At 39.9% G+C, this 72,089-nt stretch overlaps 2 protein-coding genes across 4 annotated transcripts in view; one reads left to right on the top strand and one right to left on the bottom strand.

The window, feature by feature from the left end:
* vma21 (vacuolar ATPase assembly factor VMA21) overlaps positions 1-2,107 on the bottom strand; it is a 5,177-nt gene extending 3,070 nt beyond the window's left edge. Inside the window, exons 1-2 of the mRNA XM_069893450.1 lie at positions 1,940-2,107; positions 71-180 (exon numbers count right to left, since the gene is read on the bottom strand). Coding sequence (XP_069749551.1) covers positions 71-180; positions 1,940-1,986 — 157 coding nt within the window. The 5' untranslated portion in view covers positions 1,987-2,107. The remainder of the gene's footprint in view (positions 1-70; positions 181-1,939) is intronic.
* Positions 2,108-22,987: 20,880 nt separating this feature from the next.
* On the top strand, positions 22,988-69,918 carry aifm1 (apoptosis inducing factor mitochondrion associated 1). 3 transcript variants are annotated; one of them, XM_069893448.1, is made up of 17 exons: positions 22,988-23,139; positions 30,557-30,693; positions 34,016-34,121; positions 35,584-35,613; positions 39,192-39,319; positions 43,341-43,471; positions 50,790-50,880; positions 51,112-51,196; positions 54,876-54,952; positions 59,922-60,030; positions 63,529-63,636; positions 66,037-66,125; positions 66,235-66,375; positions 66,685-66,827; positions 66,941-67,065; positions 67,931-68,127; positions 69,302-69,918. In XM_069893448.1, exons 1-17 carry the CDS (start codon positions 23,052-23,054, stop codon positions 69,371-69,373), a joined length of 1,857 nt encoding a protein of 618 aa, XP_069749549.1. In that variant the 5' UTR covers positions 22,988-23,051; the 3' UTR covers positions 69,374-69,918. The 3 variants fall into 3 exon arrangements, with proteins under 3 accessions (XP_069749549.1, XP_069749550.1, XP_069749548.1); XM_069893449.1 differs by lacking the exon at positions 30,557-30,693 and adding an exon at positions 28,950-29,086 and having other exon boundaries at positions 50,823-50,880; XM_069893447.1 differs by lacking the exon at positions 30,557-30,693 and adding an exon at positions 28,950-29,086.
* The last annotated feature ends 2,171 nt before the right edge of the window (positions 69,919-72,089 follow it).

Genomic DNA, 72,089 nt, shown 5'->3' with positions numbered 1-72,089 from the left:
AAATCCTGCTCATCTTCAAATCAGTTGAAAGGGACATGGTTAAACTGGAAAAAGCAAAATATTCACTTACCTTCGAAGACATAAGATTTTGTTCCAAAATACAACCCAATTGGTAAAGCAATCATTAGGAATGTGAAAAACAGGAGTGTTTTTAGTACAGATAATAACGAGCTGTCATTTCTGAAAAAGACCAAAAAAATGTTTTTAAAAATCTGCACAAAGACCATAACAAATAAGTCTATTCACAGGTTTTATTTCACAATGTCACAGCCAGACTTAAACAGACTTAGTAAGAAGGACCCATACAATGACCCGACACATCACATTGTGATCAAAAACCATGTTTACTTTAGCAAATTGAAGATTAAATATCTAGTATTCCTTGGTCCTTGAATCATCTAAAATACCCCTTTCAAAGTCTTCCTAGAAAAATCCCAGTTTCTCCAACCCAGCTTTACATTTTATATCTATCATGGATAGAATAAATTTCAGTTAACAATCTGCCAGTAATAAAGTGTCATCCAGACCCAAGAGTTATGAAACGAAGCAAAAAGCTTTCAGGGAGCAGCAAATTTTAATGAAAATTTTCATGTTTAACAGATTATAACAAATACCTCTCGGATGATAATGTTTAAACTCCTGTCAATATGACAATGAGACTGAAAATTATTGAAACCACCAGAAAAATAAAGGTGAATTCAGAAGCACTTTCAAAATAAAATTATGCAGAATAATGGAAGGAAAGGTGTTATTAAAAACATGTGATGAACAGTAAGAATTGGTTTAGACTAAACTTGGCAGCAACTTTAGAAAGCCAATATTTTCTTTAACCAAGAATTGCTTGTCCATAGTTGATAGTAAAGTGTTTTTTTAAAAACAAAAGTACTTTGTCAAAAATTTCTTCAATAAAAACTGAGTTTCAATTTTTTTTCTTACAATTTCACAATACTCGCTTCATGTGAAAACAACTCTCAACTACTTCCTCAAAGAAACACCCAAGGACTCCACCTCTCAAGGAAGAATTTTGCATAGTCAAAGATAAAGCACTGAAATCGTTGAACAAGAACATCTGCAGATGCTACGTGACCTGCCGAGTTTCTAAAACATACAAAAACCCAGGATTTTCAGCCCACCAATTCTGATCCCACTTTGCATGTACTCCTCCCCTGCTTGTCCCCTCCTTCTCCCCTCCTGTTCACTCAGGCTGAGTTTGCTTACACCTGATGAAGAGTTCAAGCCGCAAACATAGGAAAAACAGTGGATATCTAAATAAAAAGATTCCTGACAAATGGCTCTGGCCCAAAATATTGGTTACCTTTTACTTCCTATGCACGTTGCATGACCTGCTGAGTTTCTCCAGCATGTCTGAATATTGCATTTACTCCATCCCTCAGGTTAGTTCCAATTTAAAAAAAATACTCCATATTAGATTCAATTTTCAGTGGCCAATTAACCTACCAACCCATGCATGTGAGATATGCAAGCACATAGTTGGGGAGGGTAGGGGAATTAAGAACATAACCCAAGTGATCAAAAAATGTGCAAATTCCACACATGTGCGTCTATCAGGCTCGAAGCCAATTCTCTGGAGCTGTAAGACATCAGCTCCACTGGTTGCACCGCTGTTTGCAACAGTTGCAAAGGCCAGGACCTCTGAGGGGCGAAATTGCCCCTCAGGCTCAGTGAGAGCTTGAGCGAACCACCTGACTGACGGGGGCGGAGCCACATTGTGCACCCTGACACGTGACACAAAGCCTGAGTGCTGATAGGAACGTCTCCAGATAACTGACAAGTCCCCCTGGCGGTGAGCCCCATTACGTCACCGCGCAGTGCCTTCAATGAGATCGGCCGACATCGATCGGTTCTCTCTCAGGCCACGGGTCGGCCGCAGCGAGCGACAAAAGGGGCCACGCTTCTCCGGCCGCGTCATGCCACTCACCCCCTGAAGTCCGCCGCGTTCAGCAACGTTCTCTCCAGCTGCTCCATTTTACTTCTCCACACGCTCTGGTCGTCACTTCCGATTCCGAGCGGCGGTGGGCGGAAGTGTCGTCACTTGCCCCTCAGTGGCTCAGGTGAGAGAGCTTGCCATCAGTGGGAGCTTAAAGATGAGCCACCGAACCCTTTATTGGGCAGAGGATGGAGAAAGATAAAAAAAATGAAACGAGTAAATCTCATACATTTGCAGTTTTGCAGCACGGAAAATGACCCTTCGGCCCAACTCGTCTTTGCTGGCCAGGGGTTTCCGCTTGGCCTATCCCTTTAAAACTTCCCTGTCCATTCACCTGTCTTTTAAATGTTTGACTGTATCCCGTCAAGGAGCCTCACACCTTGTTAGGGGTCTGCGCTGTTCATTATGCCTGGACATGCAGATGGTGGGAAGAAGGGATTTCTATCTGAAATGTGTTCATTATTACAGAATAAAGTACCTGTGTTTTGCATAAATTAGGTTAAAATGGGAAAAAAGATTTAGAAATGTTATTAATTAATTTATCTGTAAAGATAGTATGACTGAAATTGTTAATGTGAGATATTGGTTAGTTCATTATAAATTTATACATCAATCATATTTAACCAGAAAAATTAAAGAAATATAATTTAATTTCTTCAGATTTATGTTTTCAATGTCAGAAGGAAGTAGGTTTTTTTTTACATTCTACTTGGTCATGTGAAATGGTAAAAACCTTTTTTGGAATCAACTTAAAAGTTATAAGTTATTTTTAAAGTGAAATTTATATTAGATCCATCAGTACTTTTGTTAAGAAGTTGAGTTTAGAATTGAGATTAACTAGATTTCAAATTGCATTTTTGAGATTAGCATTGGCTGTAGCCAGAAAATGTTTAGCGATTCCTTGGAAAAATGAAACTGATTTGAGTATATATAGATGGCATATGAAGTTGAAATTATGTATTCCATTGGAAAAAAAAAACATATAATTTATGTGATAATTATTTTTTAATCATTAAAAATTGGAGCCCTTATTTGGATCATATGGATTTAAAATTTTGAACTCTCCAACCACATAGTTGTGGTGTTACTCGAATCCATAGTAGTGAATTATGTTATTTTGGTTTACATCTCCCTTCCTTTCATTTTTATGGGGGATAGGTTAGTTGACATTGGTGGGAGGGGTCACTTGGGAGGAGGGTGGGTAGTAGGATAAGTAGTTGTATCCACCATGTATGTGATTTTCTTTGGAGTATGCATTAATTGTATTGGGTTTTTTTTTTGGATGTATGCATCATGGTTTTTAATAAATAAAATATTCCCCAAAAAAATGATGTTTGGAAATTGCAGAGTTGTGAATGCAGTTCAGGCGATTGTGCAAACCCACCTCCCATCCATTGGCTCTGCTTGCTGTTTTGGGTAAATCAGCCAAGATCCCATCCTGTTCCCAGTCTTCTCCCCACTCCTATTGGGCAGAAGATGTATGGCTTTGAAAATATATGCAACACTAGATTGGTAAACAGTTATTTCCTACTGTCAACAGATTATTGTACTGACTTCCCTTTCATAAAATCATGTTGCCTTTTAGTTGCAGGCAGATGGGATTATCTTAAATTGTCATCCTGGTCGGCATGGACCAGCGAATTTATTTCTGTAAAATTTTGCTTTGTACCTTTGTTTTCCTTTGCGCTCTTGTACTCAAAGATAATTTGACTGAATAACATACAAAACATTTTTCATTGTATCTCAGTACATGTTAGAAGCTATTCAATTCAAATTGTACCTGACTGTCACTTCCTCTGGCAATTTATTCAATTATATCCACCACTATCTGTGGAGGAAAAAAAGTTGGCTCCAAATTTTTCCCCTCTTAAACCTAATTTTATACTCCCCTACCCAGGAGGAAAGACTGTAACCATTTACCTTGTATATCCTCAAAATTTTGTATTCTGGTTACTCTCAATCTCTTATGTTCTAGCCTCTCCTTTTATATCTAGTCTTGGTAATACCCTATAGTAATAGGGGTACATTTACAATAATTAAAAGGCATTTAGACAGGTTTATGGATAGGAATGGTTTGGAAGGATATGGGCAAAACCTAATGCAATTAGGCCATTTGGTTGAGTTGGGCTGACGGCCCTGTTTTTTTGTGCTGCATAGTTATTGCTTTGGAATAAGGCTGAAAAGTACTGAGCATGCTCAGCAGATCAGATAACATCTGTGGAGAAGAGAAATTAGCATTTCTGGTCCCTAACTGGATTATCTTATGTGTTTAAAGCCAGGAAGGCTGTGAGAACATTTGGAAAAACAAATTTTAAAAATGTGTATAAAGGTGATGGAAGTGTTTTTATTTTCCTTTTTAATTCATAGAATACTACCGTACAGAAAAAAATGCTTTTTAGCAACGTGTCCATGCCGACCAGGATGACAATTTAAGATAATCCCATCTGCCTGCAACTAAATCTCGTACCCTACAGATGAAACATCCTATCCATCACGTGCATTGTGATTAAATATTAACATTTCTGTTATGACTTTTTGTTTTTATTTGTCAACATTTGTAATTGAAATGTCAAAAAAAAATTGCAATGGGAATTTTCAATGTAAACACCAGACACTATGACTTCCTGGAACAATCATTGTTGCTGCTCTCCAGCACAGATCCTTCTGTCAATCTTCCTTTGCTGTTGTCATCTCCTTCCACCCTGCTTTGTTATAGAGATAAGAGGATAATAATTTTCCTGCTCTTGGCTCATCTATAAAGAGACATACTGGAATAAATATTGAATAAAATACTGGATCTAAAGAGATTGTTTGGCCCATAGACATTAAGCTCAAGAAAGAATCGCTAAATGCAGGGGTGGGCAACCCTCAACCCTTTTTTTTAAAAAAACTCACATTCCACCTTAAGTATACCCTATGACATAAGTGCTCTGTGATTAGTCAGAGATTGCTTATGGTGGTACGTGAGTGGAAAGAAAGTTTGAAAACCACTGGTTTAATCGTACCTAATCGACTTGTTATGTGCACGTTTTCATAACTCCAAAGGAAATGGGCCAATGACAATTTCTCTCAAGCAAAATATTTCAGTAACAATTGGGTCTAGAGCAGTGGTTCTCAACCTTACCTCTCACATACCATCTTAAGTAATTCCTTACCAATCACAGAGCATAGGGAATATTTAAGGTGGAATATGTTTTTTTTTAAAAAAGGTGCCCCACCACTGACCCAAAGGAATCCCCTCCAAGACTTATTCCAAACCCTGCAGTACATAGTCTTTGAGCATATATCAAAATAAATTTTAAGTATGATTAGATTTTCTGCTTCCATCACCCTTTCAGGCAGTGAATTCCAGACCCACACCAGCCACTGGGTAACAAAAGGTTTTGCTTATCTCCCTTATAATACTTCTCCCAATCATTTTAGATCTATTTCTTGTTTTTGTTTCCATTCAGCTATGGGAAATGCACCTCTTCTATTTATCCAAGACCCTCATTGTCATTTGCACCTCTATTTAAGTTGTGCCTCACCCTCTTGCATTCTAAAGAAAACAACAAACTGTCTCTTCAATCTTTCCTTGTGGTTTACATTCTCTCATCCTTTCATCAGCCTGTGAACCTTCTCCAGTTTAATCTTTCCTGAAATGTAGTGAGCAAATTTTCTCACAGAACATTGCAATATGTTGCTCAGAATTTTCATTGAATCCTCAAGACTGTGCTAGAAGGTCTTTGGTGTGATGGGACAAATATTGTCCTCAAAGATGTGCCATTTGGTCCTTTTTGCTGAGGCTGGATATGAGAGAATGGCCACAGGCTTGGTTTAGCTTGTGCCTAGGTTGGAAAGCATTGATTAATGGTTTCCCTTCACTGGTAGCATTCTGGGTCTGCGCATAGTACAGCATGTGTATTAGGAGGGAGATCAGAATGATAGTGATGTGAGGAAGAAATGATATGTAGTATCTAGTGAATATTTAGATCAATAAATATCAAAGGTGTGGGCAGATGGTGCAGTAAGGCATGAGGAAGGGACCCATGCTGGGTAAGCACATAACCCACAGGCCTCTCAGGCTATTTCGGGTTTAAGATTACGATCTCTCCATGGTCCCTTAGGATGCTCTAAAAGGATTATTGAATGAGAAATGGCTTGGTTCCATGGGACTCAGATACGGAAATCATTGATGACAAGGGTAACCCATGACACGAAATTTTCCAGTTAAAACTTACAGTTAACACTATGTACACCATGTACTTAGAGTTAAATTGATGTTCAATTGCAAATTAAAAACACAGGCAATGTAAGCATTGAATTTCCAAGCACTTATCTTTGCAGACTTGAGTCCCCACTGGTAGGCTGACTTGTAATTAATATAAATAGCAATGGTCAGTAAAGATGGAAATTCATTGATTTCTTTTTGTTTTGCCACTACCATTTGCCACTACTGAATACTCAGTATTCTGTTCACAAGGGTCAATAACAAGGAACTACCACAGCAGTTTATCAATGTGAGTTCATTCCGCTGTATCAAATTTAATTTTCAAATGCCTTACTCCTGTTGCCTTTTGTATTATCTCCTTCAGAATATTCATTTTTCTAGCTCCTGACAAAAATTAAAAATATTATTTTAAATATAACACCATCTGGGCCAATTTTTATCGCTGCTGTCTGCTACAATAACAGAGGTGAAAAGCAGGTAGAGGAAGAAACCATCAATGGGGAGGAAAGTTTGAAAAAAGAAGTATATACTCAATTCCTTTTCCTTGGAGGCTGAAAGCAGACCTTATGGAGGTACATGAAATACAAATTGTGTTTCCCAAAATGGAGATGTCAAAAATAGTACAGTGCAGTATAGGCCCTTCAGCCCATATTGTTGTACTAACCTATACAATCCTATTGAGCATCGATCTGATTTGTCCCAACCTTCCAGCCATAAACTTCTAGTGTTCTTGCACACATCTGCCTATCAGAGAATATTTTAAATGTCTCTATTGCACCAGCCTCCATTATCACCCCCCAACAGTGCATTCTCTGTGTGAAAAACTTTCCTCCTTTCCATTTTTATTTTTGTTTTCTAGTAAACCTTAAGGCTATGAAGCAGGCAAACATAATTAAGTTCACTGAATTTAATCCATCGCAGGCATAATTGCCCTGGCTAATTAATGATAAAGACAAGATCAGTGTGATTTTTTTAATATATATTGGAGAGAAGGTTGGTGCATTGCTGCAGTCTTATGTGATACAATTTTAAAAGATTGAATTAATTTTTATGACCTACTTAAATCCTTGAATAATGTAGCAGGTTTTTGTAAAAAATGGAATAGTAATGAAATATTTCACAATTCATTGACAAGTGACTAAGACCATGTAGGTTAATTCTCAGTTCACCACGTGTTCATTTATTTATTATTTTTGCTGTGGTGACTTAAATATAAAATAGAAGCTATGTCGCATGATGTATTTCTAATTAAACTATTTTCTAATTGTGCATGCGGATGAGGGTTTGGATAGCTAAAGACATTCCCAAAGTTAAACTTTGATTTGAACTGTGGCATGTATGTGAACAATTTGGGGAAGCACCAGCATGATGGTTTATTCTGGGTGTGAGACCAGCACAATATATGTGCTGTAGAGTTTTTGGCGGTTCAAGGAAGCATCAGCTGCAGCAAAAAGATCTGGAAGTTCGAGGCAAATATGAAAGAGTGCCATGGAGAAGTTATGCTAAACTATGGATGATCCAGTCAGACCCGATGAAGTGAGCATGCATCGTATTGTATGGAAATACAGGCCGAGTACCCTTATCTGAAGTGTTTTGGATTTTTTTCAGATTACAATACAAATATTTCTTTCTTTGGCTTGGCTTCGCGGACGAAGATTTATGGAGGGGGTAAAAAGTCCATGTCAGCTGCAGGGTCGTTTGTGGCTGACAAGTCCGATGCGGGACAGGCAGACACGATTGCAGCGGTTGCAGGGGAAAATTGGTTGGTTGGGGTTGGGTGTTGGGTTTTTCCTCCTTTGCCTTTTGTCAGTGATGTGGGCTCTGCGGTCTTCTTCAAAGGAGGTTGCTGCCCGCCAAACTGTGAGGCGCCAAGATGCACGGTTTGAGGCGTTATCAGCCCACTGGCGGTGGTCAATGTGGCAGGCACCAAGAGATTTCTTTAGGCAGTCCTTGTACCTTTTCTTTGGTGCACCTCTGTCACGGTGGCCAGTGGAGAGCTCGCCATATAACACGATCTTGGGAAGGCGATGGTCCTCCATTCTGGAGACGTGACCCATCCAGCGCAGCTGGATCTTCAGCAGCGTGGACTCGATGCTGTCGACCTCTGCCATCTCGAGTACTTCGACGTTAGGGATGTAAGCGCTCCAATGGATGTTGAGGATGGAGCGGAGACAACGCTGGTGGAAGCGTTCTAGGAGCCGTAGGTGGTGCCGGTAGAGGACCCATGATTCGGAGCCGAACAGGAGTGTGGGTATGACAACGGCTCTGTATACGCTTATCTTTGTGAGGTTTTTCAGTTGGTTGTTTTTCCAGACTCTTTTGTGTAGTCTTCCAAAGGCGCTATTTGCCTTGGCGAGTCTGTTGTCTATCTCATTGTCGATCCTTGCATCTGATGAAATGGTGCAGCCGAGATAGGTAAACTGGTTGACCGTTTTGAGTTTTGTGTGCCCGATGGAGATGTGGGGGGGCTGGTAATCATGGTGGGGAGCTGGCTGATGGAGGACCTCAGTTTTCTTCAGGCTGACTTCCAGGCCAAACATTTTGGCAGTTTCCGCAAAGCAGGACGTCAAGCGCTGAAGAGCTGGCTCTGAATGGGCAACTAAAGCGGCATCGTCTGCAAAGAGTAGTTCACGGACAAGTTTCTCTTGTGTCTTGGTGTGAGCTTGCAGGCGCCTCAGATTGAAGAGACTGCCATCCGTGCGGTACCGGATGTAAACAGCGTCTTCATTGTTGGGGTCTTTCATGGCTTGGTTCAGCATCATGCTGAAGAAGATTGAAAAGAGGGTTGGTGCGAGAACACAGCCTTGCTTCACGCCATTGTTAATGGAGAAGGGTCTGCCCTCATTGCACATGAACTCCTCAGACTTGACATCGACATAGCCGCTCTCAGTGAAGTCCGCCTGGCAGATGTAGGCAGCCTCCAAGAACGCGGCGCGGGCTACACACTCTACTGGTCTGGCAAGCCTTCGGATGAACGACGCCTATCTGGTGTAGGCTTCATGGTCAAGAGCTTCATTGCCTCCAAACTCGAAAACCTTCCGACAGGCCTCTCGGACCGAATCATGTCCATGCGACTCCCCCTTCAAAACAAGCGTCACATCACCCTCATCAGTGTCTATGCTCCAACCCTCCAGGCGGAACCAGCAGAGAAGGACAAGTTCTACACCGACCTGCGCAACCTCATCCAACGCACCCCTACAGCCGACAAGGTTGTCATCCTGGGCGACTTCAACGCTCGTGTCGGCAAAGACTCAGAAACCCGGCCAGGAATCCTGGGCAAGCATGGCGTCGGCAAGTGCAACGACAATGGGCGCCTCCTGTTGGAGCTCTGCGCAGAACAGCGGCTTGTCATTACAAACACCCTTTTTCAGCAGAGGGACAGCCTTAAGACCACCTGGATGCATCCCCGATCCAAACACTGGCACCTCCTGGACTACATCCTGGTGCGAGAAAGTGACAAATGAGATGTGCTCCACACCAGGGTCTTGCCTAGCGCGGAATGCCACACTGACCACCGGCTGGTTCGCTGCAAGCTCAACCTTCACTTCAAGCCAAAGCCCAGGAACAATAAAGCCCCCAGAAAGAGGTTCAATGTTGGAAACCTGCAGTCAGACGAAGTGAGAGGAAACTTCCAGGCAAACCTCAAAGCAAAGCTCGACGATGCAACCCGCCTCACGGACCCATCCCCTGAAACCCTTTGGGATCAGTTGAAGACTACCATACTGCAATCCACTGAAGAGGTACTGGGCTTCTCCCCCAGGAAAAACAAGGACTGGTTTGACGAAAACAGCCAGGAAATCCAGGAGCTGCTGGCAAAGAAGCGAGCTGCCCACCAGGCTCACCTTACAAAGCCGTCCTGTCCAGAGAAGAAACAAGCCTTCCGTCGCGCATGCAACCACAAATATTTACACATGCACTAATTAACTGAAGTAGACATATATTGAAAAATCTACACTCAGTAATACACTACTTAAGTCTGCTACGTCCTGTTCACCAATCAGGATTTCTAAACTCCATTACATATTATCTTATGGGACCCTGGATGAAAAAAGTTTCGGATTTTGGATAATTTAGGATTCAGATATTCAGATAAGGGGTACTCAAACCTGTATAACATTTAAGGAACCATTGGGTTTTGGACATTGTTCCTCGTTAAAATGCACAAAAATTAAAACAATGGAATGTAAATTTAACTGCAGCCTGAAATATTTAGTACTTTTTTGGATTTTCAATACAAAACTGCATGGATGTATAATATCAGGCTTGCATCCATAGACACAACAACTGAGCTCTTGGTCATGGATCACCTGTCACTTTGATCCTTCATCAGGCAAGCGGACAGATCTAGCTCAGTCTCAGAGGTTAGGTTTCATCATCAGAATTATGGTGACTACCATTATGATGGTAAACAGAATCTGCCGGAGGAAGGCAGCAGGTCAAGCAGCATCAGTTGGTGGAAAAAAGTTAACATTTTCTTTTCAACGCAAAATGGTTACCATTTTTTTCTCTCCAACTGATGCTGCTTGACCTGCTGAGATCCTCCAGCAGATGATGTTTGATGTAACACATGAAAGTCTACAGATGCTGAGATTGAAGTAAAAACAAATGCTAGAGAAACTCAGCAGATCAAACAGTGTACTTTATAGGCAAAGATAAAGATACATCACCAACCTTTTGGGCTTGAGCCTTTCGTCAAGGTGCCTGAATAAAATGGTATTGTGGTGGGGGGTGGAGAGAAGCTAGGGACAGGGGGAGGAGCATAGTCCTACAGGCAGGAGGTAATAGGTGGATGAGCGAGGGGGGCACACCAGCAAGCAGGGTGACGGAGATGGCTCTGTGAATGGAGAGGGAAGGGGGTGGAGAGCTAGAGGAAAAGTGGCAGAGGAATGGAGAGGGAGAATGGGGAGTAGGCTAGCAGAAACCAGAGAAGTCGCTGTTAATGTAATCCAGTGTATTTGATTTCAGATTCCAGTATCTGCAGTCTCCCAAATGTCTCCATTATGATAGTACCTGGGTACCTTCTGGCCCAGGAAAACCAGTAGGGTTGAAATAGGTACTGTGCTGGGAAGACACAGTTATGTTAGGATTGCTGCATGTGGCAGAGTTTATCTTGAGGAAATTCAGAGGACTGCATCTATACACTGACTGGAGCCATTCCTTTAAACTGCTTCCAAGTCTTCTTGTGTCAAAGAAATTCTCAAATCCCTCAGCAGCTTATGAGTCATTAGACTTGAATGCATCATGTATTTTACATAGCACAATTCTGCATACTGAGTGAGAAAAAGGACGTTAATTCATTTTAAAGGAGGAACAACTTTAAGATGAGAATAAGAAGTTGCAAAAAATAGTGTGGAGAAACAACTCCTTTTGGGAAGAGCTCTGGAACATTCTTTCTGAAGATATTTCCAAAGGATGAACAAAACTGAGATTGTTCTCTGCTGGGTAAACTTAAAGATTTAAGACAAAAGCAGGAGAACAAAGTTAAGATTCAGGCCAATTAATGATCTATTTAATTCAAAACCAGTATCTTGTGGCCATGTTCTTTATGATAGTTTCTTGTGGTACTTGTTGAACCTGGTTTAAAATTTAATTATTAAAGTCCTTGTGGACAAAAGAAATTCATCATAACTTTTTGCAACTTCTTTCATTGATCAAAATGAGAGTAAATTAGTGAACACTGCACATAGCTATAATTGGGACTATCATTGGACTGGTCAATTAAAACTGAGGTTCACAGATATTCTTTGAGGGTGATCAACCTCTGGAATTCTCTGCATCCAAGGATGGTGGAGGTCAGATCATTAGAAATATTGAAGGTGGAGATGAGTATTTGAAAGACTGAGGAATTGGAATGTTTTGAGGAACTGGCACAGAAGGGGTGTTGACATGGCAACGATTATCATACTGAATGGCAAGGCAGGCTTTAGTGGCCAATTCTTGCTCCTATTTTCTTGTGTTTCTAAGTCCTTGCATTATGTAGTAATTTGGTTCAAAGAACAGTGGTACAGGTCAGGGATGGCATGGTTAGCACGACACTATTACAGCATCAGTGACCCGGGTTCAAATCCGACGTTGTCTGTAAGAGGCTTGTATATTCTCTTGTCCAACGGGTGTTCAATTTTCCTTCCACCATTCAAAACATAGGGGTTGTAGGTGAATTGGTGTATTTGAGGGGGCATTGGCTCCAGGGCTGGAAGGGCCTGTTACCATGCTGTATTAAATTTTACATTTTGAGCATGTGGTACAAGTTGGATGTGAAGTTTTTCTTTAACTCCATGTCATTCTGATCTGTAATTCACTGCCTGCAGAGGTGATGGAAAGAGAATCAATCAGTGGCTTCTTAAAGTAATTGGATAGATTCTTGAGGGAGAATAATTTTTAAATGAATGGGCAAAGAGCAGGAAAAAGTGACTGGAAAGATTTCTTAACCTGGGATTTGCATAGACTGGATAACGGGTTTTTATTATGATTTTTGTAATGAAGCCATATTGAACTGAATTGGTCAATCTCTGAAATTATTGATTATGAAAATGCCAAGAAATAGTAAGCTCAATTTCAAGTTATTCTTAAACTTTCTTTTTTCAAAAAAATACTATTGAATTTATTGACATTGGGGAAATTTGTCAACTGTAAAAATGTAAATTTGTAGTTAATGCTTCTTTTTGCTTATACATCTTTTCAGTTTGCTAAATCTGAATGATATGGTCTCTGATACATTTCAGATGTGACAATGGGAGAATATATTTCCCTTAAAGCAGAAAATGAGAAGGAGGGACCTGACTGAGGAGTACAAAATATGAGACACAGACAGATTAGAAAGTGAGAATCTATTCCCCCTACAGAGCTGCTTGGGTGGGCATAGATTTAAGTTAAGGGGAAGAACATTTAAAGGAGGCCTTGGGATGATTTTTGTTTCACCTTGAGAATGGTTGAAATCTGGAACTTGTGTCCTGTGAAGGTGGTGGAGGAAGGTTCCTTCACAACATTCAACACACTTGCAGTGCCATGGCACAGAAAGCTACAAGAAGAATACTTCAAATTGGGATTATTGTAGATTTGAATTTGATAACCAGAATATACGTGGTGGTCTTAAGAACCTATTTAATAATGTATGATGCCACAACTTTATGACCAATTGTTAAAATAACATGCAATTCTGGTCATCCACTTGATTTATATATTTCAAGTTTATTTTCACAGAGCAGCATGACATCATGGGCTGAAGGGCCTTACTGTGCTGTAATTTTCTATGTTTTATGAATGCTAAAGTTTGTTTTGCAAGCAGTCCAACTAGACATCCCATACATAATTTAGCAAATAAAACACAGTGCAATTACAGAGATAAATCAATTAATACAGACCAAATACAACAGACTTTAACAATTGTGTGGATTATTCAGTAAGTAGTATGATTACTGCAGGAGAGGAACTGTTCTTGATCTGGTGTTCACAGTTGAATCCCCCAAGCTGCTTCAATTCTATAATTTCTATCAAATAATCACTTTGTGAATGGTCATATAAGAATTAATCTTAAAGTTTCAGCATTTTCAGCTCCTGACTTTATAGTTGGGAAGTAGATGGAATGCATTTAATAATACGCATTACAGCAGGTCAGTGATCCAGCTATGCAGGGCTAATACCCCTATTTTTTTTTTTAAAGCATTTTATTTGTGCATGCTTTAGATATTCTTTAAATAGAAGTGACCTTCTTTTGAGCCACCAATGTACCTCCTGTGAAAAGGACAATACAATTCCTGTCTTTCCAGGATTAAATCTTTTTACTGAAGATTTCAGAATCTGTTTTCTGCACAAAGAATCTGCCCTCTTTTCAAAGAGACAGTGAATGTGGTTATTTTTTTCCCCATGATGAATTCTAAAACTAAAACAAGAGTTAAACGAAGAGTCCATACAAAAATGGGCCCAGTAAAATTCTGTCCTCTTTTCCAAAGAGACAGCGAAGTGGTCTTCCTTATTTCAAAAGCCATTTATTCTGTTCCCCTTTTCCCCAGAGTAACATACAACAATAGCACCTATTCTGTCTTTCACAAGGTTCCAATCCATGTGTGTCACAGAGTTTTGACTTCTGAACTCTCCAAACTGAACTCTTTGTCTCTCATTTTGATAATATATTTCCAGCCCATTTCTCATGTTGCATGGTATGTGACATCACTTGTCTTTGAAGCTCATAAAGTCTTTTGACATGAATATGCAAAAAGCATTTAAGTCCACTTATGATTCCAAGAAGTCTGCTTTCCTCTAAACTAAAATGGCTGTGCGTTTATACAGGTGCTTCTGAACTGACACCTATTGTTTCCAATATCTCAAGAACCATCATAAATCCTTTTCATCTTCTGGATTATAACTTCAATCAGCATCCATTTTCATCTCAAACTGGCTTCTGTCTTCTATCTCAAATAACCATGGGTGTTTAAATGCTAATGTGTTACCTTAGCACTGTAACCACCCAAACTAACTTATTAATCCATATCTATATAAAATATAGTTTTAACATTAAACTAAGGATTCAATATTAACACAGATCCATTACAGTACACAGAATATGCATGTAAACAAATAAGGAACTCTAAACCGATAATGAATGTAAAGAAACTGACTGTGCAATAGAACACTACAGCTCAGAGAGAATAAAAAAAAACAATAAAGTGCACAAGTAAGGGTCCTTAAATGAGTCCCTGATTTTGTCATTGAGGAGTCTGATGATGGAGGGGTAGCAGCTGTTCCTGAACCTGGTGGGGTGAGTCTTGTGGTGCCGATACCTCTTTACTGATGGCAGCAGCCAGAACAGAGTGTGTGCTGGGTGGTGTGGATCCTTTATGATTGTTGCTGCTGTCTGATGGCAGCGTTCCTTGGAGATGTTCTTGATGGTGGGGAGGGTTTTGCTTGTGATGTCTTGGGCTGTATCCACTCAGGGGTTTTGGTGTCCCCATACCAAACCGTGATGCAGCCGGTCAGCGTACTTTCCACTACACCTCTGTAGAAATTTGCCAGGGTTTCTGGTGTACTGAATGATTTGAATTATGGAATAGATGGCTTTGTGTCTAAATACTAAAATAGGTGGTGCTCTGGATACCAAAAAGATGAAGAGAGACTTGGATTAGAATTGGCAAAGAGTTGACAGATGAAATACAATGTTGGAAAGTGTACGGTCACACACTTTGGTCGAAGAAATAGATGGGCAGACTATTATTTAGATGGGGAGAAAATTCCAAAGTGCGAAGGGTCTTGGGAGTCCTCATGAAGGATACACTAAAACTTGACCTCCAGGTTGAGTCGGTGGTGAAGAAGGCAAATCCAATGCAATTTCTAGAGGGATAGCATACAAGTGGAGGGATGTAATGATGAGACTCTAAAAAGCATTGGTGAGACCTCATTTGAAGTACTATGACCGTTTGGGTGCCTTATTTGAGAAAAGACATACTAGTGTTGGAGAGGGTTCAGAGATTTACTTAAATGATACCAGGAATGAAAAGGTTGAGGTATGATTGTTGGCTCTTGGACTGTACTCATTAGATTACAGAATAATGGGGGGTGGGGGGGTGCTTCATCAAGGCTTTTCGAATGTGCAAAGGGCTGGACAGAGTAAATGTGGCAAGAATGTTTCTCATGGTAGGGGATTCCAGGGCAAGAGGGCATAACTTCAGGATAAAAGGAGGTCAATTTAAAACTGATGCAGAAACATTTCTTTAGTCAGGGGGTTGTGAGTCTGTGGAAGCGAGGTCATTGAGTGTATTTAAGGCAGAGATTGACAAGTATTTGATTAGTCAGAGCATCATGGGTTACGGAGAGAAAGCCAGGGAGTGGGGCTGAGTGGGTGGATGGATCAGGTCATGATTAGAATAGCGGAACAGACTTGATGGGCTGATGGGCCTACTTCTGTTCCAGTATCTTGTGATCTGGATTAACCATTTTAAGGTTCTTTGGCTGTAAATAAATCAGCATTGAAGGTGGTTAGCAGAAAGGTAATGTGCAGAATTGAATAATGCAAAGCGCTTTCAATTGCACATAAATGTGCTGATACCAGATCAAACATTACAAAACATTTACAAAACATTTACAAAACATTTACAAAACATTACAAAACATTACAAAACATTACAAAACATTACAAAACATTACAAAACATTACAAAACATTTACAAAACATTACAAAACATTACAAAACATTTACAAAACATTGCTCCTTAAAATATTATTTAATCCACTTTACAATTTGCAAAAGGTACATGATAATATTGCTCATGTTTGCTTAAAAGGACTTAAGTAGAGCAACAAGTCTTTCTTCATATTTATATTAAAATGTTGCAACAAAATATGCTTGTAAAAGTAAAAACTACGTAATATTTTTCAATGTCTTGCTCTCGGATACATGAAGTTTATGGTATGTGGCTCTTGAGTTAAGCAAGTTTGGCCACCCTGGTGAGGGGTGATTGTTCCGTGGACCTGAAAGGGTGAAGACTTCAGAGAAGGTGGAGGAAGAAAGGCCCCACGATTGAAAGGTAGACACCAGGATAACGTACAAAACAACTTGAAAGAGAAGGGACAGCATTTAGCCGCAGCAGATCTGAAAGGATGGATAGCCAAGGGAGTGGAAGGTGAAGGGACTGCAGACCTGAAAGGAAATAACTGGGGAAGAGTCCAGGCAGGCAGTTTAGGATCAAAGGCTACTGGGCATGGAAGAGAGGACAATGTGGCAGGAGTGAAAGGGTTAAAGCCAGGTGTACCGTGGTGGGTAAGTTGACTGGAAAGAGGCCACGGACTTGAGGAGAACAGCTAATGAAGATGTGCGTGTGAACCTGGCAGACCCAGGTAGCGTACGGGATGACATCTGCCACACTGGCTCCTACCTTGCTGAGGCCAGATCACTTTCAGACACCTCTTCCTTCCACCATCTCCAACATCATTTCTAATCTCATCGCCTCTGGTCATCTCATTCCCATGGCTGCCAACCTCATTGCCTCCCATTCCTGCACTGCCCGGTTCTACCTTTTGCCCAAGATGCACAAACCCAACCATTCAGACAGACCCATTGTTTCCACTTGCTCGAGCCCTACCAAACTAGTTTAGTCTTACCTTGACTCTACCTTTCCTCCCTAGTCTAATCCCTCCCACCTACATCTGTGACACCTCACATGCCCGCCATCTCTTCAATGACATCAGATTCCCTGAACTGGACCGCTTCATTTTAACTATGGATGTCAATCCCTTTATATCTCCATGCCCATACGAAAGGTCTTAAAGCAGTTTGCTTCTTTCTGGACCAGATACCTGACCAATCACCCTCCACCACCACGTTCCTCCACCTGGCAGAACTTGTCCTTACTCTAAGCAACTTCTCCTTTAAATCGTCTCACTTCCTCCAAATCAGAGGAGTAGCCATGGGTACCCGCATGGGTCCCAACCTGTTTGTGGGCTTTGTGGTTCAATCCATGCTGCAAACCTACACAGGTAAGGCCCCTCAACTCTTCCTCCACTGTATTGATGACTACATCAGGGCTGCGTCATGCACCTGTGATGAGCTTGTCAACTTCATTCACTTCGCAGCCAAATTCCACCTGATCTCAAATTCACCTGATAAATCTTCGAAAACAATCTCCCCTTTCGATTTCTGTGTCTCCATCTTGAGAGACAAGATTTCCACCGACATATTTTACAGACCCAACAACTCCTATAACTATCTCGACTACACTTCCTTACACCCTGTCCCCTGCAAGGATTCTATTCCCTTCTCGCAATTTCTCCATCTCCACCACATCTGTTCTCAAGATGAGGTCTTCCAGTCTAGATCTTCTGAAATGTCTGCCTTCTACCACAAACGTTGCTTCCCCTCCACCACCATCAACTCAGCCCTTAACTGCATCTCCTCCATTTACTGCTCATCTACCCTGGCTCCCTTTTCCCCTAGACACAACAAACACAGGATTCCCCTTGTCCTTACCCACCCCATCTCCCCTCCCCCCCCCCCCCCCCACCCACAAGACTCTGCATCCATTACATTATCTTCTGAAATTTCTGGAAATTAGAACAACATCCCCCTACCAGACACATCTTCCCCTCCCCTCTTTGCCTTCCATGGGGACTGCTCCCTCAATGACTCTCTCATGCATTCATCCCTTCCTATCAATTTCCCCCAGCACCTACCCCTGTGGCTGCAGGAGGTGCCACTCTTGCTCCCATACCTCCTCTCTCACCACAGTCCGGAACCCCAAACAGGCCTTTCAAATAAAGCAACACCTCACTTACATATCCACAGAATTGATTTACTGCATCCAGTGCACATTTTGTGGCCTCCTCTACATTGGAGTGACTAGCCGCAGACTGGGAGATCATTTTACTGAGCACCTTCACTCTGTCCGCACCAGTGACAGGGAACTCCCAGTAGCCAACTGAAATGGAGGATTTAGACTAGCTTATGAAAGAAGGGATGCAGTTGCATCAGAAGACATAATCTCAATTCCACTATGAGGCCCAAGATGCATATTTAGTAAACACATCTAAATTCCACCATGGGGCCCAGGGATGCATATGAATCAGTAGACCTTATTCAACTTCCACCATGAGGCCAAGAGATGCAGTTGTCTTTTGTTGGTCGCAGACTGTCAGGAGACCTTGAAGATAATTAAATCATTTGTTCAAAGAGATAAGATCTGAAGTAAACAACTTTTGGGTAATATAAGCCATGGTCCCACTGCTGAAGTTTGAGACTCTCCAAGAGGTGGCACATCTCTCAGCAAGAAGAAGAACTTCAAGATTCCAAACCGACCCGGTGCCCAGACAACCTACTACAAGTGTGCAGTCGTCGCCTCGCTTTGGCAGTTGGGACCAGTCCAATAAGTATAATTGGGAAGGGCTTGCATATTGTAGTGTGAATTCAGCTTTAGATTTAGTAATAAAGACTTGTAGAAACTGAACTGCTCTCGATGTGTGTGTCTATTTTCTTTCGGTAGCTTGAACACTGTGACCAATCTAAAACGAACAAAGTGAGAGGTACAAGTTTACCCAGGACAATTGGCGTAGTCGAGCAGGATTGGTCTCAAGATGTTTTGCCAAAAGAAGGAGGTGAGCCCTGAGCAGTTCTTGATTCCGGGATGGACTTCCAAAGATGATGGGTTTGGCATGTTGGCCAATACTCTGTCTTTGTTGGGACCACCCCTCAGTTGGGATGAGAAGTTGGATCCATCAAGTGCGCCTCTGGGAGAGCGGATTGCCACTCTCCTTCGAGAAAGTAAATTTCCTGTTAAAAAGGGACGCTGACGGACGGTATTTGGCTGCTTGCCACAGCCTTATGCCACTCTGTTCAGCGTGAAGCAGAATCAGTTCAGCGAGAAGTAGAATCTCAGCGTAAGAGAGAGCAACTAGAGGAGGAGGTAGAAGCCCTGCCACAATGCTGTTCCATGATGAGTGAGATTGTTTGCACCAGTCAGGACCGAGCCAAAGAATGGGAGGATAAGCATGTCCAAACGATCTGCCGTAATATTAAACTCCGGCAGCAGCTCTATGCAGATAAAGAAAGGCATGGAGGAGAACTCGATCCACATCGTATTCGTGCCATGATAAGGAATGGCGACAATCCTGATTTAATTGATGAATGGGACGGGAATATCTGGAAAGATGACCATGGTAATAATGCAGATACTCCTCAGCATGTGCCTAACATACTGCCCTCTCCACCTGTTGTTCACGCCCGCCCCATAAGGCAGCAGACTTCCCAAACAGACGAAAGGGGTGATGATGTAAGGGAAGAGATTGAAGGGATAGATACCCCGATCTCCCAAGAGGACCCAGGGGAAAATACCTGAACTCCTGCTTATGCTCAATGGCCCACCCCCTCTACGGGATGGCCTAGGCCTCGTCCCGTCCACTGGACAAAGGACCCTGTGGGCCAAAGTGGGAGTAGAGGTCAAGAGGAGTCAATGATCCGTGACTTCTCTATAAAAGAGCTGGCTGCCATTGGAGATCGATTTAGGCAAAAGGTGGGAGAAACTCTGGCAGCTTGGCTCCTGTGTGTTTGGGAGCAAGGAGGGGGTAATGTACATTTAACCCCTGAGGAATTGTTGGGATTAGGAACATTATCTACTAATATCTGGGTCACTGCTGAGCTGCGGTGTAGAGGAAGAGAGGTGGATTACTTACTTGCCACTCTAGGGGATGCCCTGCTACGAGTATACCCATCACCAGTAGATTGGGATTTACATTTACAGAACAATTGGGGCACCCCAGAGGAGGGTATAGCAGTAATTCGTCAGCAGGCCTTGGCCTCTGCCTTGTATGCAGGGCGTTTGAGGCTGTGGGTACTTGGGGGGGAGTCCTGATGAAGAGATATTCACGGCCGGAATGCATATCAGATTGGTTCGTTCTGCCCAACCCACTGTACGGGGACTGGTTCTGTCCGTAACTAGTCCGCTAATTGGGCACCCTGTGTCTGAGGCGGTGCACGCCTTATCTGGGCTTAGAGAATTAGAGATGGGAAGTAAAATCCACTCACGTACAACCCAGGTTAAATCAGACAAGCAGGATGAAAAGAGAGGGTCTGCTGCTAATAACGGACCGACAAGAAAGGATCTTTTTCTAACCTTGTTAAAGTTACTAAATATGCATCTTGGGCCTCATAGTGGAATTGAGATTATGTCTTCTGATGCAACTGCATCCCTTCTTTCATAAGCTAGTCTAAATCCTCCATTACACCAACCATTTCAGTTCTGCATCCCACTCCCATACTTACATCTGTCTGTCCATGGTCTCATGTACTATCTCACCAGAGACCACCCGTAAATTGGAGGAAGAACACCCAATTTTTCATTCTCCAACTGGATGGCATTAACATCGACTTCTCCGGTTTCTGTTTGACCTCGCACCAGTCTCTTCCCCATCCTTCTGTCTCCTTTCCTCCAGGTCACCACCCCCTTCCCTCTCCATTCACTGAGCCATCCCTCCTTCCCCTGTTTGCTGCTGTGCCCTCCCCCCTTATCCACCTATTACCTCCTGTCTGTGGGACTGTGCTCCTCCCCCCCCAAACATTTTGTTTGGGTGCCTGTCTACATTTTTCCATACCTTGATGAAGGGCTCAAGCCCAAAATGTTGGTTATGTATCTTTAACTTTGCTATATAAAGTTCACTGTTTGATCTGCTGAGTTTCTCCAGTATTGTGTTTTCACTTCAACCATTGTGTGTGTAGACATTCATATTTTACTCCTGTCTACTGCATAACCCTGAAATCTCTTTAAGGGATGCCTACCCTGAAGAAGTTCTCCTTTGCTCTCCAAAGGGAGTTCTGTAGGAATCTTTCACTGTTCCCCATCTATAATCCCTGTGCTCTCATGCTTTATGGAGGGTCAGTGCTCCTCTCCCTCCCCTGCCCCCCCGCCCCATTTATTTTGGGCATCTATCTACATTTTGTCCATAAAACACACAGAAATGCTGGAGAAACTCAGCCGGTCTTTTCAGCATTCATAGGAGACAAAGATGTATTGCTGACATTTTGGGCCTGAGCTCTTCTTCAAGGAATAAGCAGAATAAGCCAGAAGCAGGAACCCTTATAAAGTCTCAGAATTCAGACATTGCCGGCTGATGGAGGGATCCAGACCAACAAAAAGTGTTAATTGGACGTGACTAGAGACGAGGTAAGAATTTATCATATTTGTGTGAAAGGAGACGGAATGGAGAGAGAGAGAGATAGGGAAAGGCAACGGGGGAAAGGGAGGTGGGTGTTTAACGAAAGCCAGAAAAGTCAATATTAATGCCATCTGGTTGGAAGGTGCACAGTCAGAAGATGAGGTGTTGTTCCTCCAATATGTGGGTGTCTCAGTCTGGCAGTGTGACCATGAACAGACATGTCAGCAAGGGAATGGGGATGGGGAATTTAAATGGGTGGCCACTGGGAGATCCATGCTATTGCAGTGGATAGAGTCAAGGTGCTCAACAAAGTGATCTCTCTCTCCATTCTGCCTCCTTTCATACAAGTGTGATAGATTCTTAACTAGTCCCTTATCATATCCAATTAACACCTTTTGTCCACACACTCCACTCGCTGTTGTCATTGAAAATCTATCGTGCCACAAGTATGCACCCGCACCCTACGCTAAACGTTCCCGACCCAAATCTGCCCTGCTCATTTGTGTTTGGGCCCACCACGCTGGTCCCAGTACTCCAATCCATGGGGCATACGCAAGTGCCAGCTGGCACATGAGCACAAGAAGAAACATGGCCATGCATGGCATTGGACTCCAGGATACAACAAATGGACTGGTAACACCCTATACCCCAAATGGAGGACAAATTTAATGACCGACTCGAGGTGGCGTCAGCAGGAGGACAGAGTCCTCAAAAGCCAGACTGTCCGGCCTAAACCTGGACGTCTGGCCACCCTAATTATGACGCCAGCCTTTTCATTTCTTCAAGGTCTCAGGCCCAAAATGTGGGTTAAGAATCTTTGTCTCCCATAGACGTTGAGAGCCCGGCATTTCTGTGTGTTTTTACCACAATCACAGCGTCTGCAGACTTTTATGCTTCACATGCGCTCATCCCTTGATTAAACATGTTGCTTCACGTGATGTTGAAGCAGTTTTCCTTACTGATTTTTCAGCATCTGATATCGGGTCACCCAACCCAACACTTTTGTCAAATTCCACACTTTCACCTCCCTGGCACCGGGCCTGGCGCCTGCGCAGCACGCCGCGGGTGGGCGGATGGACCGGCCTGGCGCCTGCGCAGCACGCCGCGGGTGTGCGCGCACGACCCAGCCTGGCGCCGGCGCCGCACGTGTGCGCATGAACCGGCTTGGCGCCGGCGCCGCACGTGTGCGCATGAACCGGCTTGGCGCCTGCGTAGACCACCGGCGGTGGCAGTACGGTTGGAGGAAGGAGCGGACCGGGCACCATGTTCCAGTGTAGGGTCGCGTGGCAAAAGCTGGTGGCGCCGAGCAGGACAGCGTGTTCGCTGGCGAGGAGCAGCGGCAGGAAGCGAGGTGAGGGGCGTCGGCGCAATACCGGCTTGTGCAGCCTCCGCCGCGGAGCCTGTTCGGTCCAAGGTCGCGACCATAGGCCCACACTAGCCCATGCTAAGAGGGCATTGCTGTGGGGCCTGGCCGTGCGCTCTTGCTTGACTGGCTCAACTAGCAGCAAGACTTGTGCAGGGAGGGGTGTGCGCCCCCCTGTCCGGTCAAGCCTGCCCAAAAACGAGCTCCTTCAACGTCGCATGTCTGAAACTGATGCGCTGACCTGGTTATACTTTCATTTATTCTTGCTGATTGGGGTAACACTTTGCTCTAGCCTGCAAAAATGCAGAGAGTTGTTTAACTGGTAAACGTTTTGTATTGCAAAAGTTGATTGGCGAAGGAATTTAGAACCATAGAACATTACAACAAAGAAACGGGCCTCTTTGGGCTTTCTCGTCTGTGCTGAACCTTTTTTTTTTGCCTAGTCGCACTGATCTGCACCCAGTCCATAGCCCTTCATACTTCTCACATCCGTGTACCTGTCCAAATTCTTGCATGTTGAAGTTGAGCCAGTATTCACCACTTCAGATCCCCTGTAAACTTTTCCCCATTCTAACTATGACTGCTCCATTACACAGCCCCTCACGTTTCTTCCTCCAATGTTCTATGTGCTTACATTAAAAAAGTATGGATTCACCTGCACACTACATTGGCTTTTTAAATAACTTGCTGTGTGTTCACCAGGCTCACAAAACTAGTCTTTGCATCAGTGCAAATAATAATGAAAGTCGGAAGCAAAAACAAAAGGTGTTCCGAATCACTCAGTGGGACATGCAGCATCTTTGGAAAACCAGAAATTTTAGTTCAGCTGAATAATCCTTCATGAAAACTAATAATGGGCAACTGAGCTGTCAAGTTTTAATGCAGTACTTCAGTATGGACTGAAATTACAGCAAAGAAACAGATGATGAACTGTTGATGGTATACAATGAGCAGCTCCAAGAATTTTCTTAAAATTATGCACAGTATACAGTGAAACTGGAATTCAAGCAACTGGCAAAAAAAATCTAGGAAAATAAATTTAAAAATTAAATAAGAATAAAATAATAGGTAAAAAATAGGTAGTTTTGAAATTGTAAAAGTAAATGTTCTCTTAAGTACACATTAACCTTTGAAGATGGGAGCAAATATTCAACCAGTGGAGTGCTTTGTTCATGCTTTACTTGTCGCAGCTATTTGAATAATGTTGTGAGAGACAGTTGGTATTACCCATGATGAAGAGCTGGTTGATGCCATTCACTGTTGGAGTGACTCTTTTGAAGTGTCTCCTTATCCCTGAACCTTACAGAATTCAAACTCCTTACAGTTTGTATATTCTCCCTGTGTCTGTGTGGGATTCCTCCGGGGGCTCCGGTTTCCTCCCACTGTTCAGAACATACCAGAGGTTGTCAGATTAATTGGGTGTAATTGGGGAGCATGGGCATGTGGGCTGAAATGTGGGCTTCACATGCCGTGAAGCATGTCTAAATTTAAAAAAATTTAATTGTATGTTATTGTTCATCTTTTGGGCTCCATGGTGGGGAGGAACCTGCAGGTAAAATGACAATTAAATGTTTTCAACAAATGTGACTGAAAATATAACCATATACAGCACAGAACAGGCCCGTTTGGCCCAACTAGTCCATGCCGGAACAAATCCCCACCCTCCTAGTCCCACTGACCTTAAAATACTTTAAGGTCTATATATTCATTTGTGTGAAGTTTGTTCAGTGTAAGAAGTACAATATAGTATTTCTATCTTTTAAACTGTTTATTCTTAATGCAGGTGTATTAGTTAGGCATTGTAAGAGTAAGTCTCAAGCAACCAGAAAATACACTTATCTGGCCTCTACCAATTCTCGTAGGTGCCAGTTACTAGAGATTTTACTGTAATTGGATCCTGGATTTCCTCACCTCCAGACTACAATCAGTGAGGATTGGTAAGAAATTTCCGCCACAATCTGCATCAGTACTGGAGCACCACAGGGATACATTCTTAGCCCCCTGCTATACTCACTTTATGCCTATGTCTGTTTGGCTCGGCACGACAATAATCCCATCTACAAGTTTTCTGCTGCTGTGGATTGCATGAAAGGATTGTCTGCTGGATTGTAAGCCAGCATACAAGAGGGAGATTGAAAACTTGGCTGATTTGTGCACCCACCACAACCTTATACTCAATGTCACCAAAACCAAGTAGCTGATTGTGAGGAGGAGAATACCAGCAGTGAACAATCCAGTGATCATTGGGGGATCAGAGGTGGAGAGAGTGAACAAATTTAAATTCCTGGGAGTTACTATTTCAGAGCCAACATGCAAATGTCGTCGTAAAGAAAACACATCAGTATCTCTACTTTGTCAGTCAGGAGTTTGCAGAGGTTTGGGATGACAACGAAAACCTTGGCAAACCTGCATATCTGTAGTGGAAAGTGTGTTGACCAGCTGTAATATGGCATGGAATGGGGACCCCAATACCAGTGGGGACACCAGTGGAAAGCCCGGTACATGGAAATGGACACAGTCCAGGACATCACAGGCAAAACTCTCCCTACTGTCAAGAAAATCTTCATCCCTCACTGCTGCCATCAGGAAAGATGCTACAAGAATCGTACCACCAGGTTGAGGAATAGCTGCGACCCCCTCCATCATCAGACTCCAAAACAACAAACTCAATCATAGACTAATTTTAGGATTTTACTTTGCGCATTATTTATTATTGAATAATTATTTTCTGTATTGCACAGTCATTTTGTTTGCATATATTTTGTATAGGTTTCTTCTTTTTTTTAAAATTTTTTTTATTTTTCACACCATAAATCACATTAGCCATGATATACACTATTTCTTTTTCACACATATACAGTGGTATAGGTTTCTTCTTGAGAACATTTTTTTGCACTATCAATAAGTAGAAATTCTGCTTGGCCTGCAGGAAAAAAGAATCTCAGGATTATATGTAATGTACGTCTTGGGCATCCTTGTGCCTCAGAAGACAATGGTAGTGCTATGGATGGTCAGTTGGTTTTAGAATAGTCTCTGGAATGGTTCATAAGGCCCACTCTGGTGTGACAGTCTCTGCCACACTTAGTGCAGATGAAGTCAGAACAATGGGTTACGGTCAACTGGTTTTGTTGTCTCTGCTTCCTCCGTGTCCTTTTGTCCTCCAGCTGGCATGACCGCTTTTCTTCACAACTTTTCATGTCCTTTCAGACAGCACTTCTCCAGTGGCCTTTGTCATCAGCAAGGAGCTCCCAGATGAGCAGATAAATATGAATGCGTTTCAGATCACACTTGCAGACACCTGTGAACTGCAGCTGTGACCAGGCAATGAGTCGAGATTCATCAGCCAGTCATCCATACAGTAGGTCTTTTGGGATGTGACCTTCCTCCATACGTGTACATGGCCAAGCCGCTGAAGTCGTCTGACACAGCAGGGTGTACATGCTGAGTGAACTGGCTTTATCCAGAACCTCGGTGTCAGTGAGTCTGCCCTGCCAGGGTATGTCTAGGATTTATCAAATGCATCAATAATGGAAGCTCTCAAGCCAGTTCTACTGCCTGGCATACGTTGTCCATGATTCACCAGCTTAAAGCAGGGTGCTGAGGATGCATGCCTGATACACCTTGAACTTAGTGTTCACTCTGAGGTGTTTATTGCTCCACACTCTTACATAGTTTGGACATCACAGTGGCAGCTTTAGTGATGCGCTTGTTGATTTCAGGATCAAGTAAGAAGTTGCTAGTGATGGTGGAACTGAGGTACACAAAGCTGTCAGAGGGCCTTGCTGCGAGCTGCCCTTAGATTTTTCTGGTGGGGTCGTGCTTGTAGTTAGTTGGTCAGCACGGTCACTTTTGCTTCAGTTACTGGCTTCAACTCTGTGATGTTTTCCTCAAACCAATCAGTGTTTTTTCACCTTTTTTTTTAACTGTATGTTGTTATGGCGTTGTTGTAGATGGCACTGCAAAGGGAGGTCCAGGTTGCCTCTGCACTCTGATCTTGGTTCCTGGGAAGAATTTGGTTGAGTAGCTCAATAAACTCTAGATTTTTCTCAGGATATGATGTCTTGCTGGTGTTGATTTTCAGCTGGCCCTTCCATTTGGCACGATAGAGGGTCTTTGGCTTGAACTTCACTCTGGAGATACTCAAGGAGTGATCTGTGTCAGCATTATGGTATGCTCTAGTGTTGACGATGCTGTTCAGTAAATCACATCTGACGATGACCACGTCCATCTGATGCCAATGTTTTGACCTGGGGTGTCTCCATGAAGCTTGTGACACACCTGTTGTGACAGCACCAAAACTCAAGGAATTTCTGTCCATTTTCATTCATCTTTCCCATGCCATGATGTCCAAGAACAGATGGCCAAGATGCATGGTCTGCACCGACTCTTGAATTCAGGTCACCCAGGAGGATAACGTGCTCTGACTTGGAAATGCTACTGACCTTGAAGCCAAGTGATTCTTAGAACTGGTACTTGATTTTGGCTACTGAACACAGTGCGGGGACATAGACACATAATGTTTACATGTCCCGTTGTGGTGGAGAGACGCAGACTGATGATTCGCTGTGTACCATTTGCTGGATGCTCGATCCTACGGAGCAGTGTGTTCCTCACGGTGAAGTCTATGTACTCTGACAATCTGAACTTTGAGACCTGTTCCACAACAATCTAATCTTTCCTTACCTCACACCATAACACTCTTTTTCTAACATCGATGTGTCTAGCTATGAATTTTTTTAACCCACCAGTCTTTTTTTTTAAATTTGCCTCTGAGATCTCCCGCGAACTTTCCTCTACTCATCTTAAACAGATATCCTCTGGTATTTGCTATTGTCGCCCCGGGAAAAGGTGCTGGTTGTCCACCCCATTTAAGGCCCTCATAATCATAACCTCTCATCCTTCGTTGGTCCATTGAAGAAAAACTCAAACTCTGTCCACCTAATGTTGTGGGTTTTATTTAATTGTTTAGAATTCTCAATTCTTCAGAGTCAGTCCACCAGTGATTTGTGTCCGGTAGGGTTCATTAATTTCAATAATGGTGGAAGAGTAGTTCATTCCTGAAACTGCTATGTATGGGCTTTAAAGTATATTATTGAGATGAGAGATTAATTTTTAGTTCTTCACAACCTTAATTAATCTGTTCAGTAGAAGAATGCATTTTTGTAGGGAAAAAATTGATAACTAATATATTTTGAACTAAAATTTGAAATTGTAAATGGTACTTGCAGGTAGAGTTATGCAGCAGGAGAACAGGCCCTTTGTCCCATCATGTTCCACCTTTTTCTCCCTTGTACCCCTATCAACTCTCCTTGGGTCCAAAGTGAACTAGGTCTCTGGTGCAATGCAACAGTGGCTCTGATAACCACATCATTGGACCATTCCCATGTGGTGCCATCAATTCTTTGTCGTGGAACTCTGAATTTATTGAACTGACTGCGTAAGTGAGCATTGCATTTGGAGAAATCAAAGTGCTTATTTAAGTAGGGCTGATGATTTGCAGATGTAGACTGTGTTCTCAATAACCTAAATATTTTTTTCTTTTCAGATCTAAAATTATTCTGTCCTGGTGAATCGCAATAAGATCCAGCTCTGCAATTTTCTTTTGAATTTGATCCATGTTTTGTTTGTAGTGTAATGTAATAATAACTTTCATGTGTTTAAACTTTACTTTCCTAATTGATAACTAAAATCCTTGATTGCAATACAAATTTATTTCTCTTTACCTGCCTTCTAAAAGTAACAACATCAAATTCTGATGTTTATGTTTTCTTTCTCTCACAATAAATTTTACTCTTCAGGAACTTTGTTACAGCGATGGAAACTTCCTTTAGACCAACAGATGAACAGGCAAATGGCTAGCGGCGTTGAACCTCCTGGCTCTGGCGCTATTTATTTAGTGCTTGTTGGCTTGGCAAGTTTAGGAGCTGGTGCATATGTAAGTAGCAGGGCTATTTAATAAAAGGAATTAGTTTTCCACCTCTCGGTAACATCTGGATCTTTCTTGGGACTTCCTAATCACCTCTCTTTCTCCCAGCTCCATTTCTTTGCTTTATAGGTACTTGAAAGGAGTCTAAAAAGTTCAGTATGGATTGCATATTTCATTTAATCATTCTTACTGTGTGAACCTTCATTTTATTAGCCCTTTGGTTCCACTTTATATTGACATTTTTTGACAAAGTCATTACGATCTGTTATTAATTTCTCATGATTTTATTTTGTTAACGATTTGAGAGTTTCTTATTGCAGTTTGGATTTGCTTTATTGCTTTGAGATGCATAAAGCTGGTAAATGCAGAATATGTTTTCTTGTTAGCAAAAAATATTCTGAGCTTCTGATAGAAATGAGTTCAGTAGATTCCATTAATTTTACATTTGGAAAGAAAAGATGCAAGGATTTTACTTGAAAAAAAAAAATTCTTGAAAAAAAATTAGTTGCCAAATAAAAATTTTCCCTGCAAACTACTACATCAAATCTTATTTGATTTGATTCAATGCCTATTTAAAATGAATTGCTTCACATCAGAATTAATATAAATAGATGCATTTCTTTGTGAATTAAGTGGGCCTGACGAAAATCTGTTTGAAATTCAATTAATCTTATTCCAGAGTTTTCAAATTAATTTTTGTGTTTTACATTTTTCAGCAAACTGTCTAATGTTTGCTTTGGGGGGGAAATAGAACCTTTATACACAATTTTTAGTATGAAAAGACTTTTCCATTAATGTCATTTATAAAGGAACATGATAATGAGCATAAGATAGTTATCTTTGAATTAAGAAATGGTAATTACTGAAATAGTTGGGAAAATATCCCATGGAAAATAAATTGCTTGAAAGACTTAAATTTTAGATCAGATTATCATTAATTATATTTTTCCTTGTAGTTATAGTCATCTTTATTTATGACCCAACTAAATATGTGGTGGTGTTATTTCTTAATGTGAATACAACAAAGATTTTTACTGGTCATTGAATATCAAATGAATATATGGTAACTAGAGGATCTTTTCAAATATTAATATCATATGTGCAGTCAAACCGATCATTAAACAGATTAGTTCCCTGATTTTTTTTTCCTCCCCTTCCACCTACCCCAAGAAATGTTCACTCGATAGCAAATCAGATAATTTCTGATCATCTGAAATTATACCACATGGTAGCAATCATGAAAACTGAAGGATTTTTTTTTTTTTCTACAACACCATGTTGGGTCAATCTAGTTTAGTTTATGCAAGGTTTGCAAAGCATACCTGCTGTTAAAATTTGAGTGTTGCGCATTGGAAATGAAAGCCGACTAAAAGTGAAATAAAAGGGCTTTGAAATGGAAGGGTATTCACTTTTTCTCCACTTGTTTCTTCCTTTTTCTCTTCTTGATTTTCTTCTGTACTTTTCTATTCTTCCCTACAGTCTTCAAGCTTTACCAAGTGCCCCCTGTAGGGCTCTCAACAGGGTGTTTGATGTCCACAGGTGTGTCAAGGAACAGCAAATGCAATCTCATGCACTTCTTCATTGTTGGTGGAACGTCCATTGGGGGACTTGCTTATGTAAGCCAGTTTTGCCCTTTTCTAGTGATATTCCTAGAGGTGGACCAAATTTTTCAAATTTGTTTGGTCCATTTCATGTAATGCTATTAAAATGATAAATGTGAGTTTCTGAAATCACCATGTTTTGTCAGCTAAAACTGCAGAAAAATCTTTAGTTCCCCAACAAATTTTGGGACTTGCTTCCTGAGAGCACTTTGAGCTTTCACATGCAAACTAGTGGTGGGTTACATGTGTAACCCTTCAGGTGAAGTGACATGAGAAGTTTGAGATAATGAATAACTTGTGCTTTGTGCAGTTTCTGCAGATCATTTCACTTGTGGGTTATTTCTGAAGTCTGCTCCACAATTAAATGCTAATCCACTTAAATGATAATCTTGGTGATTCAAATGTGTGTCCAGATGCTTCCACCACCTTGCCATGAAGTGCACTGCAGATTACAACCACTTTTGCTGAAAATGTTATTCATCTGATCCCTTCTGAATCTTGCCTTCTACCTTCACCATTTAGCCTTGGGTCTTGGGCACCTCTGCCAAGGGAAACATTTTTTGCTATTTACCCTACCTGTGTTTCGTGTAATTTTGTTTCCTCTATCAGGCTCTTTTCCCCCTCCCCATCTCCATCCCAAGGCTTCTGAGCTCCAAAGAAAATAAATCCAGGCTACTCTGTAATTCCTCATACAAACATTCTATTCCACGCAACATCCTGGTTAATCTCTGCGCCCTGTCCAGTGCAATCATGTGGAATCCAGAACTGTGGACAATATTCCAGATGTAAACTAATGTTTTGTAATATACTAGGGTCTCTGCTCTTATTTTATTTGCTCTACCTAATGAAAGTTGCATCTGTTCTGTTGTCTTTGCCTCCCTTTTTATTTGTGCTAACACTTGCAGATATCTTTAAATTTGTACGTAAAGGTCACTTTTCCTAGATTCTCACTGGGGACATTCTATTCATGATCTATGTCCTACCCTTCTATGACTACCTCACTCTTGTCAGAAGAACTTCCATCTGCCATTGTCCTATTTTAACAACTGATTAATAATGAAGAACTGTTGCCGAATGCTACCCTCCTCTCTATCAACACCACCACCACTTCTCATGTGATCTGCAGAATTACCCATCATACCTTCTGGATTCATGTCTTGGGCATTGATGTGTATAATAAACAACAAGGTTACCAGCAACAATACCTGTGGTAAATCAATGGCTTCCAATCACAAAAGTGGCTCCTCACCATTACTATCTGTCTCCTTTCACCAAGCCAATTTTGTATCAAATTTTTCAACTTCCCTTGGATTCCATGGGCTCCAACCTTGTGCATTTTGTATCAAATTTTTCAACTTCCCTTGGATTCCATGGGCTCCAACCTTGTGCATTGGACTTCCATGCGAGACCATCTCAAAGGGCTTACTGAAATTCATGTGAGCCCTATCAACTACACTGATCTCTATATATAAAAAAAAATGCATTGGACAGAATTTTCCTTTGATAAATCTATGCTGACTATACCTGATTGGTCTCTGGCTTTCCAAGTGTAGATTAACCCTGTTGCTCAGAAATGTTTATCATCTACATTGGAATATCTGTCATCTCTGCTCTTCTTATTGCATAATTAACTACATTTGCTGCCATTAAATCATCTGGCGCCTCGTTTGTGGCCAGCAGACAAATATTCCCTGCAATTTCTTCTATTTCCTCCCACAGCAACTTGGGATACATCTTAACAGGAGTTAGAATTTATCTACTTTTTTGCTCAGTCATCTTCCCCCCTCCCCACCACTCCATTTTCTTCTTGATTTGCTCGAAAATTTTGCTGTTCCATTGGAGAGGTTGAACTGTAATGTCATGTCTTACTCAATAAAAACAGGCAAAATATTCATTAAGATCTTCTTCACGTTCCCGAACACCATGCACAGATTGCCCATTTGGTCTTTAATTAATAACAATTATATTTTTAAAAGGTCATTCAAAATAATAATGAATTGTGATTATGCAATAATTTACATTTGCAGTTTGCACCTAATTTGCAATTGCAATAGACACTCTTCTGTTTTCATTTTAGTTATTAGCCTCAACCACTGTTTTCAAATCTCTGAAGATGAATGGATGTTCCCACTACCTTTTTCATATTATACAGCACTTTGCAACATGTAATTCCTGCAATTCTCAGGAATGTGTTGATTTTTTGGTTTCTATTAGGAATGTTTATATTCAGTTATAAAATTGGAGTTTATGAAATATCTCATGATATTGAATTCCTTTCATTCCCCAAACTTATTTCAACAATGTTACTTCTGTTACATCTGAATGAAGTATGTTTTATTCAAGTACAGTAAAATCCCTGGTACCTATGGGGATTGGTAGATGCTAGATAAGTGAATTTTATGGGTGCTAGAGATTGTATGTGGCATGATTGGCAAATTAACCACAGGGTGCACCATTTTAAGATTTCCATATTTTTACCTCTTTGAGTTCTGCGATTTTATTTTGTTTTTGCCGGTTGCTTGAATTCCAGACAACTGGGGTTTTACTGGACTTTATTCCCTTGCATAAGTTGAGTTGTAGTGCAACCTTCCCTAGTGGATCTTGATTTAAAAATCAAGTTTTATTCAGGTGAAATATTCTGATAAGATCAGGTCAGAAATGTGCTCGATTCACATGATTGTTTAAAGTTGATCTGTTTCAAGCAATCAAATGAAATTAGCAAATACACAATTTGCCCTTTTGCATCCATTTCAGTGTTTTTTTTTGTGTGCAAGTTTAGCTGAAACCCATTATTTCTAAACATTTATGCTGTTTATTAAATACTGACCATTCCAATTGCTACATGAATTACTGTAGCTTGATTCTGAGCTATAGACCCCTTTGCTATCTCACTGGGAATATAGAAAAGTACAAAATCCCCACTTTGCAGTCTTGTTATTTTTGGAATAGAAATCCATCAGACTAAAATTTAGAGGTTATATTCTTGAGTTAAGGAAGACAGTACACTTGCATTACTAAAATATTTTTCTCTCTCATCCTTTTTCCTAAAACGGGGAATATTTTCACCAGAATTTGACTTGTATATGCTGTATCTCGACAGATTGAGAGGACTTAAGTTCTTGTGTCTCTCAAATATTTTCTTTCTTGAGATTTTTCTCCTGCCCTGCCTCATTCTTTGATCAGAAACATCGAAGCAATCATATCTCAGTGAAATCAGATGTTGCCTTCTGTTACTGACCTACCAAGAGAGCTAAAACAATTTGCATTCATAAAACAGTATGAAGGTTATTTTTTAATTGATTTGGGAGTGATCCAAATATGCTGCATTTCTTCATAGGCATATCACACAATAAAAGAAGATAAAGAAAGGTACGAAGAACGAGTAGCACAGATACTATCAAGATCCATTACAGGAACAAAACCTGAAGAGTTCTCATCAAAAGGTAGGGAAGTATTTTCTTCTGCTTTCTTGATGTGTCAATACAGGTGAGATGCTGTGCCAGGCATGCAGTTGTTTCTTGATAGTGTCATTGAAAGTCTGAATTCTTCTATTGCGAAAGTGTGCTTTAACTTGGAATGTAAATCTTACTGTGGACTTTGCACACTTTTCATCAAGCCATTGCACTGTAATTCAGGTGAGTTTTTTTTTCTCTACATACCAGCCTAAGTCCTGGCACAGGCTAATGAGCCTTGATTAATTCCTCTGAATGGTTTGTTTATTACCTCGATCATAAAAATGAATTAAAAGATGTTGCCCCTTGCCCTGATTCTGTGATGCGAGTTTATGTGGATCAAAGTTGTCACTTCTTTGTAATTAGTTGTATCCATTTTAAAAGGTCTTTTCATGAATTCAATTCTATTCGATCAGGTTGATTGTTAACCTGGAGTTAAAAAGCAATGGAAAAGTTTGATTTTTATAAATATCCAGAAGCATATTTCACCCTTTGTCATAGCATATTTGGACAAAAATCCGGTGCAATATCTGCAAGAGTAACCCAATGTCTATTCGTTAAATGTCATTTCATGTACAGTGAAACTCCATTAATCTAGGCTATTGTTGATCAAGCAGATATTCTGAACAATTGGATGCTATTTTATTCACTTTTTAAAATATACAGTTGCACATTAATGATTCAGTGAAGCCAGTGAGATTCAAGGGAGTGCATCCATCAATAGCAAGTGAGTTGAAAGGGAGTGCAAGAGGTGCTGATGCACATAAACTCGCATCACAGAATCAAGGCAAGGGGCAACATCTTTTAATTAATTTTAATGATCGAGATAATAAATAAACTGTTCAGAGGAATTAATCAAGGCTCATTAGCCTGTGCCAGAACTCAGGCTGGGTATGAAGATAGGGGAAGAAAATCTCACCCAAATTACAGTGCAATGGCTTGATGAAAAGTGTGAAAAAGAAAAATTAAGTCCACAGTAAGATTTACATTCCAAGTTAAAGTACACTTTTGCAATAGAAGAGTTCAGATTTTCAACGACTCTATCAATAAACAACTGCAAGCAGAGGAGGGCCCTGGAACTGGGGCCTAGGAGAGTCAACGAGGAGTGTGAGAATCAGGGACCTAGAGATTAAGGTGTCACCTGTTGAGACTGATGCCAAACCAGCAGGGTTTTGGAATGGTTGAATAGCAGATAAATCAGCGTTTTATTATCTACTGAGAACGGGTGAGAGATGAGAGTTACTGTCACCTCATTTTCTTTTATTCAACGCAAAGGTTTTATCGAAGTTCATTGTTGGGAGTCCAATGCAAATTGAAATTGTGTAATAGTACTTTTAAGTAATTATTTAATGGCAAACATGATCAAATGTATTCTAAATAAGGTTTCAGGTTGTTATATTGTTTAAATTGTGTGATTATTCTAAAAATATGCTCTTTTCCTTTAAATTTGTAGGTGAAGGAGAAGTGATAGCAACAGAAGGAGGTGAATCTTGTTATTGCTGCATTCCACTCATCTTGATCTATTTTTGTTTAGAAATAATTCTGGGACGTTTCTATACTTCAAATTTTAAGATAGAATCCATCAATTTATGGATGATGTACTGATCAATCAAATACTCTTGCTTTTCTATTCTTCACTAGTGTGCTGTTTCACAAGGCAATTCCAAACCTGCAAAACTGGTGCTCCCATTGTTGCCTCCTCTACATTGGAGAGACTGGACGCAGTCTGGGAGATGGTTCTATTGAGCACCTTCGCTCTGCCGCTGCAATAACAGGGACCTCCCAGTGACCAATCATTTAAATTCCACACCTCATTCCAACACTGGCGTGTCTGTCCACGGCCTCCTGCACAGCCAAATCAAGGCTACCTGCAAATCGGAGGATCAGCACCTTAGCATTCTCCAACCAGATGGTATTAACATCATTTGGTCCAGTTCCCGTTGGGCCCCACCTTTTTCATGTCCATCTGCCTCCTTTCCCCACAGTTCCCCACCACCTTCTTTCTCTATTTTAGAGAGCTACTCCTGCCCCTATCATTGCTCTGCTTTTTTTTCTTCTACCCTCCCACTCATATCCACCTATGACCTCACAGGCCAAATGTTATGGTTATTTAAAGATATTTAAAGTCATTTAATTTCCTAACTAATAAGATCTAGAAAAATATAAATTGGGATTTCCTCTGCATGTTGAAGAAAGAAATGAGTCTTGTGTATTCAAAGAAGGTATTGATGACATTGTTGCAGAAATCAGAGAAATGCTTCTTGGTTTTGTTGGAAGCTAAAAACATGCAATGTTGGAGAAACTCAGCAGGTCAAACAGTATACTTTATATACCAATGGTAAAAATACATAATTGATGTTTCAGGCATGAAGCAAAATTGTTGAATTCTGATGAAACGGAATTAACCGCAAATAGAGACTCTCCAAAAAAGTTACAGTTATATTATGTGCTTAATTTAAAAAACCACCATATTCTGCTAAAAAGGTGGAATTAACTCTTTTTGATCACCTTGCGTAGAATAACTTTGGCGAGAAGTTGTAGAGCATAGATACTTGGATGACGCTTAAAGTTTCGTGATTTGGAGCTGGACTGGAAGAGGAAGTGGCATTAAAAAGTGATCTGTATATTTTTCTTGCAAAAGACTAAGAATGGAAGTTGCACATATTTCTGTTGTAGTTTACCTATGCTAATTGTGCAAAGGAATAGGTTAGTGGAACAGATCAGATTGTTTCAGGTTAAAAACACACAATGCAGATCAAACAGTGCTCTTTATGTAGCAAAGGCAAAGATACATAACCAATGTTTCGAGCTTGAGCCCTTCATCAAAGTATGAGAAAATGCTAGCGGCAAGTGTCCGAACAAAAGAGTAGGAGGGGGGAAGGTGGGTGGCAAAGGCAGGATATGATTGGTGGAGAAAGGAGGGAGGGGACAGCAGCCATGAGGAGGGGGAGAACTAGAAAGACAGGGTGGGGGGGAGGGAAAGGCAAGCAAAATTAATGGAAAGCAGTAAAGTCAATGTTCATGCCCTGTGGCTGGAGAATGCCCAGATGGAAAATAAGGTGTTGTTCCTCTAATCTCTGGGTGGTCAGGATGGGACAGTACACGAGGCCATGGACAGACATGTGAGCATGGAATTGAAGTGGTTGGCCACTGGGAGGTCACTGTGGTTACGAACAGAGCGGAGGTGCTGAACGAAGCGACCTCCCAGGCTGCGACCAGTCTCTCAGATGTAGAGAATGCCACCAAGGGTGCACTGGATGCAGTAAAGAAGTTATGTGGATGTGTAAATGAAGTGTTGCTTCACATGAAAGGCCTGAATGGGGCCCCGGACCGTGGTGAGGGAGGAGGTGTGGGTGCAATTTTACCTTCTGCGGGCACATGGGATGACGCTGGGGATGCAATAGGTGGGGAGAGATGAGTGTGTGAGGAAATTCCGGAGGGAACGGTCTCTGTGGAAAGCCGAGAGGGGAAAATGTGTCCGGTGGTGGGGTCCTGTAGTAAGTGCCGGAAATTCTGGCAGATAATGTGTTGGATACAAAGGCTGGTGGGGAGTTTGGTGAGGATGAGGGGGATTCTATGTTTGTTGGGTCTTGGGGAAGAGAGGGCAAGGGCAGATGAGTGGGAAATGGAGGAGATGTGGGTGAGCGGTGAGTTGATAGTGGTGGAGGGGAAGACACATTTGTGGAAGAAGCAGGCATACATTTCGGAAGTTCTGGACTGGAAAACCTCATATTCGGAACAGATGCAGCGGAGATAGAGAAATTGAGGGAAAGGGATGAAATCCTTGCAGGGGGAAAGGTGTAAGGAAGTGTAGTCCAGGGGGTTGAGGGAGTTGGAGAGTTCATAGTATATGTCAGAGCAAAGCTTGTCTCCTGAGATGGAGACACAGATCCAAGAAAAGGAGAGTGTTGTCGAGATAGACCAGGTGAGTTTGAGATCGGGGTGGAAGTTGGACGCAAAATGGATGAAGTTGACATGCTCATCGTAGGAGCATGAGGCATCCCCAATGTCGTCATCTATATACCGGAGAAAGACTTGGGGGAAGATTGTTTTCCGGAGGGTACTTTGGGTGCTATTAAATCTGCGAGCATTGAAGTACATCAGAATTTTCTCTTTCACTTAATGGCCTTGACTTCAACTCAGAACAAGGACAATGTTGATGTTCATGTACTGAGAGAAGTTTTTGGCTTAATATATGAACATTGTCTCTTTATGGCTTTTGGTGTTGACATTTGTGTTGTTGACACTAATCATACTGTAAGACAGACCTGATTTGCTTTAGGCAAGTTTTGTCCATTGGTTTGTATTTGCAGAATCTGCCATTTCAACTGATAGCCCCAAACTGGTTGCCACAGAATTGCCTAAGCACGTTTCAGTGAAAAAAAACAGTAACAAAATCTGAAACTGAGCAAGTCTCAGATTCGGATGAAAGTTACATAGATAAGATTGAAGGTGGGTCTTTCCCATTTTTTCCTCCCGTAAACTATATTCTAGATGTTATTTTGTCTTTCGGTCATTTAATAAAACTAATTCTTATTTAATAATTGATAACTTATTTTATGAATTTGATGTAAATATTGGACAAATAGCACATGTATCTTAATCTGATTGTAGATACTGATACTGTAAAATTAAATATACCTCATGATTGGTTTAGCACATGTATCTTAATCTGATTGTAGTTACTGATACTGTAAAATTAAATATACCTCATGATTGGTTTAACCTTTTCAAGAGTGCTTGATTTATCACAGACTCAAGGTGTGACCTGAGGTCCAAGTGTTCCGATTGTTTGAATTGCTCACAGGATATATTCGAGCAACTTGTTTGATTTTAAAACTACCATGAAATTAATCTCTGTAGATACAGAGCAGTAAATTTGAATTAGCCGTGTTATGTATTTCTGGATTCATTACAAATAAAATATTACCTATTGTATTATTACAAGGAATTACCTTGATAGTATTAATCAAAAAGTAATATTGCTTAACTTTGTGTTTGATTGCTAGTTGCTGCGCAAGGTTGTGTAGGGTTTCTCAATGTGTTTTTCTCCTCTTGCAGCACCAACAGTTGAACCAATCCGTGCTCAGCCCGACATCCCATCGCATGCTCCTTACCTGCTGATAGGTGGTGGCACTGCATCATTTGCAGCAGCCAGATCTATCCGTGCACGAGATCCTGGAGCAAGGGTGGGTAATAATCTTACTTCATTACATGGATTTCTAATTAAATTCTGAGTTTTGTAAGGTTTATGGGTGTTAGCAGGGTCTGGAGGGAGAGTAAGTAATGTTGCCCTGGGGCATTAGAACTGTTCAAGTTGAGTAAAATAAATAAGCTGGTAGATGACATTTTGGTTAGCATAAACTGTTTCCTGGAGCAGTGGAGGTTTTGGTCTTGAAAGCTGTTGCCTGCTGTTAGGTCTGCTTTGTTCATGAATGAGTGAGTCAGACACCAGACTGAGTCGAAATCAAGGTTCTTTGTTCTTTATTGCCGGATTGTAACACTTGCAACTAACAGTGTTAGTTGGAGAAGGCGCATTCTGCCGTTATCAGCAAGTGGTGTTTTTTTTTATACCTCAGGATACGTACTTAGTAAATTATCATACCATGACATTGTCCAATGAATAAACTGTTGCTACCCTTCTCTGTTAGTCTGCTGCACATCATTCTTGTTAGTGCCAAGCTTATCTTGAGTGTACAAGGACACATCTGCATTCTGTTACTCCTTAGTACTGGGTGACTCCTTCTCCGGTCCCATCTCATGATGTTTTTACCTTACACTGCCCATTTCTGGATATTCTCAGCAGTAGAGAACTTGTGAGTAGGTGGAAAAAGAGCCAGTTGTTGTCGTCCACTTCAATGCTAATGAAATAGGACTAAGAAAAATATCCTGCTGAGGGACTGCAAGTAGTTGTGGTCTAAGCCACAATGCTGAATCACTGTGGATTGCCATCTGTCATATGCTAACTGGTAAGGGGTCAATAAGATTAGAGTAGCATTCTCAACCATTTTTTGGCTATTCCACTCTGGACTCTTCGAAGTTTATTGCCCCCCTGCCCCCCCTTCCCTATGAAGCAATCAAGTTTAGTTGGTTTCTTATGTACATCTCGTCTACTGATGACATTTTAAAAAAAGAATGATTTCAGTCTATAGCGCACCCCCACCCCCCACTTCAATCTGCTTCGTCCTTGGGGGCCCGTGTAGCCGCATTGAGAATGGCTGGATTAGACGTTGAATTCATGACTTGGTTCAAAAGAAAGAGGATTTTGTTCACGACACACTGGTGGTAATAATAAGGAAATAAACAGTTATTTCATGTGGAATGGGCTTCACTTAAATTAAGGTGGGAACAATATCCTTTCAAATCCAGTATTCTGGTGGTTGATGGGACATAGCCCTAATGAATGGTTCATCTGAGAATTTATCTTGAAAAGAAGGCAGGATAGCAAAATGGATGACTACCACAGAGTGGACAAACATCGCCAATGAGTCCAAGTAGAGTTGGAAAGTTGGTGAAAAGGAAAAATTTGAGGCAATTGAGTTGAAGTTGCAAATGCATTGTAAAAAGATAAGTGCACAAACTGAAGTAAACAAGTGTATTTATTAACATTACAAGAACATGGTTGTAAGGTAACAATAGTCCTGAGTGCTTTTAAAAAAAAAAAATAGGCAGGATGGAAAATGTGGAGGATAGGCTAAAGACAGTGAAGAGAAAGAGCATTAACTTAGACAGTTATGAAGTAGAAGCATTTTAGGTGAAGCTAAGAAACGAGAGGGAGTAGCATTATTCAAACCTGACTAAGTCCACAGTCTGAATCAACAGTTTCATGTAAAAAATAACATATAGTTTAAGAAATAATATTGAAATATTCGAACAAGTATAGGAGCCTTACATTAAATACAATAGCGAAAACCTACCGGGGACAAACATTACCTAAGTTGATGGAAGGAGAAGGAAAGAAAAGAATGGACTCTGTAGAATTTCTGGTGTATTTTTGTTGAATGACAACATTGTCTGACTGAATTAATGCAACCTAGATTGTATACCTAAAATGGATGAGGGGGGGGGGGTGGGGGGTGGCTTGGGAGGAGGGGGGGGGGAGAAAAAGTCACTGTAAATGTGTGAAAAAGAAAAAGTGTATATCATGGCTATTGTGATTTATGGTGTAAAAAAAAACAGTTTCATGTAAAAAGAATAATACAGACTTTAACATGCATTAGGACAATGCAAAACAAATTAGCAAGAACAAAACAGAATAGGAAAAGTAGTCTAACCATGGTTCACAATAAATGGTATAAAAGCAAATTAAACTCCTCATATCACCAACAAAAGCTGTGAGACTAAAGTGTGGGAAATTTTAAAATTTCATCAGAGGGTCAAAACAGATAAGAAAAAAATAGGATCCATAAATAATCTATTGAGAAATACAAGTAGTAAGGGCTTGTATAGGTAGGTGAAATGGGGGGGGGGGGGGGGGGGGGAAGAGCAACATTTAATTGCAGCCCCTAACAAAAAGTGATAAGAAAAATTATATTGGGGAGGGGGCAATGCCAGTATTTTGTGCCTGTCTTTGTGGAAGGATAAACACAAAATAATCTTCTGGAAGCAATGAACTTTTGGTTTGGAGGGGGTGGAGGGAGGGGGGAATAAGGAGCTAGGAGAAATCATCATTGATTTCAGAGAAATGTCACCACCTGGGCTGGTGTCGTACATAAGATATCAGTGCTCTTCCACCACTCACAAGTCCTCTACTGCCCATTGAGTCTATTCCGCCAGTCAAATCATGGCAGATGTAACTTGACTCTCAACCCCGTGCTCCTGCCTTTGCCCCATAACTGTTGTCATCCTTGCTAATCAAGAACCTATGGGCCTCTGTATTAAATATTCCAATGACTTGGCCTCTACAGCTGTCTGTTATAAAGAATTCCACAGATTCACCACCCTTTGGCTTTAGAAATTTGACCCCATGTCTTCTCAATGGATGTCCTTTTATTTTGAGACTATGCACTCTAGTCCTAGACTCGCACTACTGGAAACATTTTGTTTAAATCCACTTGATGCAGCTCTTTTAATATTTGTTAGATTTAAATGAGACTCTCCCCTTCTTTCTTTCCCCCCCACCCCCCATACCATATCCTTGCCAGTGAGTGCAAGCTCAGCCAGAAAACAATTCTTGTACATTAACCCATTCATTTCCTGGGATCATTCTCCTAAACCTCATCTGGATCCTTGTTTGAATAATAGGAATTTTTAGGATCTGGACATTCTTGTCAATGCTAGCATTTGTTAGCAGTCCCCAGTTGTTCTTGAACTGAGTGCCCTTTCAATCAACCATGTTGCATGGATAGAGTGTTAGCTCATTAACAGAAAACAGTTGGGTTAAATAGGCATAATGGTTACCATCTAGGTACCACTGAGATTTCTGAAGCGTGAAATATTTACAATCTTCATCAAGGATTTAAATAAGGACACCAAGTGAATAGTCATCAAATCAGATGCGCTAAAGATGTAAGAAAGGAATTCTGAAGAAGAAACTGAGTCCAAGGGATAAAGGTAGGGAGTGAATGGGGGTGGGGTGGTTGGGGGAAGGTAAGGTGGTGCTTTGTATGGGGAAAATGGAAGATTATCTACTTTGGGAAAGTAAAGATTTGCTCAAAAGGAGAGATGCTGTAGGCATTGCTATCGTGACAGCCATGGATTCCTCAGGTGAAGTGCATGTCTTAACGATAGGCTTGTTAGTGTTCTGAAGTATTAAAGCTAGTCTTCTGGAAAAGCATTAGAGGGTGTTTGACAAAGTAAATGCTGCTCTCTTGATTGCCCTCTTATTTAATATAATTATACATTAATCCATCATTAACAGTTGCCAATGCCCTACGCCAGCAGTCCTTTGGTTGGCTTTCTTTTAACGTGTTTCTTGAAAACTCTCTCTTTTTGGTTGAAAAACTAAAGATATCCTCGAATTTTTATCATTGGGTCATTCGTGTTTGATTATCCTTTCGTGAACACTTGCTAAGTTCAAGCACTAATTATAACCAACATAAAAACAGAAAATGCTGGAAATATTCCAAAAGATAGGCAACATCCATAGAGAGAAAAATGACGTTAAAATTTAAGATAACCTTTTCCAAAATCTCTGCCACTTTTAGCTTATTTTTGTTGTTAAATCATATTTCAGATTCTTGCTGCTTCAACGTGTTATGTATATTTTAGGTACTTATTGTGACAGAAGAACCAGATTTGCCTTATATGCGGCCCCCACTTTCGAAAGAGCTCTGGTTTTCAGATGATTCCAGTGTTACAGAAACGCTAAAATTTAAACAGTGGAATGGAAAAGAAAGGAGGTATGCTGATTATATTGTGACATTTTGGGCATCTTACTGTGAACGGCTCATCAAATGTTCCTTTTCTGTTCAGTTGTAACATTTAGAAATTGATATGATGCAAAATGTTTTAATTTTTCTTTCTCAAACAACAGTTTTGGTGGTTAAGATGGAACAAATGGTCCATTCTCCTTGTCTAGGTGATAGTTATTAAATGATCCTGTTCCTAAGGTAGAAACAAAGAAACAAAAAAGATGCTTCATATCAATCGTGTTGACAATCAGCAATTCTTCAACACTGTGCACTTAAGTTATTTGAATGCAATAATAAATCCTGACATTCTAGTTTAGTGTCAGAGATATTTCACAGTTTTTTTTTACAGAAGTTGTTTTAAAAAAAGAAATGCTGTATTTCCTTAGGATGTAAAATAGTCCATGCCTCTACTCTTGGCAGTGGGGAGTTGGGAATGAAAGGGCTTTTGCTAAGACTGAAAATGTTTTCCTATTGATCACCGTCATTAAAATAGAGTATCTCCATGTCGTTACATTGTTATTTTGAAAACTTGTGTGCACATTATCCTGTTTCCTACTTTGCAACCATGTCTGAATGTAGTCATCTGGGTGTAAAATTGGAAGATCATGAAGTTATTCAGGGTTTTAACATAAAGGTTTTATCGTTTGAGGTTGCTGTTTAATTTGAGAGGGGAAATAAACAGCTACATTTTATTCGTGATAATGACTGTGTCTTTTCATATTCGCTCTTTTACAAGACTGAAGAGCATATGATACAAGAATAATGTTTGGAAAACTTTCTGCAGTGTGAGTCATATAGTGAAGAAAGTGGTCCTTTGGCCCACTACGTTAATTCCATTTACCAGCACTTTCTCAGTAACCGATGTACCTCAGCCATTCAAATATACGTCTAGATGCTGCTTAAATATTGCGAGTGTATTGCCTCCACCACCTTCTCAAGCAGTGGGTTCTAGATTGCAACAAACTGGGTGGGGGGGAGGGGGGGGGGAAAATCACCTTATTACCTTCTCTACTTCTTGCTCCTCATCTTAAAGCAAAGCTCTCAGACACCTCAGCCACAGGAGAAAAGAACAATGTGAGCCATGCCTCTAATACTTGTACGTCTGTCAGTTACTTCCACTCCCCAGCCCCTTCTGCACCAAGAAAAACAAGTCCAGTTTATTCAGTCACTTCTCATTAGCTTGGTTGTATCTTTTGTTTAAAAAAAAAACTCAGTATTTCTTAAATAGAAACAAAACACTGATAGTTTTGCTTTTTAAAATCATTGGGCATATATAATGTTTAAAATGGTTTACTTAAGGCACATCTACAAAGAATAGCTAAAAATGTGGTTGGCACTTTTCTCACTTCATTCTTCCAGCTAAATAATGGGTATAAGAATTGATCTCTTAAATGTATTGAGTGATCTGAATGAAACCATTTAAGAAGAGACTGGCTAAAGTTTGGCTGGTTTTGTCATTTTCCCAGGATTGTTAGCAGTCTTGTGGACAGGGCAATTGGCCAGACAAATCATATTTTTATTTATCTTTATTACGATTGCATTTAATAGCATCATTATTAAAGTCTCTCAAATTTCCTGTAAACTTTGGTACCCTTTCTCACTTGCCCCTGTCCACCTGAGTCACAAGCCAGGTTCAGAACCATTGACAGGAGTTGGATTCCAATGTTTTTGACATTTTGGTCATTTGCCTAAAAGGTAACAAATAATAGCAGTCAGGATTCCTTCTGTCTGTTTCATTGCAAGTTTGAACACGGTTTGGAGAAATGGCCACTTGTCCTTTGAGGACTGTTTTGGAGTTATTGTTGTGCAAGCTTGGTGCCTGAGAACCAGGGAGTTGGCTGGATTGATAAGGATAATATGGCAGCCGCCACTCAAGCTGACGCTCCTGAGGAGTGACATATCGAGGAGATGAAGGTCAAGAAGCTTAGAGAAGAATTACTGTACAACATCAGAAGGAACAAGTGGAAACAAAGCTGTTCTTCAAACAAGATTGAAAGAGGCAAGAGAAGCAGAGAAGGGAAGTCGATGGATGTGAAGATGGTTATGGAACTGTTAGCGCATGATAACCAGGATCAGGTACATTGTGGATTTGCAATGGGAAAAGCCAGAGTTGCTCCATTAAAACCAGCCACCATCCTTCAAATGGAGTTGACGGCTGCTATCATGGCAAGCAGAATGGACACAATGTTGAAAAGAGAGTTGCAGATGGAACTAACAGGCTCCATATTGTGGACTGACAGCACCTCTATGCTCAAATATATCAACAATAAAACCACATAGTTTCAAACTTTAGTGGCTAACAGAATCACTGAAATTGATAAACTCTAAATTCCAATACGGTGGAGATATGTTAACACAGTTAACAATCCTGCCGATCTATCTCGAGGTTTGAAAGTCCAGTCTTTTCTGAAGAAAGAAATGTGGGTGTGCAGGCCTCAATTACTTCTGCAGCCTCTGAATGAGTGGCATCAGAAACCTTACCAAAGGACCCTGAAATCTGGAGTAAGACTGCATGTGCTGTTCAGATAATCTCTGAACAAGTGGATTCAGTTTCTTCTTTAATTCATTGCTTCTCATCCTGGAATTGTTTGAAAAAAGCATCAACATGGATGCTCACTTAAAAGACTGCTTCTGAATCGAAGCAGAAAGAAAAAAAAACAAGGGGGGAGTCACGTGATGGATAGTGGCCGGACGGTGAACTCCAGCCCTCTCCAGAAAAGTCGGGAAAAACAAGAGAAAACACAAAGGCACAAAAATAAAAGTTACAGAAAAGTGAGTATAAAGGTGGAAAGAAGATGGCGACAAAAAAAGAAAAATCGAAAGCAACGGCAAGAAGAGAGGAAGAGAAGACAAAGGAGGAAAAAGGTGAAGGCCTTACCTGTCCGAAGAGGACCGCTGCGGAGAGAGAAACCCGCTCCCTCAGGTCGGTAAATAATGGACTACAAAAATGGCTCGCTGAGCCGAGTAAAAGTGCACAACCGCGCATGCGCGAAGTTTCGCGCATGCGCGATGCGAATGAAAAAAAACACACCGACGGGAGGGGGGACCAGCTGGGGAGTCGATCTCCACAGCAGGCAACGACAGCTGCAGAACACCTGCAGCAAGAAGAGACCACAGAAGACAATAGAAACAAGAAAGAAGAGGAGGAAAGGGCAACAAAGAAACAACAGATGGTCAACCCAGAGGAAGAAGAAGAGGAAGAGTATGGTGAAATAGAAGAAGAAAAGATAGGCAAGGTAAAGGATATACTTGCTCTTATTAAAGGATACATGGAGTCATTTAAAGAATGGCAAACACAGGAATTTAAGGATTTAAGAAAAAGAATAAACAACACAGAAGAGAAAATAAATAAAATGGAGATGACCTTAACAGAAATGGGAAAAAAAATGGACAAGATGGAAGAGCGGGCAGTAGCAGCAGAAATGGAGGTAGAAGACTTAAAAAAGAAATTGGAGAAATCTAATAAAAAAACTAAAGAGACACAAGAACTACTAGCTCAAAAAATAGATACAATGGAAAACCATAACAGAAGAAATAACATAAAGATAGTGGGCCTTAAGGAAGATGAAGAAGGCAAGAATATGAGGGAGTTTATAAAAGAGTGGATCCCTAAGACCCTAGGATGTCCAGAACTACAGCATGAAATGGAAATAGAAAGGGCACATAGAGTATTGGCCTCTAAACCACAACCACAACAAAAACCAAGATCTATTGTAGTAAAATTCCTAAGATATACTACAAGAGAAAAGGTACTGGAGAAGACAATGGAAAAAGTAAGAGAGGGCAACAAACCACTGGAGTATAAAGGGCAAAAAATCTTCATTTACCCAGATATAAGTTTTGAACTCCTAAAGAAGAGAAAAGAGTTCAATACAGCAAAGGCGATTTTATGGAAGAAAGGGTATAAATTTATACTAAAGCATCCAGCGGTATTGAAAATATTTATTCCAGGACAACAAAACAAACTATTCTCGGATCCAGAAGAAGCACGAAAATTTGCAGAACAATTACAAAAATAGACTGAGGGAGGAAGACGGGTAATGAGAGTTAAAATGATCACGATTGATATGTATGTGGGTAAAGACAAAAATAGACTGAGGGATGAAGACGGGTAATGAGAGTAAAAATGATCACGATTGATATGTATGCGGGTAAAGAGGTATAAGAGTGAATAGAGACAATGAGCATACATGAATGTATCTGTACTTAGAGGAAAATATAGATAGTATAGACAAGAATTAAAAAGGGAAGGTAATGGAATAGAGAGAATAAGGAGGGAATTAAAAGAGTGACCTTTGTGACATATGAAAAGTGAAATCTTTTCTGGGGGAGGCGGGGTGGGGGGAAATAGCGGTCACTGCAAAATCAGTTGACGCTTGCGAGTGGATTCGCAAATCCAAATGGAGAGGGGAGATGTGGTTGTCCGACAAGGGATAAAGGACAACTCAGGAGGGGAAGGGGAGATTGGGGATAAATAAGATAGAAATAGGAGAATAAGGAAAATGTTAGATGTTGTAGGAATGTTGTCTTATAAAGAGTTGAAAATAAGAAAACAGAAATGGAAAAGGAGGAAAGGTAATGATGGAAAAACGGAAAGAGAAGATAAACAAAATATAAAAGGGCTACGCTGAACTATATGTCTAAATATTAATGGAATACATAACCAAATTAAAAGGAAGAAACTACCAAATTTAAATGAATAAATGTATTCCATTAAAAAAAAATAACATATTGGTTAAGAAATAAGATTGAAATATTCGAACAAGTATAGGAGCCTTACATTAAATACAATAGCAAAAACCTACCGGGGACAAACATTACCTAAGTTGATGGAAGGAGAAGGAAAGAAAAGAATGGACTCAGTAGAATTGCTGGTGTAATTTTGTTGAATGACAACATTGTCTGACTGGCTTAATGCAACCTAGATTGTATACCTAAAATGGATGAGAGGGGGGGGTGGGGGGGTGGTTTGGGAGGAAAGGGGGGGGGGAGAAAAAGTCACTGTATATGTGTGAAAAAGAAATAGTGTATATCATGGCTAATGTGATTAATGGTGTGAAAAATTTTAAAAAAAAAGTGAGTGGTGTTCCTGCTCAATTTCTATCAGATAATGTTCATCAAAGAGATCTACCACAAAAGGAGACAGGAGGTCTTGAGACTCAAGAAAACAGTCAAAGAACTGGTTAATGCTGAGAAGAAGATAATCTGCTTTTGCCAGAGGAAGAGTTTTGCAGATGAGGTTTCAAGTCTGAGAAAGGAAATGAATATTAAAAGAACAAGCCACATTCATAAACTCAGCCCCATTCTGGAGAATGGTGTATTAAGAGTTGGTGGGCAACTTAGCAGAGCAGCAGTGGCAGAAAAGAATAAACATCCTGTCATACTGGCTAAGGATCTTTACATCTCTGATTTGATTCTTCACAAAGAGGTGGACCATTGTGGTCACACCATATGTTATCCAATCTACGCCAAAAATAGTGGATTCCTGGTGCCACTGGGTCATTTTGAAAAATTATGTCGAAATATGTTGTGTGTCGGTGTATAAATACTCCTGGACATCAGCAGATTTGCCTATGGACAGAGTCTCTCCTGACAACCTCCATTCATACATGTTGGAGTTGATTATTGTGGACATTTGGAGTACTGTGTGGAAGGAGTGTTGTGAAATTCTATGGTGTTATTTTCACATGTTTAGCCACGTGCAATTCATATCAAAGTGGCATCATCACTTGACACAGACTCCTTTATTAATGCCCTTCGGCATTTTATTGCCAGGTGGTCAGGTAAAATGACTATCATCTGACAATGGGACTAATTTTGTAGGGGATCAACACGAGTTGAAGAAAGTGCTTATGGATTGGAATCAGGGACAGATTGATGATGAACTACTCCAGAAAGGAATCAAGTGGATCTTCCATTCCCCCCCCCCCCCCCCCCCGCCTGTTGGCTCACACCACAGAGGTGTATGGGAAAGATTGATTAGATCAGTGCAAAAGGTTCTCAATTCCATCCTAGATGGACAGAATCTTAAATGAGTAGGGTCTTCGCACAGTTTTTTTTTTGTGAAGCTGTCCTCCACAGTCATCCAATTACTAGGATTTCTACAGATCCAAATGATCTCAAGGCACTTAACCCAATTCACCTTTTGCTTCTTAAAACTAAGCCTTCGATGCCACTGGGGTTTTTTCCAAAAGAAAGATGTATATGCTCGCCGCAGTTGGAAATGGGTGCAGTTTATATCGGATTTGTTCTGGAAAAGATGGGTAAAGAATATCTTCCACTACAAAAACGGTGTAAGATCAGGCGCAATTTCACGCTAAGGGATGTCGTGATCATCATGGACAATTCAGTGCCTCGAAATTCCTGATTGAAGGGGAAGATTGTTGATTCCATTTAAGACAAAAGGGGACTTTTATGTCAAGTTCAGATTAAGACTAAAACTGGTTTTCTGAACAGACCAATTACTAAAATCTGTCTTTTACAAGAGGCAGAAAGCTTTGATAATTTACTTCTATTTTCTTTTGAAATTTATATATGTATGTATGTATATATTCATACACGCACACTCCTATGTACTATGTTTGATTTTTTTTCTTTATAATGGTAATTATTTTTTAAACAATAATTAGGGCTTAAAATGTATTTCATGCTCACAAGGAGTTTGTTTGTGGCTTTTTGCTTAATATATTTTAATGTTGTCTCCTAGCAACATCTTTGAGCCAAGGTTATTCCTGGCTTCTCAATTTGATAGAGAAATAATACTTTTAGTTTATTGTTCTGCGCAATGGAGGATCCAGGGAAATGTTCTGGCATTTCGTATTGACTGTCGAACAATGTTTGAATGGCTTTGGAATAAACTTTAATAAACTTTGGAAAACTCAACTTTCATATGAATTTGTTTGAACATGTCATAGTCGACAAAAACATTCTTTTATCCCTCAAGCGACTACAAGGGAAAGTGGTCGCTACATTCACCTTTGCTACAAGCATAACATTGTGGAAATTATCAAAATTGACAAGTTTTTAAAAGCTGCATTTAGCCGGCAGGCGGTTAAATAATGGAATTCATGATAGGGAAACACAAAAAAGTGGATTCAACATTTAGCATTGGCAAGCTTGAAACTTAAGGTTGAAATTTTTGGGAAATTGCTGAATGATTATCTAGAATTATTGCTGCTGGTTTAGCAGAGACGTTATTTCTTTCCAATTTTAGATGAATGTTTGTACCTATTGACCATAAGATACTGTAGTTTAAAGGTAAAGATTCTACAAGGCTTTTTTGTAAATTTGCTCTTTTTTTAAACAGTATTTATTTCCAGCCTCCCTCTTTCTATGTCAGTCCGCAAGACTTGCCTTTTGTGGAGAATGGAGGAGTGGCAGTGTTGACTAGAAAAAAAGTAAGTCTCGATATTTAGATTTATATTTGTAACAGGTTCATGCTAGATTTGATCACAATGTGAAAAATAACTCCACAACTGCACTGTAGGTTCTTATTGCATGATTGAAAGACATTTTGGGGTTTTAATTACCTTGCAATTTTCTTCAATGTTAATGTTGTGGGTTTGAGCTTGGAATTTGGATTGTTGTCAGTGTTATTTAATTACATTATCTGATTTTTCTTTTTGTAGGTTGTTCATATGGATGTTCGGGGGAATAAAGTAAGATTAGACAACGATGTAGAAATAACCTATGATAAATGTTTAATAGCAACAGGTAATTTTTTGTTAATGTTTGCAGTTCTTTCAATGTAGTTTAATAGTATATTTTATATGTACATACTCTAGTTCATATTTTTGGCAAAGAAGAATGTTTTTGAAATAGAAAGATTATTTTAGAGAGGAATGATAAGTTTGGCTTACTGTATGTTGGTGTTATCCTTGTATTGCAAACAGCCTCCTGTAAAAATATGAGTATCACACAGAAACTGGCTCTTTTGGACCAACTCATCTATGTTGACCTTAATGCCATTCAACACCTATACCAGTTGATTGCATTATTTCTTTCTGTCAGTCTGATCTAAATGTCTGTCCAAGTGTCTTTGAAGTATTGGATTGTAGCTGCCACTCCCACTGCCTCTGGCAGCCAACCATGGACAACCACCTATCCATCAATGTGTGTCATCTGCAAACTTACAAATCAGGCCATCACTGGTTTAAACCTTTCCAGTTTTTAAAAACCTCCCTATGGGGATACTGGTTCCCTCTCCTCTTCAGGTGCAACTAGCCCCTTATATATCACTCCTGATTCAGAAGAGATTCCAATGATCCAAAAACCTGAAGTCTTCTTCTCTGTACCAAATCTTCAGTGATGCATTCATTTATCCTATCTTCTTATTTCTATGCTCACTAATATTTTGTATCTAAACTAATCCTAAGATTATAACCAGAGGGGTTCTGATTTTCAGTTAACTCTTTAAAAAAAAAAGATTCCCTTTGCAGAATCCCATCTCCCTTTGCTATCTGTTAATATCAACATGGAATATGACCATTGGCTGTTTACCCCTGCCGTTTGGAATGTTCTGTACTTGCTCTGAGGCATCCTTGATCCTGACACCGGAGAGATGATGCACCTTCCTGGAGTCTTGTCGAGGTCACAGAAATGCCTATCTATCCACTGACTATCAAGACCTCCATCACTTTTGCTTGAGTGGACTTCCCCCTTTCCTGCCAATCACTGTACCATCGATTTGGCTGATGTTTTCATCTTAAAGACCACGCGCCAGTCCACCACCTGCCTCTCCTACCAACTGTCTCCAAAGGGGTATGAATGTTGAAGAAGGAACTAGCCATGGGGAACTCCTGCACTACCTTCCTGCAACAAATGTATTTCCTTTGTGTATCCACCCATCTCCCAGTTCATAAGATAAAGGAACAGGAGTGGGTCATTTGGCCCATCAAGTCTGCTGCATTACTTAATATTTTGTATTAAATTTGTATCAGGGATCCAAAAACAATATCAGTGATAAAATTAACAATGAGGAAATTGTTGACTTCCAGACAGTGTAAAAGGTTAAACTCTCAAGTATTTCATTAGCTTTTGTTGTGTGGGAAGGGAAACCAGTTCAATGGGTTCAGAGCACGCTCGTACTTTCAATCACACAAAATGGTATAATCAGTCATATTGGACTCAACCCTACAGATACGAGCAATTACTTACACTCATACAACCCAGTTATATTGGAAATGATTACCAATAGTAGCAACTGTTTATACAGACTTATCACAACCAAGGACTACAATACACTAGTTGCCGTTCCGACTCCAACGTGGGCACAGCTCAGGTGCTATGGACAACATGCCAGATCCCCACGTAGTGGATACTTTACCAACAACTCATACAGCGTTGACCACAGTTCACGACCTGGAGTGGAGCAGAGTTCATCTCAGGGATGAAGAGCAAAAGAGAAAGACCTGCTTCACGTGGTGGACTTTGTAAGACAGTAAGCTGGAGGGTCCAGCCAGGTAATTGCTAGGTGATTAAAAGGGCAAGTGGTCAGATGTGCACTAATGGATGGGCAGAGTCCAACCTTGATTAGCAGGTGAGGCGAATTTCATGGTTGGGTCACGTGTCAGTCGAGATTGTCCACACTACAGCTCGGCACAGCGACATTTGCAAAGCATTGGAGTTGCTTGTTCAAGAAATGCTTTTCCCAAGTCTAATGTAACCATTCACACAAAGAAAACTCCAGATGAATGCTTAATGATGAGAACATTTGAAATTCAAATTCATCATCTTTTTTTCCCCACGTGCTGGGCAATAGCATCTAAATTATCAATAAAGCTGACCCTATTAAGATGTGACAATTCAGTCAATGAAGGCAAACAAATCAATTTCTAACTTTAACATAGTTTACTGATCTACATATTCTTACCCAACTAAATACAACAATGCCATGCAGACACTATCATAATTAGAAACTGAATCGAGTTTATCTTTATGAACGTGTGCCATGAAATTTATTGTTTTGTGACAGCGCTATTGTGCATTACAAGTCCAAGAATTGCTATCAATTACATTTTCATAAATACACTATAAAAAAAATAAATAGGGCAAAAGAAGAGAGAAAAAAGTGAGGTGGTATCTGTGGTTGATTGTCCATTCAGAAATCTGTGGTGGAGAGTAGAAAGCTGTTTTTGTAACGTTAGGTGTTGATCTTCAGACTTCTGTACTTCCTTCCTGATAGCAGTGAGAAGAGGGCCTGGCCTGGCTGGTGAGACTCCTTGATGATGTAGACTCTTCTCGAGAAACTGCCTCTTCTAGATGTCCTTATTGGGTTGAAGATGGCACAGGCCGAGTTCATAACCCTCTGTAGCTTTTCCCTGTGCATTTTCACCTTCATACCATACAGTGATGTATCAGTACACTTGTAGAAATTTGCAAGAATCTTTGGTGACTCTCAAATCTCCTCAAGCTTTTAACAAAATATAGTGACTGGTGAGCCTTTTTCATGATTGCATCAACATGAAAGCCCCAGGATGGATCTTCAGTGATGTTAACACCCAGGAATTTGAAATTCTTTACCGTGTCCACTGGTGACTTTTCAATCAGTACTGGTTTGTGTTCTCCTGGTTTCCTTTTCCTGAAGTCCATTAGCTTTGCTCATGTTGAGTACAAGGATGTTGTTGTGGCAACGCTCAATGAGCTGATCTATCTCACTCCTGTGCACTTCCTCATTGCCGTCTGTAATTCTGCTGACAACCATGGTATCATCGGCCAAAGTTAATTTACTTTTAACAACTAAAATTGAATTACACAGAAACTGTGGAGTGAAAGATGAGACAAGTCTTTGTTGATGCTTGTCTTTCACTTTCACAATAATACCAATTCGCAAAAAAAACTTTTATTTTGTCCTTTGATCCTTTCCTTCAAATGACCCCATTTCTGCAGGTAACACTATCTTGGCTTTGAACTTTGGTTACACCAACTTAATTACATTGCCTCATCACCATAGGGAATTACTTTTTCCCTGCTGTCAATCAGTGGACACTTCCTTTGGATTCTGCTCAACGTTTATGGCCCCCTTTCAAGTTAGTTGGTTTCTTCCATACTTCTATCAACTACATTAAAAAAAAACTATTTCAGTCTATGGCACCCTTGCTGAAAATGGCTAGTACAGACCTTTGAACCACAAAGCATTTTGTTTCTTCATCTGCTCCTCACTATTTCCTTCATTATAAATATCTCCCATCAAATCACCCACCACTTTCCTCATGAAAAGAACGTGATTTTGAAGTCCTTCGTTCGACTGGTGCTCCCTCACACCTGGTGGTAATGGCAAATCGCTCTATCCTCATTGTTGTCTACAATTCCTCACAGCTTTCGTGTCAATTTCATTGTCATTCGCAATTACAGTTTGCTCTCAGGTTTTCTTTATATCTGCTTGCGTTTGTAGGGGGAATTCCACGCAACCTTCCACCTCTTGAAAGAGCAGGAGCAGAGGTACAAAAGAGGACAACCCTATTTAGGAAGGTAAATATAAATCATTATGTTGTAGACTTTTACATTGCACTGAGATTCCATTTTTTAAAATTACTTTGCCATTCTCCTGTAACCATGCATTTAAAGCCATATTCATTTAGCAGAAAAAGAGACCCTTCAGCACATTTTTAAAAAAGCATAGAAAACACAGCAGAATACAGCCCTTCGGCCCACAAAGTTGTGCCAAGCATGTCCCTACCTGAGAAATTACTATGCTTTCCCATAGCCCTCCATTTTCCTAACTTCCATGCACCTATCCAAAAGTCTGTTAAAGGACCATATAACCATTTAGGCCATGTCGACCTTTCGAGTCCGCACCGGTTCACTAGAACAACTCCACTAGCTCAACCAAACTGCTTCCCTGCAGTTCTTCGGGAAGGTTGATCGGGGTCCGCATTCTGCCTGGTCTGTTTATGATGCTCGCCTCACTTCAACATAGCAAATGCCCTCTGGCCTAGATAACCAGAGAGGTGTGTAAAAATATCGAGAAATTAGAAATGGTCAGTGAGCCCCAACTTTGCCCCCATTGTCCAGTGTGAAAATTAATAATCATGTGGAACAAATAAATGGGTTTTGAAACTTTCATTCAAAAGTCATCGATGCTGATATTCAACCAATCAGAATGTCACATAATAAAGCTTGCAAACAAAGATGCATCTTCCTACTCTCAGCTGACGTTTAACTGCACACACAGACCTCCTGCACAATGCCTGACTGGAGAAGTGGGGGATAAGAATCAAAACAAAGGAAACACAAATTCATAAAGTATCGTACAGATACCATAAACCTGAAATTAAAACAGAAAATGCTGGAAACACTCTGTGAGTCAGGCAGCATTTTGTGGAAAGAGAAACAGTACAAGGCTAAGATGTTTTTTTTTTTTTACAGAATAACTATTTCTCTTTCTACCGATGCAGCCTGTCCCACGGCGTGTTTCCTGCATTTTCTCCGTAATGTATCTGCCTCCACTAATGTTGTCATTCAACACACCCACCACTCTCTCTTCTGTTCCTACTCCCCAGCATGTTGTCTATGTTGATCAATCAACGAGTCTGTTTACCACCACTTGGTCTGTGCTGATTAACACATGCAATTTGATATTTGGATATGATGAGAGTAACTGCCTCCACCATCCCCACACAGGCAGTGTGTTCCAGGTGTGTTCCAGGTGGTCAACCATCGACCTGCATCCTTAAAATTTTGTTCTTTTGTTTTGGATGCCCATGATGGGGAAATGGTTTGTACTCTCTCCTCTGTCTATGCCCCTCCTAAGTTTGTGCTTCTTAATGAGGAAATTGAAGGTCTAATTGCAGAGTGATGAACAGATTCCATACCTTTTAAGTTTACTGATGGGGAGATGGTAATAAAAGTTGGTAGCAACGTGTAGATAGCAAAAGGATCAGTGATAGGCAAATGAGAGAATGAGTTTTCTGAACAGGGGAATGAATGAAGGATAAGGATTACTGAGGGGTTTGCTCTGCTGGGACTAAATTCAGAAATTCATGTTGTGGGAAGCCAGTAGTTTTTACTGCAATAGCTAACTATTGATTGTAAATTGTCCATTGCATTCCATTAGTTTTCTACTATGGACTTGAGAAGGGGGACCACTTGAGACAGTGGAATCAGATGGGGACAGCCAAGAATATGGAAGAAGATTAACAGATGTTAAATTGAACTAAGGGAGGAGGTATGACAGCATTGCTGGTATGTTTAACGCTATTGGGATATGGGTTGAAGTGGCTGGGGATAAGCACAGCACAAGATTTAGAAGTAGGACTAGGCTATTCAGCCCCTTACATCTGCTTCATCATTGATAAAGGTTCTAGTTTATCTTTCAGCGCTGCAGTATCTTGCATTATTCCTTTGTAATGATTCCCCTAATCAGAAATCTTTCTGTTTGATTTAAATTTAGACATACAGTGTGGTAACAGGTCCTTTTTGCCCAATTATACCCGCTTGACCTACACTCACGGTGCATTTTGAATGGTGGTAGGAAACCTGAGCACCTCAAGGAAATCCACGCAGATACGGGGAGGTCATACAAACTCCTTACAGTTCAGGGTTCGAGCCCGATCACTGGTGCTAAAACAGCATTGCGCTAACCATACCACCCGATATGCTCACTCTGCCCATCTATTAATCTCTTTTATATAAATGCGTAACTTGGCTTTTGTGGGGGTGGGGTGCAGGGAGCCTCTGGGGTAGAGAATTTTCAATGAAGAAATTTCTCTTCTTATCCTCTCTCAGGAGCCTGCATCTTATTTTCACACTGTGCCTTCCAGTGCTGGTCATCAGTAAGAGGCAAATTTCTTCTTGCTTTAAGTCTCTCAAGCCTCAATAATTTTATAACTTTCATTGAGATCTCAAATTCTTAACTCCAGTGAATATGAGTCAAATCTACTCAATTCTTCAAGTAGACCTGACAGTGTATCCTTTTTTTTGTTCAGGAAATCCAAATTGTGTACAGTACTCCAGGTACAATCTCACCAATGCCTTAAAAGAGTATAATCAGGTGTCATCAGTTATGCGCTCAAATTGTCTTGTAATAAAGGTTAAATTAGCAGTTTCTCCCCCCACCACACAATTGTTGAATGCCAACATTGCTATCAAAGCTTTTTTTCCCCTCAAAGTGCATGAAATCTTCTGCTAGGGAAAGACGAAACCAGTGATTTTTGTCATAAATTACAGGTTGAAATAAAGTCTAATTCAATAATTTAAGCACATTTCATTTTGAAACTGGGTGTATTTACTGTTTTCAATTAAGTGAACAACAGAATGAGGCATTGTTTGCAAAATGCTAGCAAGCCATTAAATCAACCAAATTCTTAACTCAATTGTGCATGCTCTCATTAGATTAGTGCCAGACAACTGGAAGCTCATGGTTAAGATGAACAGTGCAGGGGCATTTTATAAGAATAGTCTGATGTAGTGGAAACAATGCAATACACTAAATCTGAAGAAGCGCAAATTAGAACTATATCTGGATAATTTGACTCATCCGGGCAGCATAAATGGAAGTTGTGCTGGGCTGTGATGAGAGATGGTGGGTGTTAGCGGGTGATGTAAGAGGGAACCAGATCACGTCTAAGGGGTCTGCTGCTTTGGACTGCTGAAAGAAAGGAGGGGCATCTCATTGGTAGTGCTGTAAGTTGTGGAGGTTTGTTGGGTAGAAGGGCAAGGACCCCTATCATTGGGAATACGAGCAGAAGAATAAGATGCCCAGGTGAATTTGAAAGTCCTGCTGACTCTGGAGAGGAAGACCTATTTTGAAACAGTGGTGTAAAAAGTGAAGTGTGAATAGATGTCACGGAGGTGGTGCAGTCGAGGAGCTGTGCAAGTTTGTGTATGGAGTGGTTATTGGTTTGCAACCTACACCTTAAAATAGAGCTAGAAACCAAGAAAAGAAAGCTTAAGAGTCCCAGATTGACCATGTAAAGCTGAGAGCAGATTGGAAATTGGCAACAATGGTACGAAAGTAGGGAACGGCAGTAATACAGTTTGCAATGTACAAGAAAAGGAGATGGAAGGGAGATTCGGTTCGGACTGAAACAAGGATTGTTCCACATATCACACAGAGTAATTGGTTGGAGGGACTATGAAGGTTTCCATAGCTGAAACTTGGGAGTTGAATTGAGAATGAGTTCAATTGAGAATGAGTTCAGTAAAGTATTGGGGGACGATTGCACCTCCACAAGGATAAAGCTAAGAATCCTCTGGCCAACCTAATGGGAGGTTATTATCAGTGACCGGCTGTTTCCCCTATCTTGGCTTCTGTGTTATCTCTTGTTATATTTTCTGAATTCACCACATTTATGCAACCCTTTATCAATTTTTAACAATTTGAGTTATTGTTGAATTTTTTTAAAACAAGTATAGACTTTGAAGACGTTCTTGATATAAACTATGTTGGTAGGTTCATTTAATCACGAGATTTGCTGGGATTTAAGTAAGCCAAAACTTTAATTTCAAAACCGGTATTATTTTAATTTTGACATTAGCTCACCTTCCTATTCAAATTACATGTCACATTCATATGCTGATACCGTCATTAAAATTCACAACTAACAATTTTTCAATTGAGAACAGTTTTAAGTAATTACACTAAATTGATCTTAAAATGTAGTAAAAGGAAAAAAATTAAGCCCAGTTGCTTGATGTTAATTTGAAAATTATACTGCAAAATTAATTGTAAATTGTTCGATGGTGAGAATCAACAGTCGTCTAATGAGACTTTGAAATCCAGTGCTTTCAGATTTGCTAATAACAAAACCTGCAATGGTTGGTGCAATACAGAATGGAAATGTGTTGAAAATATGTTTGAACCTCAACTTGTAAATGTGTTTGGTTGGTATTCTTATTGGAGGCTTGGTGTACGACAGTGGTTTTCAAACTTTTTCTTTCCACTCACATACACCTGTAGGTGTATACCTGTAGGTGCTGTGTGATTAGTAAGGGATTACTTAAGGTGGTATATGAGTGGAAAGAAAAAGTTTGAAAACCACTTGTGTAGGTGAACAGTTGAGTCTACCCCATAGTAGGTTGGTAATGGGTGATTGTCTGATGCTTGTGTTTCAATTGCATTTTGAATTTTTATTGCCAGAAGTAGATCAACTTGCATAATATTACAGTTTAGTGAGGAGTTTACAAACTGAAACATGAACTGTCATAGATGATGTCTGAGCTGCTCAGCATTTTCTGAGATCGTCTAATAACGTCATGGTTAGACTGCAGTCAACTCTGGTATAATGATGGCAGCTGGATGAATTAGAATTCACATTGAGATGGGAATTAATGCATCTCGATGACCCTCTTCAGAGAGTATAACCAGCCATCGTATGCAAACTAAATTTGTTCCAGAAAGTGATTAGCAGAGATGCAAGGTGGCCATGTCATTTAATAGCACACCTATATTCTGGATAAGTAAATAGATTTTTCTAATAGCCTTTGATTTTCTTTACAGATAGAAGACTTTAAATCATTGGAGAAGATTTCAAGAAATGTGAAGTCCATTGTTATCATTGGTGGTGGATTTCTGGGTAGTGAATTGGCTTGTGCTTTGGGAAAACATGGTATGCTTTTTTTGTTCATTCAAGTGAGAGAGACGAGATGCAATTTGCACTTTAATATTGAATGAGTAGGAAGTCTGGACTAGAAAATAGTTATATGCTGTGAAAGTGAGTGCGTTTAATTTTTAGCTATCTCAGGTGCTCAGCCTTTCAAATTTGTCATTTAAAATGTCTGCAGATTTTAATTCATAGGTATTCAATGAGAAACTCAAAGTTGGCAAATGTGGATATACCCACATGCAAACTAATAATATTACAAGTTTTATTCATTTTCATTATCTGGGTATTGCAACAAGGACAGTTTGTGGAACTGCCCTTCTTGGAACCTTTTTAGTTTTTTTTTCTTGCTGGGAAGTTGCAGCTCTTGTTTGCTGTCGTGCCCTTACAATAGTACTGGCTGCTCTCTGGGCAGTTTGCCTTTGTAGAAAAATCCCAGTCTGACTTTAATTAGCTGCTTTAATCTTGAACTGTATTTTAAAATAAAGGCATGGTCTTTTACAGAAGATTTTTTTTAAATAAGTAAAATTGGACTGAATTAGAATGGTATTGAAAATTGTGCTTGTATTCAATAATTCAATAGCCTGTTTACTGTTGTTAAGTTATAATGAATGTCCACATGGATGAGAAGAGGATTTCTGACTCTGGACAGGAACAACAGTTTCAGTCAAAATTGGCCAAAACGAATGGAGTATTAATACTGCTTTCAGTTTATAGACCGGCTCTGTTAAATTCATAGAGATTTGCAGATGATTAATGCTTTTCAAAATTAACTATTCAGACTTTTTGCAAATGTATTTTGCACATGATGGATTAAAAGAAAATGATCATTATTGTTCAGGAGAGTGAAACATTGCTTCTGGGAACATTTCCATTATACAATGGAAATAATGCATATTAATTATTCCATATGAAAAATACAATTCAAATGTTTTGATTCAAATCTTCATAAACAATCCCAATACATCACTTGCTATTGGAAGTAGTTTTGGATCACAGTTCAGAATTAACCTTTGGTTTGTGTGTTTTTTTGGCAAAAAGAACATTGAAAAGGTGACAAAATTTGTGTTGTGGATGGAAATGGCTCTTTTCCACTTGATTATCTATTTTGATATTCTTTTGAGCAGTATAGGACAGGGTCAGACCCTTCAGTCCACCATGCCTTTGCCCAACCAATCCTATCTGCCTGCATGTGGTCCATATCACTCTATTCCCTATAGGATTGTGGGTTTGTCTCAATGCATCTTAAATGCTGCTAACATGTATGCTTCTGCCACCTCCCTGCAGCAAATTTCAGGTACATACCACTGAATAAAAATTGAAATTTTGTCTTGCTGCACGTTAACAGGCCTTCTGCCTAAATTGCCTAATTAACCTATAGCCCATGTATGTTTATGGGTGGGAGGAAACTGGAGCGCCCAGAGAAAACCTATGCAGACACGTGGAGAACATACAAGTTCCTTACAGACAGCGCCAGATTCAAACCCGGTTTGCTGGTGCCGTAACAGCATTGCGCTAACTACTACAATTTGCCTTACAAGTCTCCTTTAAACTTTCCTGTCTCATCATCAACCTGTAGCCTCAAATATTTAACATTTCCACCAATGGAAAAAGATAATCCTAACCTATTTATGCTTCATTATTTAATTCACTACTATCAAGTCATCCTGTAGCCTCTTATATGCCAGAAAAAAAGTTTTAAGTTCATCCAACCTCTGCTTATAGCAAATATGCTCCAATCCAGGCATCATCCTGGTGAACCACTTCCAAAGTCTCCACTTGTTTTCTATTGTGTTACAACCAGAGCTGCACCATTTGTGGCCCAGACAAAGTTTTATATGGTTGCAACATGAGTTCCCAACTTTTGTACTCTGTCCTGACCGGTCAAGACAGACATACTGTATTTGCCATCCTATCCACTTGTGTTGCCACTTTCAGGGAGCTATGAACTTGCCTCATTGTTTCTGAGTGTCTTGCCAGTTATTGTATACTTTCTGGAGTTGAACGGGACAGTCTGCAGATGCTGTGATTGTAATGCAATACACAAGTGTTTGGAGAAACTGTAGACTTTCAATGCATAATTTCTCTCTTTTCTGGATAAAACTTCAACTGCCACCAATATCCTGCTGTATCCTTTGTCAATCTTGTGCATTTTATTTATTCAGAATTTCTTTATTACTTGACAGCTCTCATAAATTTTATTTCCATTGTGTTTTCTTTCATCAAACCTGAGAGATTCTTAATTAATTGTGAAATCAAAGATAATGGGAACATGGCAACAAAGTGGACTTGAAAGTTGCCACAACCATGATCAGCAGGTTCAAGGGACTTAAGGACCTACTCTTGTTCCTCTTTTTTAGATCTGTTATGAGCCCAGAGGACCCATAAACCCAGCAGCAATAGATATTCACCAAGACAAATGGTTACTTAAACAGAAGTTGCTTTTAATTATCTTTAAACATGAAAACAGAATCCCACTTTAACTTATCACTATTGACTTACTTAGCCTAACTTAACCCCCTTCTAGTTCTAAGCACAGGTGTATGTAATATGTGTGTGTAAGTTAAGAAATGTTCTTTGGTTCACAGTCCAATCTCACTTCTCATTTCTCCAAGTTCACTGGTTGCAGCCAATTCTTCTACTGTGCACAGAATTTAACATTTATAAAGTTCACCAGGCCTTGGTGCTTGAAAGGTAAATGGTTACCGCTCAGGAAGGTTCTTGTCGGTTTTCAGAGAGAAATGTGTTGTTTCAGGACATCCACAACTGATGTACTTCCATCAGTCACCTCAGTGTCTTTCTGGTGAAACTTGCCCTGTCAGGGTTCTCCAGATGATAACCTCTTTCTTTCAGGTCACCACTGAGTACCTTTTTGTTTTTCTTATAACAAGTGAAACATTAGACAGCCAGTCCTCTCCTCTTGCATAAACCACAAGGGCTTTGATCAGGCCATCTTCCAAAAAGGCTTTCCATAAGCTTGCCAGCTTGACCTGTTCCAGTCCCAGCTGCTTCTGCTGGCTGTAACACTGTGCAAGTGATCTCTGCCTCTCTCTCTTTCTCTCTGACACAGAGAAAAGCCTGTTTGACTCTCTCTGCTTGCAAAATTACATGACCCTCTTAGAACAACAAGCTCTCTTCCAGACAATCTGCGGCTCCAGCAAGATCTTTTGTCTGTTGCCTTTTGTAAACAACAATACATTAGTGAAGTCTCTTGAGCACTCTTCAAAGCTTTTGCAAAAGCTCTGAGGCCCTGATATGTCTAGCATGGGGCAGAGCTCCAGTATTTTAAATAAGATCTGTTTTAAAGTGTTTGTATTTAACCTATTCTAACAAACCTCTCCCAATTTATCTCCCAAAAACATATCTATTATACTCTGTCACATCCAACCACTATTTTACAGAACTGAAAATGGTTCTACAGATAATAAAAGTTAAAAATGGTGTGTGAATGGTTTAGTTATTTCCAGTAAATTTAAAAAAACCCAATAACATGTTAAATCACAGCACAGAATGCAGAACTTGAAGTGATCCAGATCTTTCCAGAGAAAGGAAACATGGGTAAAATCCTCCCAGAATACCTCAGTAACTGGACAACTGAGAAAGTACGAAAAGGTAAAGATCTTGATTATTTTTGTGAAAATCCATTTTGCAATGTTTTGATTAGTAGAGGAAATTTGTTTCCTTGATAAACTGTGAAACTTAATATCCCAACAATAAACATTTATAATATTTCAAAACATTTAATCTTAATCTCTATGAAAAACCATGAATCTGCATAATAACGTAGGGTAGAAAATTTTATCGCCACTTTTTCCTTCTACTCCCCAGAAATATTATTTAATTTTATTAGCTGTGACTGATGTTGAAAATTGAATTGTATTTAGCACAGTTCTATTTTTTGAAAATATTATTTAAAATTTTTTCCATACATGTAGTAGTCAAAGATTAATATAATAATACAAATTGCAAAGCAGAAAACAAGCTAGGAACTACATACATGATGGTATGTATCCCTTCCCAGAATCTCCCAACACCCCACCCTCAAAATAATTCATATAAAAAATACAACATAGTTATATAAAATAAAAGAAATTCTCAGGATTGCACAGAGGGATGCCAACTAACACACGGGTTTAAACAATTCAGAGGAGATTCTTGCAGGACCAGAGGCACAGTATTACAAATTTAATGTAAAATTACTAATGTTTTTTGAGTATACAGGCACCAAATGTGTAAAAACGTAGCATATTTATTTCTCAAATTATATGTAATTTTTTTCCAAAAGAATACTATTTTGAATTTCTGCATTCCATCTTGTCATACCCAAATGCGTATCTGATTTCCAAATAATTGCAATACATTTCCTTGCCACTGCTAATGCAACTTTGACAAAATCCAATTGATATATTGACAATTTTAGTTTGGGTCTCGTTCCTTCAGTATTTTCCAGTAAAAATAAATCTGGATTTTGCAGAAATACAACACCTGTAATTTGACACAAAAAATTCCCTAAATCCACCCAAAAAGGACTTACCTTGGGATAAAACCAAGTTGAATGCAATTCCTCTTCAACCAGGTAACAACATGGTTGGTCCTAGCTTGTCCAGGGGGGCCTTCCATTTTCTCTACATCGGCATTAAACTTTTTATCCAACTCTCGATAACCCAAGGCATTTGGGTTCTTTGGACAATGACGGATATTGCACATTGGATAAAAATTTGAGGCAAAAACTTGATCTGTATTTAATGGGTCACCTTGCTGGGGTTGACCAGCAAGACACCAGGATCTCCTGTGACATAACCTGTACCTGGGTAAAACAAGCCCTGAACATGAAACTCCCTTAAAAACTCTTCACTTTTCGATTGATCAGAGCTGTCAAGATTTTAAAATGCTATTAAAAATCAGAAAATTTTCAAGTAAAACTGAAATCAACTGTTGAAAATTGGATAGATAGTATCTCTTTAAACATTTAAGTATTTAAAACATTTGGTCAAGCTGAAATGATGTAAAATAAATGGTTTGCTCTAGGTATAAAATTTCCATTGAAGTGAATAGGTTGTGGATTCCATGCTGGATTTCAGGAGTAGTTTCAACAGAGTACTTGTTCTTGCTCCTAAGTTAGACATTGTGAACTGCAGATAAATCTGGGCCATTAGGTTAGGGTAAAAAAGTGAAAGGATGGGGTCAGTAAGTTTGGAGATGACACAAAGGTTGGAGGTGTTGTGGATAGTATTGAAGGTTACAGGTTATAGACGGGATGTAGAATTGGGTAGAGAGAGGGCAGATAGAGTTCAATCTAATGGGTGTGAAATGAAGAAGACAAAACTTGAGGGCAGAGTATGTAGACAATCCCAGAATTCTTAAGTGTAGAGGAACAAAGGGATCTTGGGTTCAAGGTTGTTGTACAAGTTGTTAGGATGGTTAAGAAGGTGTATGTTGTGCTAGCCTTCGTTAGTAGAGGGACTGGGATCAAGATCTGTGAGGTAAAACTCTGGTTAGTCCACCCTTGGAGTATCACGTTCAGTTTTGGTCACCTCATTACAGGAAGGATATGAAAGCTTTCAAGGGGGTGAAGAGGAGATTTACCAGGATGTGGCTTGGGAATGTGTCAGGGCTTTTCTTTGGAATGATGAAGGGTGAGGGGTGACTTAATGGAGATGAGAGGCATAGATAGGGTAGACAGTCAATACTGTCCCAGTGCAGGAATAACAAGTATCAGAGGACATCTGTTTAAAGTGAGTGGACAAAAGTTTAGGGGGAAATGTCTTAGGTAGCCTTTTTTTACATCGAATGTTAGGGGGCTGTTGTTGGAGCCTTGTACAAAAGGGACATTCAGAAAATGCTTGGACAAGCACATGGATTTAAGAGAAATGGAGGGTTATGGGTGTGAGCTAGGGAAGGGTTAAATTGTGGAGTAGATTAATATAGTTGGCATAACGTTGTGGGCAGAAGAGTTGTTCTGTGCTATGTTGGTTCTATATTAAAATAAAACTTTTTTCTTTTGTTTTATAGAGGGTGTTAATGTCATGCCCAAATCAGTTGTGAAATCTGCAAAATATAAAGATAATAAAGTTGTCCTTCAACTCAAGGATGGACAAACTGTATGTATTTGTAGTCAAAATTTGTGTATTTGCAAATATGAAGTATTTAACCATTTAGTCTTGCTCACCAAATTCACAATTAAGCCAGCCCACTTTCTGTCATTTCCAGATAAAGACTGATCATGTCATTGCTGCAGTGGGACTTGAACCAAGGGTGGAATTGGCAAAGTCAGCAAGATTGGAGGTGGATTCTGACTTGGGAGGATTCAGGGTGAATGCAGAACTACAAGCACGTTCAAATATATGGGTGGTAAGTACATGGGTCATTGCTCAAAGATATCTTTTTTGGATTTTTAAATTATGTTACTGCAAAGTTCTGCATTTATGTCCAAGACTAGATCCATAACAATATTCTTTATCACTGTCTGTATTCTTTTCTTTTTAATATTTTAATTTTGGATATAATGTTATGTACAATAGAATTATTAAATGGAGTATAAATGCCAACTTTTACAACAATAGGCTGTGCAATGTACTTGAAAACTATGATTTTTTTTGGAGAAACAACACAGGCTTTTAGCCTAGTAAGTATTATAATGTTTGCTTTGTGACCACCCAGGCCGGAGATGCTGCTTGTTTTTATGACCTTAAGTTGGGCAGGAGGCGTGTCGAGCACCATGACCATGCTGTAGTGAGTGGGAGATTAGCTGGAGAAAACATGACTGGGGCTGCCAAGCCTTATTGGCATCAGTCCATGTTTTGGTAAGTGTTCCCTGGACATTATCTAAAGATGAATAGAATAACTGTCAGCAATCAACTATTTATTTAAAATAATGTTAAATGTTTGTCAATTTTGTTAATTATTGGTACTGCAGGAGTGACTTGGGTCCTGATGTGGGATATGAGGCGATTGGTATTGTTGACAGTAGTTTACCCACTGTGGGAGTGTTTGCCAAGGGAACTACAAAAGATACCCCCAAAGCTGTGACAGAAATGACTGGTAAGTTGCTCTGTATCAGTTTACTTAAAACAAATGCTTGATACTTTTGTTGTTCAGTGAAATCCATCTTTTTAATCACCATTAACTAAATTTTAAATTAAAAATGGTGCTGGAGCATGGCGACTTTTTGCGATGCCTGGACGGGACACTAAACTAACCTTTTTGCTGTATCTCAGACCACGTGAAAGGATAAACAATCAATCTAAATCCAAAATGTTAACTCTTCCTCTTTGCAGTTGCTAACTGACTCGCGGATTATTTCTAGCATTTTTCTTTATTAAAGTTTCATCTTTATTCGCATACTTTTAACCTTCCTACTAGATTTTTTGTATCTTAAAATGTATACCTGAATTTCTTCATCATATTCGAGACAAGTCATCTTTACGTTTTAACCTAGATTGCATATGAAATGGAAAATCTGATTTTAACCTTGACTGATTGAGATTAGCTGTTCCTAATCACCTCAACTGTTTTGTTTCAAAGGAAAATTGTGCGGTGTCACCTGATCTACTGTTGCTCATTTAACGTCACTGTGAAACTTGAATTCTGCCCAATACCTGAAGATATGAAACTCACATCAAAAGCTCTCTGTTATGCTGACTTGGAAACAAAGTCCCTGTTGAAACCTAGCATTAGATCATGACACAGTGGGTATGCTCTAAATAGCGCCACAGGATAGAAAGATGGACAATGAGCAGGGTCCCTGTTCTCAACATCCAATATCTGTCGCCAGGTCAAAGATTTTGTGTCCAGATAGAAGCTGCAGCAACTTTCACCTTTTAATTGATGTCTGCAAGATCGAGGTTTTGAGTGTATTGTTTCTTTTTCCAGATTCTGTTAACCATGTATATCTTCATGAATATAGGTACAGGAATACGATCAGAAAGTGAAACTGAGGAAGTCGCCGCTTCTGTCAGTGTGCCTGCTGCTACTGTTGTTGAAGCTCATCCACCTATGGAAGGAGAAGACTATGGAAAAGGCATCATTTTCTACTTGAGAGAGAAAGTGGTTGTGGGAATTCTTTTGTGGAATATTTTCAACAGGATGCCCATCGCCAGAAAGGTTAGCATTGTAATTAGAATTGCTGACAAAAGATGTGAGTTTGGGAGGGGGGGTGTTATTTTTGGGTGAATTTAGTACATTTTCAGTTTGTATTAGTGTTGGGCAAAATAATCTTCACTTGAATTGCATCAATTTTCACCCTCTGTGCATTAAAATTGGAAAAAAAAGTCAGAAATGACTATTGAAATAAAAATTCAAATATTATCTTTATTTTTTCTTTCTTCCTTTCATTTGTAATCATGAGTACCTTTGCTACTTGCCCCAATTCTGCTTGTGCCTTTGGTAACAGGCTTTTTCAAAACCATCTTCGCATTGATGAAGACATTTGGCAGATGTGCCATTAGTCAAATTGACCTGAAACATTTTTTATCTCCAGCGATGGGTGTTCCTTGCTCTGTGCATGACTGGAAATATTCATAGTTTTATCATAATCACTTCATAAAGGACCCATCACCCTGGTCACAACCTCTTGCTGTTTCCTTCGGGAAGAAGGTGCAGAAACCTGATGTTCAGCACCTCTGCGTTCATGAACAGTTTTCCTCCAGTGGTTCTCACGTTCTTGAAGCTCCCCTTGCACTATTGAGCATCTCTCTCTCTCTCTCTCTCTCTCTCTCTAATTCATCACTACTTCTGTGAATTTAATACAAATAAATTATTAATTTATATCAAGGGCATCTTTATTGGCTTCAGTGCAGGACTCTCCATGTGACTTCCATTGAGGTAGATGAAAGGCTGCTAATACTTTAACTCAACTCTCCCTTTCCCACAGCACCACTGTTGAAAACAATCATGGTGTGATATTTTGAATCATGTTTATATTATAATAAAGTACATTAAATGGTTTTTAATATAAAAACCTCAGTCTTTATATTCAAAACACATAATCTTCCAATACTTTCCCATTTTACTTCATTAAGTCAAGGGTCCTCCTTGTTAATTCTTGCTCTTTAGCATAAACGTGTATCTTTATTGTTGGCTTCTTATCTGTGTGAGTTACGGTTCAAATTCACAGAATTAATTTGTGAGCATTGTCTGTAGTAGATGGTTAAAAAAAAATCAAACATCCTCAGAATAGAAGGCAGGCATAAGAGAAAGTTTGTCGAATGTAGTGAGAGATAGTTCCACAGACCTTTTCTATACTTCTGATGCATTTTATCCTTTATTTTTTTCACAGGTCATTAAGGATGGTGAAGAACATGATGACCTCAATGAAATTGCAAAGTTGTTCAACATTCATGAAGATTAGATTGACCAGAGTTTAACTGTGTATATAAGATTCTAGATTTTTTTAAACTGTAAACAATTTTTGTGCAGGAATCAAGAGCTTGAATTCTCAGAATGTATGTAATATTTTGTGAGTTACTCATTATCTAAATTTGACTGATTTGTACTATGTGCACATAAGTGATTCAGAGTTTCTGAACTAAATATTAAAAATAATGTAAAAATGGCATTTGAAAATGTTTTAATTAAAAATGTGAGGATTTTATTCAATTTTGTTTTCAGATGTTGAGAATTAGCATTTGTGGTTTACTAGTATTACCCAGGATAACATTTGGCCAGCTTGTTGGGAAGAGTTGGCTAACTTTTGGACAGTGCAATGTGAATTGTTTCCATTCTTTTGATGTCTCCTGTTACTATCCAAAAGTGATGGTGTTACTCAAGATTATGATGCTTGCATCTCTGAGATGAGAATTCTTTGAATAGTAACTTGGAAAAACTAAATAATAAGACATGAGTGTTTATGCAATGGTAAACAAAAACACAAATGGATAAATTTTCATCCTTAAATTGCTATGTTACTATGGAATTATTTTTGTGCATCTTCTTTTACTTGCATTGTAATCTCTGTATGTCTAATGTTATGAATTTTCTCCCAACCTTGATTATTTAACTTGATAACTTTTTCTTGTTGTTCTGAACCCTGATCTTTGGCACATTCTGATGGCAAATTGGTTGTTTTGATAGTTGAAGACAAGGGACAATCTCATTTGGCTGAGTCTCTATCTGGTACTCCTCTGTGGACTCCTCTACATTGGAGAGACTGGGGGCAGACTGGATGACCACTTTGTTGAGCATCTTGGTTCTATCTGCCACGATAGTGTGGATCTCCCAATAGCCATCCATTTCAATTCCCCATCCCATTCCTTTGCTGACATGTCTGTTCAGTCTCCTTCACTGTCAGATTGAGACCACCCACAGATCGGAGGAACAACATCTCATCTTCCTTCTGGGTACCCTCCAACCAGATGGCATTACATCAACTCCGATTTCCTTTAGAACCCCACCCCCAATATTTCCCCATGTCTCCAATCCTCAAGCTCCGTGTGTCTGTCGCTCTCCCCTTTTCCTTCTGTCTCCTTTCACAAAGCCAAAATCTATTCCCACTTTTCCTCATCATATCCAATTGACACCTTTTGCTTGTTGGTGTGGATTTCTCCCCCACCCCCAGCAATTCTTCCACCTACCTCTCTCCAGTTTTTAGTGAGAGGTCTACCTGCTTTTTGCTTATACCTTGAAGAAGGGCTCAGAACCAAAATGTCGATAATGTATCTATCTCCTCTTACTGTTCTGTAACCGGCTGAGTTCCTCCAGGATTTACTGTGTTTTTACATCTGTTTGCTATTAGAGCATCTTTACTTAGTATGCTCTCTGGAATTTGCTGCAGGGAATGTTTATTGGAAGATGCTTATTGAAATGTCTTCATTGTGCAGACCTTTTTAATGTACACTGTGTTTGGTCACAAGAGGGAGCCAACACCCTGCAAATGTGAAAAGGGCCCAGTTTCAGCTGTCATCCTCTCATTTACTGCAGATTCACTCAGGCTTTGTGATGAAAAGCAATGTCTTAAGCAGAATCATTGCTCTGCAGTAACTCTCCTTTTCCACAGATGCTCCCTACTCTACTGTGTTTCTGGCATTTTCTATTCTTATGTCATATTTTCAGTATCTCCGTCAGAATAAGAATGAAATGTGCAAAAGTTGGAAGTGCAGAATCAATCACTGCTTGTGGGTTTCTCATTGCTGCCCTTCATGAATACAACCTAATGTTTTTATATTCCTCTGCCTGAGGTCCGGGTAAAATTGATTCCCCAATATCTGCAATTTCCCCTAAAGTCCCTACTCTCCCATCCAATTCAAAGGCAGATATGCAGACATTTAAATTTGTAAACTGGTTCTTGGTGAGGGTGGGGAATTTAGTGTTTTCAATTCACTGGTGCTTGCACTCCTGAACTTGGGCCAAAAGTTCCACTTGATGCATTTGGTCTTGACGATGGAGCCTAGAGATCATGGGATGTTCGATCCGCCTGCCTGGAAGAGATCTTATTCAGGAATATTTTAGACACATGGCAGTAAATTGTTCAGGGAAACTGGAAGCTGCCATTTACAGGGTACCAAGATAAGCAGGTCTGCATTTTCAAAGTTTATAGTACAGTATGTGTGTGAGGATCTTTCATCACAGTTGAGTCAAAGCTAGGAGTTTTTCATTTGTTACCTAGGTTAATTTTGTTTGTACATATAAACTTTTTTTTTGAGAATTTCTTTTTAATATTGATTTGAAAGAAATATTACATAATATTTTGACCAAAAGTAATAGTCAAGCTTAATATGTTAAAATACAGAATATAATAGGCAAATTATACAATATAATATATGCAGTAAACATGTATAAAAGAAGTTCATTTGAAGGAACTTCACATTCTATTATTGAAATAAATTTATAATAAGATAACCAGAGAATTTTTCTGGGCAGGGTAACGACTGACATGTTTTTTATGGAATCTGCCAGGTAAAGGGTATGAACTTGTGTAACCAAGTTGTCAGATTCTGTTAATCTCTGACACACCTGGCAATCTACAACTCTCCACCACCTCATTTGACTCCAATGCCTGATTTACCACATTCCTTCTAGGGCATTGAAATCTAGAGAAGTTTTATCTAATGACACAGATCTAACTGAAG

The sequence above is a fragment of the Narcine bancroftii genome, chromosome 8, assembly GCF_036971445.1.
Source record: "Narcine bancroftii isolate sNarBan1 chromosome 8, sNarBan1.hap1, whole genome shotgun sequence".
In the NCBI taxonomy this organism is placed as follows: Eukaryota; Metazoa; Chordata; class Chondrichthyes; order Torpediniformes; family Narcinidae; genus Narcine; species Narcine bancroftii.
The sequence above is the reverse complement of the archived record's forward strand: the minus strand, read 5'-3'. Positions and strand labels throughout refer to the sequence as shown.

Excerpts from the sequence above, each read along its gene's own strand:
- aifm1 (XM_069893448.1), top strand. The coding sequence starts at position 23,052 with ATGTTCCAGTGTAGGGTCGCGTGGCAAAAGCTGGTGGCGCCGAGCAGG. Across the intron at positions 60,031-63,528 it reads TTGTGCTTTGGGAAAACATG|CACAGAATGCAGAACTTGAA; the intron begins GTATGCTTTTTT and ends GTTAAATCACAG. Across the intron at positions 66,126-66,234 it reads AACTCAAGGATGGACAAACT|ATAAAGACTGATCATGTCAT; the intron begins GTATGTATTTGT and ends TGTCATTTCCAG.